Here is a 68,279-nt window from a genome sequence, read left to right on the forward strand (position 1 = left end):
AGAAGGAGACAACTGTTGGTGTGATTATTTGGAAATAGAAGATATACAAAATACAGTATATATACTATCATCTACTGTATCAGATAGCAGATGTGTTCTTCAGTGATTCTGTGTTTGATTTGTAATTGTCTCTCTGCAGTGTCTGTACAAACACATTTTTATGTTATGCCCAAACTTGTACATCCGACTGCTTGACATAATTCAAGTTTTTCCCACCTCTTCTGTGTGTGTGTGTGTGTGTGTGTGTGTGTGTGCACAAATTTGTTTTTGCGATCATTTTTCAAAGTGAGTATGTGTGATTCATAGAACGCACGTGCGCACAGAAAACGCTTGTAGGCCTCTCTATCAAATGTGAAATCTATAAATCGCAAATGATGGTGAAATTGCGCGCAGTTTAACAGTTTCAGATCTCCGCCTTTTAATGATGTCTAAATAATGTCATTGTTATGTGAAAGAGCACCAGTCAACGTCCAAATCTTATAGAAGTGGCAAGAATGACTAATATTTCCAAAAACCTGCAGCACTCACAGAAGCAAAAGTGCGTTCGTCTGCTCAGACCCTGACGTGGCGCAAAGCACTTTTCCACGTCAAAGACCTTTTGCATTAATATGAACGTCTCCGTCGATTTTTGCGTACGCACACTTTACGATCACAATATAAATGAGGCCCAAGAGCTCCAGAAACCGTCTGACATGTTTATTTTCTTCTCGTCCTGCAGAAGTGAATTGGTGTTGAATGATGTCGTGTGTAGAAGATCTCCTCATGAACTCACTGAACGAGCTGCTCAAAGATGAATGGAGTCGCTTTCTGTGGCATCTGAAGAAACACGGTTTTTCAGCTTCTGAACTGGAGAACGCAAGTGTCTTAAGTACAGTAGATAAGATGATGGATCGTTATAAAAAAGATGGAGCCGTGGAGTGCACGCTGACCATCCTGAGGAAGATGAACAAGAACAATCAGGCTGAACTGCTGGAGGATAAAGTTAGTTCATGTTCAAGTTCAAATAATGAAGAATTCAAGTGTGATGAGGTGACTTACTGGCTTTGCTTTTCTTTTTTTAAGGTGAAGTCGTCCACTCAACTTTGAAAATGTTGATTGGAAATGAAGTGATTGTGTCATGTCAATAAATACACATTCTCTGATATTGCTCATTGCCTTACTTCATTGTGTTCACTGATCTGCCAAAGTTAAGTTTTGTGTCTGGGCATCAGAGACTGTAAGTAAAAAAATCCCACCCATCACTCAAGTGCATCAGCAGCCATCTGTCAGACATAACTTCCTTTATGTTTGTGGGATCAAAAAACCACAGAGTTCAGTTTCATTTCTGTTGATGAAATGTCCAGATCTTCCATCTAAAATTCTCCTACAGGGGGCGCTGCAACAGAAAATCACTAACAGGCATATGCTGCATGTTTTCAGTTACTTTGGTGGATGTCTAGCATATTTTTAACATCACTCAGATACATGAAGAAATACATGTCTGCCAGCAATTTCAGTTGCTAATAACATGAAATCTAAATGGCCTATTGTTACAGAAATGTTGAAAACTACTTTTTTTCAACAAGTTTTTATGCAACTCTAATTTGGACCTCAAACTAGGAAACTGGAACTTGTCCCAAACCACAGGTAACTTGGCAGGCATCATCCTCAAACCGTCATGACTAAACAAGAAAAGAATGCGTTGAATTTTTATTTTTCACATGATTTGACCTTTTGTGACTATTATGCAGGGGTGCCCCAAACTCGGTCCTGGAAGGTTGGCTTTCCAGATTTTGCCAAGTGAGAGATGTCCTTGGGAGAGATGATGACCCTGGGACAATTTTTCAATCAACCAATCAGATTTCAGGGATACGGTTACAGTTCATGTGAATTTTGGATGAATCGAATTGCATTTTGAGTGTTGAGGGGCTACTTTCCAGGTTCAATTCCACTTCCCTGATAGCACACATACATCTGGTTTACGTCTATTTGACGTCTGCATTTACATCTGCAAGACATCTACAATACATCGTTTGCTCATCTGCAATACGTCTCGGAGATGTCTGCTGTCAGACTTCATATAGACATCTAGAAGATGTCTGTAAGATGTTTATGATTTAGAATGGATGTACAACAGCTCTTTCTAAGATGTTTAGCAGATGTTTTTAAGCAGCAGATCTCCAGATCTTTAGCAGACGTATTACAGACGTTCAGACGTCTCCAAGACATATTGCAGATGAGCAAACTATGTATTTAAGATGTCTTGCAGATGTAAATGCAGACGTCAAATAGACGTAAACCAGATGGATTGTGCTATCTGGGTTGTGTCTATGTGATGGACTTGGTGGCATCTTTTAAGACCATTTGTCAAAAGTCAAGACTGGAGCCATTGTTAAATGACTCTATACACGCACTTAGGCAGATCTTTAGACGAGCCGAGCGAAAGTGGAAAAAGGACAGACTTCAGGTCTCACAGCAAATGTTAAGAGACTCACTATCTCGATATCGGAAGGCTGTAAAGTTGGCAAAATCGAGCTATTACACTGCTATTATAAACAAGAATAAAAAATCATATTTGCAGTCATTAATTACAAGTGGATTATTTCTAAAAATGTGAAAATGTCTGATTGGCAATATTAAGGATGAGAAGACTTGTGGAAGTTCATCAGGAATTTGGCTATAAAGGTTTAGTTTTAATTTATTTTCTCTAAAGAGAAAATGAATTGTTTTTCTCCCAGAACGCTCTGTTACAGCACAGTTTCCTACCTGATCTTCTTCTCTGATGTGTAGTGTATTTCTGTCATGGCTCTGCTTCATTTAGTCATGTTTTCCTTGGTCCTGTAGCAGAGTCATGACAAAGCCTTTGGTTATGTGTGGAGAGAAACATAGTATTGTCCTTCTGACAATAATATACGTTCTCTCCAGTGTCTCGTCTCTGTTCCCGCCATCTCGTTTCCTTGTTATCCTTCCCTGAGTGTTTCATTACCCCTCGTTTGTGTTCCCCTATAAATACCCTCTTGTTTCTTTGTCTTGTGTTCGTGGATTACGTTGTGTTTGTGGATGTACCGTGTCGTGTGCCTTTGACCTTGTGTGCTACGTTACACTGTGGATTACCTGTTGTGGATACCCTTGTCTTGTCTCGCATCGCTTTTCATTTAGACGTTGCGTCGCTAGTTTGTTTGGTTATTTTTTGCTCCCCTGTGAGAAGTGTTTTGTTTTAATTTATGTTTTGTTATCGTATCCGTTTTTCCCCATCGTGGGTTTTTGTTTCGTTTTCGTGTTTAAATAAATATCCTTTTTGTTAACCCCTTCACTGCCTGCCTGCGCTTGGGTTCTTCTCTCCACACCTCCAACCGTGACAATTTCGGGGAAACTATGAGTTTAACCACAGTAACATACGTATAATTAATTGTGATTAACCATTAATTATTTTATACACTTTACCTGATGCAGCAGAGCTAATAACAGCTACAGACTAAATGTACTCGTCCAGCGAGTGATCAGCAGGTCGTATATTAACTCTAAGAAATATTACTCCCCTGGCCTGGAAAAACAATATTCTTACTGTAGTACAGTACCACTTCAGAAATCTTAACGAAATCAAGCAGTTTAAGTGATCTTGATATGTGATAAATAAACACAGAAACAATTCGAGCGTGGATACACATGTGGTTTATTTATCTACACTACGGGGTAACTAAAACCAACTACTAACAAAGACCAAACATTAACAAACAAACATAAAAACGTAAAACAGTAGAGAATCAAAGAAATAGATAAAGCAAAGAAAAAGGCAGTATTAAATCAGCTATTCACATCTGCACGAACCATCAAGGACAAATCTCCTTATTTAAAAGGGGCAAAGCTTATACGCAACTGGTTAGCAATAGTTCAGATACTTGCATTGGCTTCTTTGTTTCTCGGGACACGTGCTGGCGCGCGTATCAAAGGGTCCTGATGCGTTCAGAGCGGGCCGTGAGTCCGTTGATTTAGCTTGAAGCAAAACTGCCTGAAGAAAGCTGTCTCTGAGGAGAGGCAGGTCTCGAGAGGTTGACAGAAAATGAACGAGCGAACGCGCATGAGTGCGAACGCCCACGAGCGAACGAATGAACATACACAAAAGAGCAAGCTTTCCTGCGTGTTCAGATGTTTTAACACAGAGGGCGTCACGCCCCTCCAAAGTGGGCGATCCAATGTGATGATATAGTTTTGGGCGCGAAAACATGTTTCTTTGTCCGGCACACTAACTCATTTGCATTTATGGTCGCCTGGGAGTTTGGAGCAGGAATAGACTTAGAATAGAATAAAATGAGTATGGTATAAAATACATTACTGTGCTATACACCATATTCTAAGACATGAAAAGGGAAACACGTAGATATGAAACATGAAGGGGTTACAATTACATTCACCTGTAGTTTGGACAAGAATGTAAATATACACAGAATACCACTGAGTACATATGCCTTTGAGGTTATAGGTGAAGGAGAATAAGGTATGCAAGCATACAATGTGGAGATTCATGTGTATACACTTTAAACCAGTCTTTTGTGGCTAAGGAAAGAGAAAGAGACATTATTTTGGAAGAATTTGAGGCTCTCAGTCCCTGGGGGCCACATGGCTTTTCTCACTTTGGTGAACAGTCTTGTCCTCCCCCAAGAACCTCCTTTGAAGTCTAGGGGAGAGTATCCGAATCTGTCCTGGTTTAGATGAAGGTGTTGAGAATAGGACATTTGGCCAGACTTGTTGGTGCCTGGTCGTAGTCCTGCTGAGAGGTTACTGTGTTTTACGATCACAGATGGTAATCGTGATCCGACCATACCCTACAGATGAATCCCATTCGGTGATTTATCAAAATGTCAAAAAAGAAGATAATGTCTGTTGTGATGACATTAAAAGATATCCAAAACCTGTGTAAGGTTCCATGGATATCCTCAGAAAAAGCCATGTGCAATGGGATTGTTAACAAGTTGACCAATGTTACCATGACCATGAAGATCAGGTAGACATATCTGCAAAAAANCATGTTACCATGACCATGAAGATCAGGTAGACATATCTGTAAAAAAAGGCTTTGAAACACAAAATCTATTGTATATTGCTTGGTTAGCTAATTCACTTAAAGTCCCGCTGTATTCAACAATGCAAAAATGCCTTAAAATGACTCAAATGTAACATTTGAATTGATGACTGTAGCCTAGATGCTTCAGTTGACGTGTGATCTGAGTGTGCTGGTGGTCAGAGCTGAAACAGCAATGATTGTCTATGCACCATCCTTACATATCTATGCCTCAAATCTGTTCACGTGATTGGTTACAGAGTTATGATGTTGTGAACAGAGGCAGTTTCAAACTGCTGTTTTCAACCATCTTTGGTAAACTGCAGATTTATGGAGAAAGTACTCTGCCATGGATTAAAATAATGAATTTGCATATGGTTTATCTTATAGTGTATTAAAAACACCACATAGACATATAAACAACATTCAAATGTGGATTTTCACCGCAGGGGGAGTTTAACTAAAGTTGAATTCCTTTAAAGAGGTGATTTTGTTTTCACATTTTCCATCATAAGCACAGGCTACTACAAATATTTCTGTCCTGTGAAATATCACAAGTGGATTTTTGCTCATGAATTTACAGTGGCTTGCAAAAGTATTCATCCCCTTCATTTTATTCACATTTTGTTATGCTTCTGCCTTATCTTAAACTACTTTAAATGATTATTTTTTTACATTAATCTACACTCCATGCACATTAATGACAAAACAAAAAACTGATTTTTGACAGCTTTGCAAATTTATTAAAAATGAAAAACTAAAATAAGTACATTGCATAAGTATTCACACCCTTTTCTGGGACACTTGAAATTTAGCTCAGAAGCATTAGTTTTGCTTGTTGATGTTTATACACTTCGAGTGGAGTTAACCTGTGCCAAATTCATTTGAATAAGTATGATTTGGAGCGGCACATACCTCTCTATAAAGGGTGCAACAGCTGAAAATGCATATCAAAGTAAAAACCAAGACATGAGGTCAAAAGAACTGCCAGTAGAGCTTTGAGACAGGATTGTATCAAGGCACAAATCTGGGGAACACTTCTGAAAAAAATCTGCTGTATTGAAGGTTCACAGAAGCATGTAGCCTCCATTTATCCTCAATGAAAGAGGTTTGGAACCACCAGATCTCTTACTTGAGCTGACCTCCTGTCCAAACTGAGCCATCGATGGAGAAGGGTCTTGGTTAGAGCGGTGACCAAGAAGCTGATGATCACTCTGGTTGAGCTCCATGATCATATATGGAGATGGGAGAAACTTATAGAAGGACAAACATCACTGCAACACTCCACCAATCTGGGCTTTATGGATTAGTGGCCAGACTCAAGCCTTTGCTCAGTGAAGACACATGGAAACTTGAAATATGCAAAAACGTACTTCAACGAATCTTTCAAACTGTCAGAAACAAGATATTCTGGTCTGATGAATCTCAGATTCATGCGTCATGTCTGGAGAAAAACAAGCACTGCTCAACACCTGTACAATACCGTCTTAACAGTAAAGTGTAGTGGAAACAGCATCATGATGTGGAGGTGTTTTTCAGCTTCAGGGACTGTAAGTAGTATAATCATATACCTTGTGTCAAAAGTTTGATTGATTTATGACCCCCTGTCAAAGTTCTGTCAACCAGTCACTCAAATGGATGTTTTTATGGCCCCGAAGTTATATGACCTAACAAAAAGAAGACAAATACAGAGATTTAAATAAAGAATACAGAGTGGGTTGATTTGCAAGTTAAAATACACGACACACGCAAAATGTCATAGAAAACTGTGCCTAAAATGAGCGTCATTAGTATTAGTCATTGCCGCAAAAATTAATATACATCAACTTCAGGCTGGTTAGTGACCTTGAACGTCCGCCCAGAGACATTTTCACTATGAGAGACAGCAGCAACGCAGCAACTCTGTCCAACTGCCAAGTCTGGTGAAAGGGCCATAACATACATTAGAATGTCATGACTAGCCAATCAAAATCAAGCATTCAAAAGCGCTGTGCAAATTTGTTCATATGAGATTGTTTGCCATTGACATTCAGTTTTTCCACAGTAGAACACACTTTCCTTTCAAATGCTTTACACAAGCAAAACAGGCTACCAAAACCACTAAAACAACCCCCAGCAAAACACGCACCTCCTACCCGGCATGACCTAATTTATCATGCCGAAAGTGCCGCCTAGTGGTCGGGAGCATTTCCGTTGTGTTGTGACTCGATTCCGTTGTGTTGTGGCTCTATTCCGTTGTGTTGTGGCTCTATTCCGTTGTGTTGTGACTCGGTTCCGTTGTATTGTGACTCGATTCCGTTGTGTTGTGGCTTGATTGCTTTGTGTTGTGAACTTATATTTGCTTTTTAAATTTCGTTGTCATGTACACTAGTGGTCCACCGTAGTTTTGAACTGACTGACAGCTTCAGTTATTAAAAATAATATAAAAATAACTTTTAGTAAAAATGGGAAGGTCCCAAATAAATTGTAAAAGATTATTCATGGAAACATATTTTTCATTTATGCAGTGTTTGTGTTTCTCCTTTCAGAAACCATATAGATTACCTATGTGGGTCCTACCTTGAGCCCATGTGAGCAACCTATATGGGATTGATTGTGTTTGCCCATGTGAGACCTGTATGGGTTGTCCATGAGGGCCCAATATGTGTTTTCTGACTTAGAACCCATTTAGAGATCACCTATGTGAGTCTTACCTTGGGCCCATGTGGGCAGCCTATATGGGACTGATTGTGTTTGCTCATGTGCGATCCATATGGGTTGGCCATTAGGGTCCAATATGTGTTTACCCATTCAGAACCCATATACAGATCAACCATGTGAGTCTTACCTTGGGCCCATGTGGGCAGCCTATATGGGACTGATTGTGTTTGGTCATGTGTGACTCATATGGGTTGGCCATGAGGTCCCCATATGTGTTTACCCATTCAGAACCCATATACAGATCAACCATGCGAGTACTACCTTGGGCCCATGTGGGCAGCCTATATGAGATTGATTGTGTTTGCCCATGTGAGAACAATATGGGTTGTCCACGAGGGCCCTACATGTGGAACTCATTTGGCACCCATACACTTATTTCCCATAATGACCCATATGGGACCTATATAGGGAATCCATTTTTTGTTAGCCCATGTGTGACCTATTTAGCTTAACCGAGCGGGTCCCATATAAGATGCCCATATTGGGACCATGCCCACTTGATACCTATGTAGCCCCACTATAAACCATATGGGGCCCACATATACATGTTGGCTGGGAAGATATAAATGCCCTCCAGTTGACTCCACTCCACTCCTTACCTGCCGCAACTTCAGTTCTAATGGGCATCTTGTTACAATTCCTTTAAAAACAGTTCAACTAATATCACATCAATGAAAGATTACTTTACATTACTATATCTAAATATATAATTTACATAATTAAGCAGAGGTGTGGACTCGAGTCACATGACTTGGACTCGAGTCAGACTCGAGTCATGAATTTGATGACTTTTGACTTGACAAAATGTAAAGAGACTTGCAACTCGACTTGGACTTTAACATCAGTAACTCGTGACTTCACTTGGACTTGAGCCTTTTGACTTGAAAAGACTTGCTACTTTCCCCAAAACCCAAAGATTAAAAAGTATGTTGACGTGGACCGCTCTCTCTCTCTCTGTGTTTATGTGCATCTGTGTGTGTGTGTGCTGTCGGCACAACATCCAATCAATTTAGATCCACGTTGTTTTGATCCGACAGTATCCATCCAATCAAATTTCAGGACAACCAATGAAGAAGAACTGTCAAACAACACGCCAGTTGGCAAAAATGATACCAAAGATAGTTTCGTTCGGGTATAAAAACTACGAGGTGGTCAACAAAAAACGAACTGCAATATGCAAAACATGCAGGTCGAAGATTACAGATTGAGACGCAACAACTTCTAACTTCGTTCGACATTTGAAGTTGCACAAAGAACGGTAAGTTTTGAATGACGCTAACGTTAGCTTATCGGCTAAGTAACTTTGCTAGCTGCATAGTTAAATCAATGAGACTGTAAACTCACTGTTAACGTTACATTGCAAACACGTTAAAAGGATGCCTGGGTATAGAGCGATGTATGGCTTAATATATGAACAATGGCATTGACTTTATAATTGTGAAATAAAAAAAACAGTGTAACTGTCACAGTATTCATAAACTTTGAAAAAATATTTTTACTTGGAGGCTGCCATTTTTTGTGTCAGAATCCGTAATGTCAAATGGTTGCGAACTAAACCTGTTCTCTTTCGCAACAGCGAAGCACACACGTTTTCCATATATAACAGTAAAATATGACACGGAAAACATAAGATCAGATATACAAACACACAGGGACAGTAGGTGGCGGTATGTCCTCTTGACACAAGCCAGCCTGCCAGCCATAAAAGAACGCGTTCAGTATTAGACGCCTGTTCAAGGTGAGCGTGCATTAAATCATAGCTTTAAACTACCATCTTTGAGACATTTTGGACTATTTAAGACATCAGCGTCCACCGTAATCGTATACTTTATACATTATGAGAATATACTGATAAACACAATAATAATGCTTGCGGTTTGGTTATTTATTCTGTATTAGAGCACACGTGAATATTAACCCCCGTCAGCTAATGACCGAGGGAGAGAAGACAATAACGTTAGGCTACTGATGTTGATAAATCAACATCAAAAAGTCAAAATCTGGATAACATGCATTGTATAATGGCTAAAACATCGTGTATATGATAAATTCGAAATGATTTTGGTTATTAATATGCATGTTTGTGTTGTTTCTGACAAACAATATTAAAATGTAGGAAAATACACCAAATAGCGTCTTTATTTTCTTTCTTTCTTCTTTTAGCATTATATAAAAGCAGGAGCGACAACAGTAAAGGACGAGAGAGAACCAGGCTTGGACTTTACGTTATGTTTTATTATGTGTGACCGGCAGTCGACCGTGAGGGAGCTGCTGGCATTTTACTTTCGTTTTGTTGTTTGTTTATCTTATTAAAGTTTTGTTGTTCAACGTTCGCCGGTTCCCTCCTCCTTCTTCCTTGCTGTGAACATTGTTACACACATATACATAATATATATATATACTGTATATATTATCCTACAGAACCTTATATTTACTGAAGAACTGACTAGTGTGTCGGTGTTTAGTTTGGCTGCCTAGCTGTGCGTGCAACCAGTTTACGTCATCGAAAAAGAACATGGCGGCCTCCTTAGGTTAAAATGAGTATTACATTTAGGTTTTTTTTTAAGAACTGAAAATATTTGATGTGTTTCTAACGACAAATGCTAGTAGTGTAAGGCTATTACAACGCATTAAGCCATACATCTCTCTATACACCGGGTTCCCTTTAAAGGGACTCGAAAGGACTCGAAACTCAAACTGTAGGACTTGGGACTTGACTTGAGACTTGTCGGTCTTGACTTGGGACTTGACTGTCTTGACTTGGGACTTGACTCGGGACTTGAGGGCAAAGACTTGAGACTTACTTGTGACTTGCAATACAATGACTTGGTCCCACCTCTGTAATTAAGTATTAGAGTAGGATGTTGACTAAATAAATACAGTAGATTATCTATTTTAGCTACGTATTTAAAAACATGTATGTTATGCTTATATACAAATACAAGAAAGAAAAACTGTTCTCACCACTCCCGGAAGTGAAACTCCAGACAGCGCTTCCAAAACAGAACTTTTTCCAGAACTCTGGTCTCCAATTACTACAATAGTTGGCAGTGCCAGTTCCTTTTGAACGCCAATTGACCGCAGAGTGTCAATAAGATCAATGAACGGACGTATTCTCTCCTCTAAATGATCATGAAATACTCCGCTCGTTTTCTTACTGTAAAGATCATAATTTAAATATTGAAAAGGGGGTTTGTACTTAAAGAAACATAAAGAAACATATAAGTGTAAAATACATATTTATAATATATACTACAAAGCAGATAATATTAGACTAAACAACTAAAATTATTCTTGTCTTACCCTTTCTTTTTTAAAGTACTGCTTTCATCTTCATCATGAACTTCTTCTGGAAATCCAAAAGGTGATAAATAGGAAAGAAAGCCTTGAGATTTTTTTTTATTGTCCATTCTTTGGTTGTACAGAAGTAAAATAAAAAGACCCAATTTGAAGAATGCCTCTTATCATTTAGGTTTAACCCCCGCACAGTGTAAAGTCCTCTGCAGAAAACAGAATTTATATTGAACTACACCCACAGTAATAACAAAAGTGAAAATGTTAGGTACTTTCCTTTCTGAGATAGTAGAGTTTAAAGTGTATTACACTCACAGTAATAAGGAAAGTGTTAGGTCAGGGCTAGTCAACTAATCTTTTATCAACCCAATACAGTAAAATGTTATCGCACGCATAGTAAGAATGAAATTGAAAATACACAGTGAATAAAACCTGAAAATGTCAAAGAAAACAAACAAACAAACAAAAAAATAACACCAAACCATTATGCATCTCCATGCAGTCCACACAACTTTCCCAGTCATACCTGTGTGTTTTCACCTACATTAGTTACTTTGCTTTATTTTTAGCAAAAGTAATATACATGTGCCTCTAGTTGCTTGACGGCCTTTGTGTACTAAGCTACAATGTAAAAAAGTTATTTGAATTTCTAGCAACCAACACTGCCTTTTTAAACCATAAATGTCAGATATATGGTAAAATATTTAGACAGCATCAAAGTTAATCTCAAATGGCCTACCTATTTATAAACCATTGCCAGTACCTGTACTGTACTTATGTTCCCATGTATGCTTTTGTGTGTTCTCTCAGATGATCCAGAATGCAGCAGCAAGAGTGGTCTTCAATGAACCGAAGAGAGCACGTCAACCCTCTCTTCATTAAGGTACATTGGCTCCCTATAGTGGCTCTTGGTCTTACAAATCCAGGTGGATGCTGCACATTGGTGGTGGTTGAGGAGATTCCCCCCTTCCATGTAAAGCGCTATATGATTGTACTGTATTTTAGGAGTGACAGCTTTGTCAGCTGAATGTTGGAATGTTTTAATTTCACTTTTGTCTTCCTGTAAAAGGGAGGCTATGCAAGAAGTGGCTTGACATCAGAAGGCTCAGGCCTGGGCTGTGTTTCACTGATAATGGATTTTAGCACATACATAAACATGATCACACGATGCCACGCTTCCCAGTCGCTGTTTGTTTGTTCAATGCTGAAATGTTACCTTATAGTGATACTTCACCCAAAAATGAAAATTCTGTCATCATTTCCTCACCTTCGAGTTGTTCCAAATGTGTATAAATGTATTTGTTCTGATGAACACAGAGAAAGATATTTGGAAGAATGCTTATAATCAAACAGATCTTAACACCCATTGACTCTTTGAATACTTTATAAAAAAATCTGTTGAACACAAAAGAAGACATTTTGAAGAATGTAGGACAGCAAACAGTTCTGGGGCACTTTTGATTACCATTGTATTTTTCCTACTATGGGAGTCAATGGGTGTTGAGATCTGTTTGGTTATAAGCATTCTTCCAAATATCTTTCTCTGTCACTTGGAGTGAGCTGTGGAGTATGGAAACAAACAGGCTAAGTTTTATCATAAGAGCTACATATGACGTGCTGCCCTCACCAACAAATCTGCATGTTTGGTACGGGCAGGATCCAGCCTGCCACCTATGTGCAGCCCCAGCAAACCTTAAACACATTCTTGTGGGTTGTAAGAAGAGCTTGACACAAGGAATATACACATGGCGCCACAATCAAGTACTAAAGTGCTTGGCTGCAGCAGTAGAGACCAAGAGAGTGGCAGCAAATGCCATCCCCCAAAACGCCAAGGCTAACTTGTTAAAAAGGCAACCCTTTATTCGGGAGGGGCAGAAACTGCGGGCCAAGCCCTTAACCCCAGATTCAGGACTGCTGAGTATAGCCAGGGATTGGGAAATGAGAGTTGATTTAAACCACAGACTTACTTTCCCCTTGGAAATTGCAGCAACCAACCTGTGGCCGGACATGGTTCTGTGGTCCAGCTCCAGTAGGACAGTCCTCATAGTTGAGTTGACTGTACCTTGGGAAGAGGCCATGAACAAAGCATTTGAAAGAAAGAATCTCTGGTATGCCAACTTGGCAGCGGAAGCTGAAGATCGGGGATGGACAGCGAAACTGTTCCCGGTGGAAGTGGGCTGCAGGGGCTTTGTTTCCAATTCCACTACAAGGTTGCTTAAGAAAGTGGGGATCAGAGGACAGGCCCAATGGACGGCAGTTAAAGAACTTGCTACTGTCGCTCAGAGAAGCAGCCACTGGCTGTGGTTGAAACGGAAGGACGCAATATGGGCTGCCAAGTGACCACGTATAAAATGGTGTTGTGTGTTGTATTGTTATGCCATACGGGACTGGGGGCACTGAGCTTTCATTAACGGAGCCAGTGGGGCTATAACAGCCTTATCCAATGTGTTGGCGCGTATGGTTGCGTTGATTTTGGTAATGTGCTGTAATGGTATGCCACACGGGACCAGGGGTACTGAGCGCACATTAATGGTTTGGGTAGTCGTGGCCTAAGGGTTAGAGAGTCAGATTCGTGACCAGAAGTTTGCCGGTTCGATCCTCAGGGCCGTCGGGTAACGACTGTGGTGCCTTTGAGTTGTAGTGATAGCTGCCCACTGCTTCTGCCAGATGACCTTGTAACAATGCGACACACACCCAGGTCTGATCAACCTGCTGTGGGCCTCCCTTGGCTGAGGGTGCCTTGTGATAAAGGGCCGAAACACCCAATGAGGCTGAGGTGCACAACTGACGATGTGTGGCATTGATGGGAACCATACAAAGGGCATTATCCGCAGCACCTCACCAAAAGGCATCTTTCACTCAGGATAATGTGATGAAAGTGGGACACACAACTCATGAGATGTCTCTGATAATGGCAAGGAAAGGTAAGTATGCTATGTATGTCTATAATCATTTATCCCCCAAACACAGAGGATGCCTACACCCACGAACCAGTGGAACCTCAGACCTCCTTTCCTCTATTCATATTCTTGGCTGCTTCCCCCCTGCGTAAGGCACGGTAAATGTCCTATGGGGAAATTCAGCTGTGCTGAAATAGTGGGATTATAACAACTAGTCCTATTACGCAAATCTCTGTATTCATTTATACACATTTGGAACACATTTGGAACAACTCGAAGGTGAGGAAATGATGACACGATTTTCATTTTTGGGTGAATTATCCCTTTATAGTTCAGATCGTAATTGTAACATATAACTGAACTCTGACATTTTTAGCCAAATTATTTTAACCTAATGTGCATTTACTATGAAAGTAACCATATATTAGCACCTACCTATAGGTGGAGACACCAGCAATATGGATAAACAAAAATAAAACAAAGATATTTAAAAAAAGGGGAAATTAAATAAAACAATTCCCATACTAATTATGTCATGATCAGTGTTGGGCCCATTACTTTAAAAAAGTAATTTATTACTCATTACTTATTTCTTGTCACGGTTCTGTCTGGGTTTTCATTGTGTTTTGTATTCTGTTTCCTTTTGACCTAGTTTCTGTTTTGTTAATTAGTTATTCAGTTCCACCTGTGTTCATGTAGTCACTCTTTAGGGGATGTGTCCACCGAGACGTTTTTTTAATTGTTTCCAATGGAAACGCCGCGTTTTTTGAAATGGTGAGCAGCTGGCCTTTTTTCCCACGCTCAGCGCCGGCGCTCTGCTTTTTTCCCATGCTCAGCACCTGCAGCAGGTATTTTCAGCCATGTAAAAGCGCCTTGGTGGACAGCCCCTTAGTCTTGTTATTACACTACCTGTTCTGTTTTCTCCCTTGTCGGTTATTGCTTATGTTAATGTTTGCCTGTGTTTGGATTACTCTCTGCTCTTGTTCTCCTGGATTTTTTATAAAATACCTGTTTTGATGTCACTCCTTTGTCGTGCGCGTTAATACACACAGCGATATGTGACATTACTCTTTTTAAAAGTAATATTATTATTACCTTACTTATTACTTTCTGTAAAAAGTAAATCATTATGTTATATAATATAACAAGTATATTTTGTCTACAACATTTAGGTACTAACCAAAACTTCTCTTTCTGACACACACACACACACACACACACACACACACACACACACACACACACACACACACACACACACACACACACACAGGCAAGTGCACAGATAGGGCTCAACCTGTGCAGAAGCAGATGCCCTTTTTCCCCTTACACTCGGAAGTGCCCTTTTATGGTTGGGTTTTGTATTAAATCAATGCTCTTGGTCAACCTTTACATCTGTCTGCCTGTTTTACAAATATATACCAAATCTTGTTGGAAACACAAAGGGGCGGTTTCCCAGACAGGGCTTAAGACCGGTGGCGGGGCTTCCATGGTGGCACGGGGGCACCCGCCACCCCTGTAATCTGATTGGCCACCCCGTGTGTCCCCCAATGGTCATTGACTCGGGGTAATGTCAATCATTGTGCTAAAGCTCTTTACCGACGCTGCACATTAAAACGGAAGCAAAATCTGTAACCTTGTGACTAGACTGTGTTAAGAACTAATGAAGGCTTTTATTTTGGAAAAAAGACAAAGGAAGTGGCTCCGCGGCTGCGCTAATGAACTCGTAACCTCACCAGTCACAGACTTTTTTGCAACGTGATGCTCCTATGTGCACCGAGTTAAGGTGAGAACAGAATTCTACAGGTTCTTTAAGACTGTCTATTTGGGTCTAATTTGATTCAATTTGCATGGGAAACTGTTCTTGTGTGTTTACTTTAGTTAGCTCTCCATCTGGATGTCAGGGCCGAGACTCGAACTCGGGGTCTCTGGTGTCGAGGGCGAACACTCTACACCGATGCCACTGAGGAATGGAGGAACCCAGAGGAAGATGCACACACAGAGGCTTGAGTAGAATCAATATAATCCTTTTTATTAACGCCCCAGAATGCAAGGTACTCCACAAGGCTCCCGAAGGTAGGGAAACAAAAACAACTCCGAAGAGGCCAAGTAAAAATCTTTAGAATCCAAACAAAACTCAGGTAATCCACACACAAAAAAAGGAACAGGAAAAAGGGAAAATAAAACAACTCCGAAGAGGTAGAGCCAAAAAAAATAAAGCTCTTTAAAGAAATCCAAAACAAGAGATCACGAGGCACACACAAACTAAATACTCTAGACTGGATACAACGGGGGTGACTGGCTGCAATAACATTAAAGACCGAGCAACGAGACAGGGAACAGAGAACAACTTAAATACACAGGGGACAAATAAGGCACAGGTGAAAACAATGACACTAAGGACGCCACCTGTGGAGACAGTGACATCCAGTGGCTGGAGCCAGGAACTACTACCCCGAATCCTGACACTGGATAAACGTAAACATCTCTCCACTGTTTCAGTAACGTTAGCAATTACTAATTGCATACAATGGATGCTAATTGCCAATCGAGTTTTACGACATGAATTAGCCTTACATGGTTTAGCTCCTCAGTACTTGAATGAACTCCTTTTGTATTACAGTCCTTCACGTGCATTACGCTCTCAGGTGTCCTGTCAGTTGGTAATACCTAGAATTTCAAAATCAAGTGCAGGTGGTAGATCCTTTTCCTATCTAGCGCCTAAACTTTGGAATAGTCTTCCCTGCACTGTCCGGGAGGCAGACACACTCTGTCAGTTTAAATCTAGACTAAAGACGCATCTTTTTAATCTTGCATACACTACTCTTCCATAATATAAATCTTCAGAGGGTTTAGGCTGCATTAGTTAGATCAACCGGAACCAAAAACACAACTGATGTACTTGTTGCATCAAAGAGTACAGAACAGTACTCTACTCTCAGCCAGTCTTGTCTCATTGTTCCAAGGTTACCACAGCGAGCAGGATGCAGTTCATGGCCTGACCTGATGGTAGAGCGGAGAATGGGAAGTGGGGACCTGACAAGAGCTGAGATGATAGAGCTGGATAAAGAAGGACGCGGTCTCTTGACATGTCTTCACCACAAAACTTCAAATGCTATTAGATTATTAATGATAATCTTAAACTATAATTTATTTTATTATTAAGTTTATTTATTTTATTTAGCCTTGTTGTGCAAGTTCTCTGGAGCTTGTGCAGAGGCAGCAGCTTTTGCCAGAGGGGAACTGGAATCCCCTGGTTGGGCCTGGGTTCTCCTGAGGTTTTTTTTCTCGATTAGAGTTTTGGGTTCCTCGCCACCGTTTGCATACTGTTTTTGCACTATCTGCCTGACCGGGGGGGCTGCTTTAGAATCTTAAAGTTTTACTTAATTAATATTGCATATAGGAATTTATTATCTGTTATATTTGACCTGTGCTTCTCTCTCCTTTATCCTAAATGTGTGCTCTCACTGAGCGTGTGTGTGTGTGCGTACTTGTCTGTGTACGTATGTGTGTGTGTGTGTGTGTGTGTCTCTGTGTCTGTGTGTGTTGGTGTGTGTGCGTGTTGTGTGTGTGGAGTGTTTTGTGTGTGGGTGTGTCTGTCTTCTGTGTTTTCAACCTTTTCTTGTTTTTGCAGGTACAACTTTGATTGTTTTGCTTGTAGTCAATGTGTCTCATGTACAGCTGCTTTGTAACAATGAAAATTGTAAAAGCGCTATATAAATAAAGTTGAGTTGAGTTGAGTTGAGTTGAGTTGAGTTGAGTTGAGAGAATTAACAGTCAACAACAGAGTATCATATCATTGTTGCCACTGTGATGTGGGTACAGTACAAATAACATGTTGCTATTTATTGTGTTTGTGGACACGTTTTGAATGTAGACTACAGCATGAAACGGAGGCAGGGAGATATCTCCAATTTCTTGACACAGAAGAAAATTAGCAGGGAGAGTGCAGGTGACCAGCAGTGTGAGAGTAGTCAAGCTGAATTGTGCCAGGCAGCTAAAACAGGCCAAAATTTCCAGGGCCAGACCAGCCCTCATGGACCTCCAGGTGAAAATGCAGGTATGAGGGAAATGCTTTAAAATGTGTAATGTGGTGTTCTGCACGATTTTACAGTTATTCAGTGAATGAAGCAATTTAAATACCTCATTTTAATCACAGTACTAAACTGGCACTATGCACTAAAATTTGTGTATTTGTTAAATATTTGAAATTCATGCTATATATTATTACTAAATAAATCATGTACACTTTACTAAAAATAAAATTAAATCATGTGTTCAATTAAAAATAGAATTATTGAAGTGTTGACTGTGTCAATCAATACTTTCAGATGCACAAAAGGAGAGGACTGACCCTGGTGTTGATGATGCTGGGTCAGATGACAGCTACAGCAGCTCCAACAGAAACCTCCCAGTTCAAACTACTTTTGCCACACCAAAAGGTGTGGCAAAAGTAAAAAAAAAAAAATCTATCACCTGCAACATGTGAATTACTCTTTTGTATTACTTGCCTGCTGAAATGTAGTTGTCCCTTAATATATTTAAAAGGATAAAGCTTGACAATCTAACTGTTACTTTGTAGTTGTCATTGCTTAATGATCCAACTCAACTTTTAAAAAGTTAAATAAAATGTTAAACATCTTTAAAAATTAACTTGAACAATGAAACAATGAAAGACTGAGTGATCTTGGTGTGCTAAGTGTGGAGTCCAAGAGAGCCAAGGCCTTGGATATGGATGAGTTCATAAGGTTGTTCAGCAGCAAACACGGCAATCGCAAGATACAGTTATTTGGAATTGTTTACAATACACAGTGTAAAGAGCTGAGCACTACTGATTTTGATGTTGTTATTGTCATCACAATGAAATTTAAATAAAACTTTTAATTTAAACTGACAACTGTGCTTAGTCTTGTTAAAACTGATAACTACACAGAACACTGAGATTTTTATTCTATTTTTAAGTATATTTTACATTTTTATTTTATTTATTTTATTATTAAAGGATATTGTTGTTGCATTGTAAGAATTTAAGTGGTGCATAAAACTTACTATACAGAACACTGCTATGTTCACTGTATAGAGCTAGAAGCACTAACTTCTTGCTAACTCTGTACAGCAAACATGCTAGTGTTCTGTGTGTTACCACTTGGTAAGAGTACACCCAGCAGATTTAATGTGGCCAAGAAAAGCAAGATGAAAACAAACAGTGTGTAACTACAATATAAATTGAAGTGATCGCCCATATTGAAGTGGGCGATCAGTGGCAGCTTTCATTTTTGTTACTTTTGGGCGGCCCCCCCCAGATTAATTGTTGTTACCCCCTGTGCCCCCCACCAGAAAATTCTCTGGACCCGCCCCTGCTTAAGACATATATATCTTGATATATATAAGTGCAATTGTTTTGTCTTGAGAAGCACACAAGTAATGTTTTTTGCAAGGTATGTTTTTTAAAACGACTTAAATATCCTAATTTAACTAAGGCCTAGTCCTGGCTTAAATTTTTGGAGGATCTATTGACAGAAATGCAATATAATATACATAACTTATTTCTTCAGAGGTGTATAAAGAGCTTACACAATGAAGCATTTTGTTTTTATTACCTTAGAATGAGCTGTTTCTATCTACATACACCGCGGGTCCCCTTGCAAATAATTCGCCATGTTCTGTCAGCCGTAGTATTGTTTCGAACGGGAGGGGTGGGGTGGAGTGAACGGTTGGTTGCAATTCGCAATCTTGCCACTAGATTTAATCCCTGTCCGGGAAACCGCCCCATAATGTTACCCATGAAATGATAACATTAACTTGGATCTTGATTTTGTCTTTTTTTCCTCTCGTGCAGAACTCACAATGTACACATTTGGTCTTTGTTGTTGTAGTTTAAATTTAGTTGAGAGTATTTTGTGCACATTTATGTGTGTGTTTGTGGTCAAACTGTAAACTGTAATATCCAAAATTTTTCACATCACCAAAATAAATTTCTACAACCATTTTAACATCAGCTTTAGATAGTAAGCATTAAATGATATGCTTATATGTAGGTATACACTTCGGTGCAATGTAGCAGTGTACTGAAATAAAGAATGTGTGTGTGTGCAAAGCTGACAGCAAAGGAGGTTTAACCATAGCCCCCATTTAAATTCATAGTGAGAGCAGCTCGTTTTGCACTTCTGATACAATTTTGCACCTTTGTTTGCACTAAAAATGTGAAAGTTGTCAAATGTTAAGTTCATGAAAATGTTAAACATAAAAGACTAAACATTTCTATACAACTCTACATGCATGATAGCTGTTTACAAAAATAAGCTGAGTTAATCAAAACCTGTCCTTATCATTGCATATTACATTATAGGCTAGCTGAGTTTGATAAAAAGTTAAAGCTACTAAGAGATTGTACAAATCAGCAAAGTGAGTGTCTAAAATAAAGGTTTATTGTTAGGTATCAGAATCACCAGAGACTGCTGCCACTCTGGTCAAGGTCTGTTTGAACTGTTGCCATCGGGCAGACGTTACAGATCAGCCAAACAGTTTCTATCCCAGGACAATCCTAAACAGTTATCTACAGTAAATGTTCAAATGTGACTCTGCTATCTCTCTGCACTTTAAGATCTCCCTTATCTGGTCTATTTCCTTGTTGGTCATTTTACAGTGATTAGTCAAAATGCTGATTTGCCAATATTTTGCACTTTTTTCAGAATCAGAAGAGCTTTTTTGCCAAGTGTGCTTGCACACAAAAGGAATTTTCTTTGGTGTTGGAAGCTTCTAGTACAGACATTCTACACAATGACAATACAATATAATAAGATTTACAGTCTAAAAGTTTCTAAAATATGCATATATAAAATAAACGACTATTGTACAGAAAATGGGGGATAATAACACATAAGAGACATTGTACAGGGTAGTGTACAGTAGAATTGACATATTAGTAGATTGTATGTATTGTGCAAATGGATAATGTAGTAAGTAGAGGTAGTGTTTAATCCATGTAGAAATAAAATGTAGATATAATAAGGCACTATAGTGCACACTATAGGAGTAGTGAAAGTGGAATATTGCTCTTAAGGAGCAGTTATCTGTTTAGGAGGGAGATTGCCTGGGGGAAGAAGCTGCTTCTGTGTCTGGAAGTCCTGGTGTTTGGTGCACTGAAGCGCCGACCAGAGCGCATTTTTGTCGTATTATATTACAAATATTTATTTATGTCTTCAGTTATTCAGGTATGCGAATGTAAAGGTTAACCGGTCATGGTGACCCATGATAAAAGAAGAAGTAGTGAAGAAATAGTTTTTATAATATACAGTCAGTTTGATCAACATGTAATGTCTCATATTACTACACACCACTCACTATCATTAAAAATAAAAAACAATAGAACCCTACCCAAAACACAATAGAAAATGTAATGGATTTATTAGTTATAATGGGAATTTAGTTATGGTTTTAATGCTTTAAACCCCAAAGGTTCATAATGGTATTTACATGGAAACCATTACATTTTCTATTGTGTTTTGGGCGGAGTTCTATTGCTATGTAATAGAATGTAACGTGCAATGAAAAGTACAGGTTTTTGATTAACTTATTTTAGCTTATTTTATAAATATAGCATCATGCATGTAGATCTACATACAGTATAAAATATAAAATACAAAACACTTCTACATACAACAGTTGTATGTATAAGTGTCATGAACTGTGAGGAAGAACCCAATTGCAGGCAGCGGTAGTACGGGGAGAACAAAAATACTTTTATTTTAAAAAACACAAAACAAAGACCCGCGATGGGGTATAAACAAGGACACAAGATAATAGTACAAGGAAACAAGGACACAAGATAATAGTACAAGGAACAGGACGTAGCCTAACTAACACTAGACTTACATAACACTAGACAAGACCTAACTGAACTAAACACTTACTAAGACTGACGAAACTTGCAACAACAGGAACAGGTAATCACGGTGAACATCTGAGGCACACAGGACCAGATGTACACAGAATACAATGCACGAGCACAGGACAATGAAACATGAGGACTATATAAAGGGGAGCAAATCAAGAGGGAACAGGTGTGTGGCATGAACTAATTAACAATCAAACTAAAGAGACGAGAGGGCGGGAACAGAGACAGGACCAGAGAGAGAGTATGGCGATCCATAAGATCCAAAATAGTCTCTCCACATGAAACAAGGGATCCTGCCATGATTCTGCGACAAGACCAAGAAAGACATGACATGATAAGGCAGAATCACGACAGAACCCCCGCCTTAAGGAGCGATATCCTGACGCTCCTCAAGGTGATAAACGGGACAAGACAGACTGTGACAAAGACAAAATCCAACAAGACATACTAAATTAAACCAAGGGCAAACAAGCAAACATAATCATGGGGTTGGGGTGACATAGTAAAAATAACAAACATGGGGGGGAACAAAAGAGTTCAAGGGGGGAAGTCCAAATGGGTTGGGACACAGGGGAACAGTCACCGGTTGGAAGGCCGGTACCCCACATCACTCACACTCGAGCGCTGCGGCAATCGCTGCCTACCGCTTCGAGCACACGCATGTACACGATGTACAGGGTATAGGTCACCTCACCCACAACAGGTCACCCTCACTCTCTACACTGCCGCAGCAGTGTCGCCCCCAAGCGGGGCATCTATCTCTATTTCCCACTGCCGCAGCAGTGTCTCCCCAGCAGGGGTCTCTACCTATTTCCCACTGCCGCAGCACTGCCGCTACAGCAGGAGCCCTCATCTGTTTTTCCTGCTGCCGCAGCAGTGCTGCTCCAGCAGGGGCCTTATCTGTATTTCCCACTGCCGCAGCAGTGTCTCCACACCAGGGGCCTTATCTGTATTTCCCACTGCCGCAGCAGTGTCTCCACACCAGGGGCCTTATCTGTATTTCCCACTGCCGCAGCAGTGTCTCCACACCAGGGGCCTTATCTGTATTTCCCACTGCCGCAGCAGTGTCTCCACACCAGGGGCCTTTTCTGTATTTTCCACTCCCACAGCAGTTTTGCCTCAGCAGGGACCTTATCTGTATTTCCCACTGCCTCAGCAGTGTCGCCCCAGCAGGGACCTTATCTGTATTTCCCACTGCCGCATCAGTGTCTCCACACCAGGGGCCTTATCTGTATTTTCCACTGCCTCAGCCGACTCTACTCCAAGCGAAGGCCAGCAACTCACCGGCCTCAAGCTCTGCTATATTTTGGGGACAAATAACGCCCAGCCTTGGCTGCTGTCCCACGCTAGTTGCATATTTTGGGGGAAGCTCTCCGGGCTAGGGCAAACACCGAGATTGGAGCCCTCTCCCCGGACAGCACGCCAAATACGCATGCAATATTCTCTGCTTAATTAAACTGCCGCCTATTTAATTATTCTCTGCTTAATTAAACTGCCGCCTATTTAATTATTTGCTAAGGCGAACTCGTGAAATGCTCGCAGTGCGGGCATTTGCAGGTATCGTGCCCATCAGGTTCGAGGACGAGTCGGCTGCATCCAAGCTCAGAGCAGCGAGACATGTCTAGGGACTCGTGCACACTGTAGGAAATTTCAGCTCTTTTAGGGAAATTTGCTCTTTTAGACACCTATGTCCGCTACTAAAAAACACCCAGGGGAAGTCGCACACAAGAGGACGAGTCCGCTGCTCTGCGTCGTAGAATCCAGTAGGAATCAGAATGATAATAGCTCAGCACTAGTGCTTCGCAGGTTCCTGTTACATTTAACATGTGTTTATTCTTTTGGTAAAGCTCTGTCTGCCCCTAGGGGCTGGAATGGCATTTACTTGTTTTTGTGTTTAATTGAGTAGATTCCATACAGCTGTGGACCCTTTACTGTGTGCTTAAAGGAACCCGCTTTGCTACACTTCGGGGCGAGAATGGAGCGATCGTCCCGGGCAGAGCTGTGCTCCTTTGTTACCTGATTATTTCTGTCGTAAGGAGTCATTTATCATTTAGCTATTGTGAACCTGCACGTGTGCCTACTGAACTACTTGTGTAATTGTGTTAAACAGTGTAATTGTGACACATTCGAGCAAATTCTGTCAAATCAGTTACTCACCCTCATGTAATTTCAAACCCAAATGACTTTCTTTCTTCTGAAGAACACAAAAGAACAACGATACAGCCATTGTTCAGTTACCAACATTCTTCAAAATATCTTATTTTGTGTTCTGCAGAAGAAAATCTTCTGGATTTCTGTTTGTTTGCTAAAAACAAACAAAACAATAATTGGGTTACTTTCAGTCTGATCTCAGGATAATTTGATTATACTTCACAACGTGCCTGTTTCTTATGAATTTGTATGACGTGAATTAAAAACATACAAACGTTAGACAAATAAACACTGAAGACACCCCCCAAACTTTACTATCACTGGGAGGAAACTAGATCACTTAAAAGAAGTTGGGTTATTGTAACCCATCGTTGGGTCAAAAATGGACAAACCCAATTGTTGGGTTAAATTTACACAGAGAATGTTTATATTTGATGCAACCATAGGTTAAAACAACCCAGCATTCCAGTTGAAAAAACCCAGGGTCCATGTACCTTCGGTAAAAATTTTTTGGTTTGTTTTCCTCAATATTTGCTTTAAGTGCATCAAATTAATATACAACAAAATCAAAGCGAAACATCAAGTATTTTTCTTAACATAGCGCATTTTAGTCCACCGGAAGTTCAGCTGCACTGCAGCCTCTGGCGACGAGTGGTGGTAGCACAAGACCACTCTCTTTAATTATACATATGTGTTCAGTGGTGTGTGCCACTAAATCCCTAAACAACCATACAGACACATAGGTAGACATTTCTGTGCAATGTAGAAGTATACAGTTAATGAAATAAAAAAGGCACCTATATGGACGCGCCAGTGCTCGTGGCAGCGATGTATCTGACAGCAGGGGAGGTTACCATAGCCCTGTTAAAATATGTAGTGAGAGAAGAGCAATGTGTTAAAAAATTGCACTTTGTTTGCACTGTTCGTAAAAATGTTAACATAAAAGACAAAACACTTATACGTTGTGATTCTGCCTTATCATGTCATGTCTTTCTTGGTCTTGTGGCAGAATCATGGCAGGATCCCTTGTTTCATGTGGAGAGACTATTTTGGATCTTATGGATCGCCATACTCTCTCTCTGGTCCTGTCTCTGTTCCTGCCCTCTCGTCTCTTTAGTTTGATTGTTAATTAGTTCATGCCACACACCTGTTCCCTCTTGATTTGCTCCCCTTTATATAGTCCTCATGTTTCTTTGTCCTGTGCTCGTGCATTGTATTCTGTGTACCTCTGGTCCTGTGTGCCTCAGATGTTCACCGTGATTACCTGTTCCTGTTATTGCAAGTTTCGTCAGTCTTAGTAAGTGTTTAGTTCTTGTCTAGTGTTATGTAAGTCTAGTGTTAGTTAGTCTACGTCCTGTCCTGTTCCTTGTACTATTATCTTGTGTCCTTGTTTATACCCCATCGCGGGTCTTTGTTTTGTGTTTTTTTAAATAAAAGTCTTTTTGTTCCCCCCGTACTACCGCTGCCTGCAATTGGGTTCTTCCTCACAGTTCATGACAGAATGCACAAGCCCAACAGAACCCAGCAGGCAGTTACCATGGACGATACAGCGTCGTCCCTGCGATCACGCCAAGCCCACTTGCTGCTAGGGTTTCGTCAGGAGAATTACGGGAACCGGAATTTCGCCAGAGCATTCTCGGCGGTGGCGGAGGACACCGAGTTTGGTGAAGCAGAGTTGAAGGTGATTTTCGACTGCTGCCTCACTCGGCACCTCACGCCGTCGGAGAAGAGGCTGCTGGGTCCCCTAGGGTTTGCAGATATGGTCAGGTACGTGGTCAACCGGGACGATCCCGGGGGTGAGGTCCCAGTTGGAACCTGCGAAGCACTAGTGCTGAGCTATTATCATTCTGATTCCTAGTGGATTCTACGACGCAGAGCAGCGGACTCGTCCTCTTGTGTGCGACTTCCCCTGGGTGTTTCGGTAGCGGACATAGGTGTCTAAAACAGTGTTTCCCAACCGCTGTGCCGCGGCAAACTAGTGTGCCGTGACAAGTTGTCCGGTGTGCCGTGGAAAATGGCCAATTTTTAATAATAATAAATAAAATATAGATGTACAGCAATGTTTTACAATTAAAAGTAAACCAACTGTGACCTCATCGCGTATTTGACCACGTGTACATGACCTCATCCAGGAGACTGTACGTATACGTGACCTCGTAGCTCGCGATTTTCCCATGTGCGAATTCCACACATAATTACGACCACGCTACTCTAAAACCAACGGGAATGAACATAAATTCATGCAAAGAAAATCTAACGACCCTGAATCGGAACCTGGGCCCTCTAGCAGTGGAGACACAGGAAAGAAAGCAAAAACGGTGAGCTCAAGACAATACAGTGACAGTTATCTGTCATATGGAGTCACTTTCACCGGGGATCGCTCGGCAGCACTACCCTTATGCTTAGTCTGTGGAGAAAAACTATCTAACCATGCAATGGTTCCTAGCAAGCTTAAACGTCATTTACAAACAAAACATCCATCACTTATTAAAAAAGACAAACTATTTTGTGCGTTTGAGAGATCAAACGGAGAAACAGGCTTCTTTGATGAGAAAGAGTACCACAGTGTCTGAAAAAGCTCTCGAAGCTAGCTACCTGGTTGCTGGTTTAGTGGCAAAATCGAAAAAGCCACATACGGTGGTGGAGTCATTAATCATGCCTGCATGCAAAGCAATTGTGAAAACAATGTTGGGTCCAAATGCTGCCAAAGAAATTGCAAAAGTGCCCGTTTCAAACAATTCAATCGCCAGACGCACTGATGATATGTCCGCTGACATTGAGAGTGTTGTACTGGAAAAAATAAAAACTAGCGTCAAATTTGCACTCCAAATTGATGAATCAACAGGGAATGCTCAGCTATTAGCAAACGTGCGCTTTGTGGATGGTGAAATCATCAGAGAGAATTTTTATTTTTGCAAAGAGTTGCCATCAAAAACAACAGGAGAGGAAATATTTCGGGTGACATCCGATTACATTGAACAAGGAGGACTAAAATGGGAAAACTGCGTGAGTGTGTGTACCGACGGAGCAGCATCCATGACTGGGAATACCAAGGGATTCATCAGTAGAGTCTAAGAAAAAAATCTGAACATTACGGTCACGCACTGTTTTTTGCATCGCGAGGCACTTGTTGCCAAGACGTTACCAAAGGAGCTGTCGAATGTGTTGGATGGTGCAGTGCGTATTGTCAACTTTATAAAAACAAGGTCTTTGAAAAGCCGACTATTTGCTATCTTATGTGAGTAGATGGGAGCAGACCATAAGACTTTATTGCTTCATACGGAGGTCCGATGGCTGTCCCGTGGTAAACTTTTTTTGCGTGTGTACAAACTGAGGGAACAACTGAAAACCTTCTTAACAGCGGAAAAATCGGAGTACGCATTGCTGTTGGCAGATGAGGAATGGTGTGCATGGTTGGCATACATGGCGGACATTTTTGCACACCTGAATGAACTGAACACGCGAATGCAAGGGAGAAATGAAAATGTACTAACTAGCACAGACAAACTGCATGGATTCAGATCAAAGCTTGCCCTCTGGCGACAACATGTGGAAAAAGGCTCTCTTGAGATGTTTCCTCTTCCCCAAACTGGACATTCAGACAACTTTGCGGCATTGTGTGAGGTAATCTGTTAGCATCTATCAACTCTCGAAGAAAAATTCTCTTTTTATTTCCCCTTAACATCACCTGAAGCCTTTGACTGGGTTCTAGACCCATTTAGCTCATCTGCAATGGATAACACAAATGGACTGTCGCTGCAGCAACATGAGCAGCTCACTGAAATGAGACAGGACCGTGGTTTGAAAATTACATTCAGTGACCTACCTTTGGACAGTTTCTGGTTGACTGCTGCCAAAGAGTACCCAGTCATTGCAGACAGTGCAATCTCAGTGTTGTTATCTTTTTCCACAACCTACTTATGAGAGCTCAGCTTTTCCACTTTTACTTATATAAAGAACAAAAATAGAGAAAGATGCAGTTGACCAAGAGCTCCGTGTGTCGTTGTCATCAATTCCAGCGAGGATATCATCTTTGTGTTCATCAAAACAAGCTCATCTTTCACGTTAACATCATATGTGAGTACTACGTTTATTATAATATGCTGTCTTAACAAGCAATTTAAAGCAATGCAGTTTTGTGCAATTTTGTTATATTTTAGTGGTTAATGTGATGCTGGTGTGCCGTGAAATTTTTAGCAAATTAAAACTGTGCCGCGGCAGAAAAAAGGTTGGGAAACACTGGTCTAAAAGAGCAAATTTCCATAAAAGAGCTGAAATTTCCTACAGCGTGCACGAGTCCCTAGATATGTCTCGCTGCTCTAACCTTGGATGCAGCCGACTCGTCCTCGAACCTGATTGGCACGATACCTGCATCACATGTCTGGGAGTCCAGCATGCTGAAGCAGCGTTCGTGGATATGGCATTCCCGCACTGCGAGCATTTCACGAGTTCGCCTTAGCAAATAATTAAATAGGCGGCAGTTTAATTAAGCAGAGAATAATTAAATAGGCGGCAGTTTAATTAAGTAGAGAATATTGCATGCGTATTTGGCGTGCTGTCCGGGGAGAGGGCTCCGATCTCGGTGTTTGCACGAGCCCGGAGAGCTTCCCCCAAAATATGCAACTAGCATGGGACAGCAGCCAAGGCTGGGCGTTATTTGCCCCCAAAATATAGCAGAGCTTGAGGCCGGTGAGTTGCTGGCCTTCGCTTGGAGTAGAGTCGCGGCTGAGGCTCCTTCTCTGATAAAGGCCCCTGCTGTGGAGACACTGTTGTGGCAGTGTGAAAAACAGATAGAGGCCCTGCTGGGGCAACACTACTGCGGCAGTGGGAAATACAGATAAGGCCCCTGCAGGGGCGACACTGCTGCGGCAGTGGGAAATACAGATAAGGCCCCCACTGGGGCGACACTGCTGCGCCAGTGTAGAGAGTGAGGGTGACGTGTTGTGGGTGAGGTGACCTATACCCTGTACATCGTGTACATGCGTGCGCTCGAAGCGGTAGGCAGTGATTGCTGCAGCGCTCGAATGTGAGTGAGGTGGGGTGCTGTGTTCCGAGGTATCTTGGTCATTGCCTGTTGGCATTGAGGATCGAACGGGCGACCTATTGGTCATGTGTCCGTCTCTCCAGACTACCACAGGTGGGAGCTCCTGCAGGAGCGACAGAGTTGTGGTGATGTGGAAAGGACGGCTCTTGCTGGAGAGAAACTGCGGTGGCAGTGGAAAAGGAATCTGCTCTGGTGTGATGGCTACGTGAACTCTTGGGATGTTTGAGTAGGGTTGGATGTGGCGGTGGGTTAATGGGTGGGAGTCGGACTGAAAAAAAATCTGCTGGGATGCCTGATTTGAACAAGACTAATTTCAGGTGTTTCTGAAACCAAAAACGAGTGATGGGGCGGTTGGAGTCGTCAATGAAAAGTGGGCCGGAAGGGAGTGGGGTCTGGCTGTATCTGAGCTAGAGGTAGGCCAGGAGGGTTTGGTATGGTTATATGGCTGATGGTAAATTAAAGATGTAGATTAAATGTCCTCTCTTTGTTTTGTCTGTTTTGCTCTGTTTAATGAAATAAGATATGGTTTCGTTATCCAGGACGGAGGGATCTGAAACAGTGGGGTGGATATTTGGGTTGAAACTGGACGTATTGGTGAATTCTGAACATCTGAGGAAGCAGAAGAAAGCTAAAGTGAACATGGCGTCGAGTTTATGGGCGGTGTGGGTGGAGTGGTAGCCTTGAGTTGAAATGTAGAAATGCATTTGGTTAGGATTTCTAACGTTATTGGTTGTCTGGGGTCAGGGTGGGAGGGATGGGTTCTTTGGATGCCTTTTAAGAGCATCGAGGTCTGTGGGTTGGCTATAATGGGTGAAAGTGATCCGAATGCTAGTTTGTGGAAAAAATTTAATCACCTTAGGTATCCCTTAATGGAACTGGCTTGGAGGTTTTTGAAATGTCTAAGTAAGATAGAAATGAAGTGATCGCGAGCATGGAAAAATCTGGGAATGTTAGGTTGTATCCTGCGTGAAAGGATTTAAAGCAATTCCAAGCTGTGAGGTATGATTGTAGGGTCCTGGGGGAGACGGATTGTATGATGTGGGTGAGGGAGGCGTCGAGGAGGGGCTTTAATTGGTGATCTAGGGGAATGTTAGCTCCGAATAGGGAGGTAATGGGATGGGGAGTTGTTCCACTTCTGGTGCCAACCGCCTGAACTTCTGAAAGGCAAAACGGGAAAGAGAGTCAGCTATTTTATTTTTTTACCCGGGAACAGGCTTTGCAGTTATGATAAATTGGTCACAAGCTGATATCACAATTTAATCATTTTATGAAAGGCATTCATGCAGGGGAATGGGAGCGGCCTTTGTTAATGCTTTGCACGGTTGCTTCATTGTCACAGTATACCATGATGGTGTTGGTTGACCATTCTTTCCCCGACAAAAAGGCTGCGGCGACCAAAGGGTACAGTTCGAACAGGGCAGAGGAAGATTGGGGAAGACTTAACAGCTGGGGGGGGGGCACGTGGATGCGAACCAATGACCTTGGTAATATCGTCCGAAACCGACAAAGGGAGCGGCGTCGGTGAATAGTTGGATGTCGGTGGGGCACGAAATCATGTCGCTGTAAAAAAAAGAGATACCATTCCATTGTTTCAGGAATGATATCCACAGACTCAGTTCGTTGCGGCATGAGCTGGTTAGGGAAATCCGGTGTTTGCTGGAATATCCTGGTCAGTCGAGGAGATATCACTGGATGAGTACTCTTTTTCAGACATGTTGCTTGGATTTTCACAAGACTGTAGAGTGATGTGGGGTCTCCCATGGACGCTAATCTGCCGCCAAAGCCGCGGACCGTCCATCCCCCTATACGCTCACCAAACCCGTGTTCGATGGGCGGCAGTGACCAACCCATAGCAGACAAAAGGCTGACGAGGATGAGGTTCCCGTCGCGGCATCGGATGGAGACTTCCTGGCATCAGACGTGAAAGATTTCCTGGAGCTCCTGGCTTCGGCCGGTCGAGCCCAGGGGATTGACTTACACGGAGATGTCAGGTTGCAGGGCACGCCTTGCCAGGGCTGCTGCGAGCGTCGGGTTGCAGGGCACGCCCCCCTCTGCGCATTGACGTCGGACGAGCTCCGTCGCCCTGTCTTCCCTCGACACCAGGGCAGCTAAGGGATATGTCGATGTACCCCAGGTTGAGCGTGCAGTCGCGGATCAGACAGGCGCCACCTAGAGGGACCGACCAAGGCTCCCTTCCAAACTGTGTGAGTTCTTTGACACTCTTGTCGAAGGCTTACATTGCCGTGGGTCAAGCTGCCTCCACTCTTCATGCCATGGCAATGAAGCCAAGGCATTGAAGAAGCTGGACGAGGGAAGACACGATCCAGCTGCGCACCGCCACTGACTTCGCTCCGGGCGACTAAGGTGACTACGCGGACGCTGGGTCGGACGATGTCCACTCCAAGAGAGACACCTTTGGCTCAACCTTGCGGAGATGAGAGATGCCAAGAAGGTACGTTTTCTCGATGCGCCAATCGCGCAAGGTGCGCTGTTTGGTGACACCGTCGAGGATTTCTCTCAGTTCTCGACGGTGAAAAAGCAGATGGAGGCGCATCTTGCCCTGCCGTGACCAGGCCACCTGCAGGTCATCGAGGTCCTGGATGGTGTCTGCTTCCCAGCAGCCCCTCCGCTCCCGTCACGGCTCCGGCGCCCCCTCCTCAGGCAGCCCCCCATGGTAGGAGATCATTGCAGAGGAGAGCATCGAGACTCCCCGTTGGCCGCCTGCTAAGAAGAAGCGGGCCTGACGGGGACAGCCCAGGCAGACCCAGGACATCGGGCACGACTCCAGTCAACACCGCTGTCGAGTCGCACCGGGACAGTTCCTTGCCCGTCCAATCACATGCCGGGCCTGTCGCCCACCTTGTCTCAAAAGAGCATCCTCATACCTGCAAACTAGTCGCTTTTCTGCGAAACTCGCCGTTTTGAGTCAAAAATAGGTCATTTATGTGAATCGTGTAAATCCGAAGAGTTTTTTTTTCTGTGGGGGGGTCTTAGGCATCTACTCTCGAGTGTCTGAAATGTCTTTGGTCCAGCACCTAGATTCGTTTGGCCAACCAGAATCAAGATAACAGATAACTGCGTCGTCTTTATTGGTCCATCGGCCAACCAGAATCGCGTTCTAAATGTCATGTTTGCGCCCGTGCTGAAAGGGACGACTGCAAAGTGTCTTTCAAAGAGAAAACGGCGTTGATATTTATTAATCAGGTCACGCGTGTGATGGAAAGGGCTATGTTATGAGATACAGTTGCTAGTCTCCCTTTCGAATTTCCACTTCTAGAGCTCTGCCCTTCTAAGTGAGTAAGGCACTTGGGTGCAATTGATATTCGTCCGAAGTTTCAGTCGTAGAAGCTGTATATTACAGATGACATTTAATAATTATTTTATATTATTCATAATACGTTAATATGTCGTCAGGAGCCACGGGGATTATTTTTGTATTGCTTGTATCTGCTTTTTGACCTTTCTTTTTTATGAAAGCTCTTCTAACTCGCGTCAATCAGGTCCTGCACTTTATCTCCCTTAATAACTCTCTTAACATTAGTCCCGCACTTTATTTTCTCAATCCTGCATGTTTTAAAACCAAAACCAAAACGCAAACGCTTTGGTTCCGATTAGGGATGCACCGAATGTTCGGCCACCAAATATGTGAAATGAACGAATACATTTTGACTTGAGAAACGATCAAGCACCAACCAGTGCAGAGAGAAAGAGAGAAAGAGATAGAGAAATGCCGTAAACATTTTGGCAGTGTGTGTGGAGCATTGTAAAGTGTCAGAGAAAGACACAGCACGGGACTTGCCGCACGGAAGTAAATTTCCGAATGAAAGCGTCGTTACCGGTCGGTAACTTTACTTCAGACGGAAGCGGGCTGTACAGTAGACCCGCCGCTCGCAACACCCTTTGACATCATACAGTGGTCACGTACACACAGTTCCCTGTACTAAACAACTTGTCAAAGTATGTTCTGTGCATCCCAGCCACGAGTGCACCTTCTGAGAGAACAGTCAGCTTTTGTTGGCGGAGTTTGGAGGAGAGACGTGAACTGATATGGTTGTCAGTCAGCACCAGAATTGCTTGCATTGGATGTTTTTTTTCTCTTAAAGTCATACTGCAATGTAGCCTATAATAATCCAACAGTTTTCGTTTATTCGTATTTTTAGTTTATAGGCCTAATGTGGAATGACACTTTTTAATGAACTGTTTTGTTGTAGGGGTACAGAGTAACTTGCATTACATTCTTTTAGCAGTCAGTTATAGGCCTAAATAATATAGGCTGTTCATGAAGGGAGAGGGCTCAATTTTTTTTTATTTACTTTGTTTTGCTCAATTTTATATTAAGTTGTATTGTATTATAAAAAGCACATTTTGACTATTCAGTTTGTGCAATAGTGAAAAAAATGGCTTAATGAATAGAAGAAATGCAAAAAAATCATGTTCGGCTTCGGCCAAGAATTTTTGTTTCGGTGCATCCCTAGTTCCGATGGATGCATCCAGTTTGTATTAGGAAAGGTGCACCTCTCAGAAAACTCAAACAAATGAAGATCATTTTAGATGTGTAATTATGACTTGGAGCATTGGGATCGTGAGACGAGGGCAACGTATTTATTTTTTATGAAAATCTTAAATTCAAACAAAATCCATATTTTTCCTGTAGCTCAAAATTGTTGTCATGTGATTAGCTGCTGCTCCATTGGTGTAATGTTTTGCACTTAAAAAACTTGTGCAGGCCAAAAGCCTGAAGAAAATGACAATACAACCCCCTTATATCCACCCCCCAAACCAACAAACCCCCCCTGCCGCATATGGCTGTCACCTTTTTCACCTCTTCCGAGTTTGCAGGTATGATCCTCTCTCCCTAGGTGTTTTTCTAGCAGAGAAAACTCACCGTTGCATCATGCTGATTCCCTTCCAGCAGACCGCAGCCTCAACTCGACGTTGCGCCATGCCGATTCCCTTCCAGCAGACCGCAGCCTCTACTTGATGTTGTGTCATACCGATCCCGCAGCCTTCAGCACTCTCCACTCGATGGTGCGTCGTGTAGCAAAGACTTCAGGCAGGTAAATCTGCGGAACCGCCAGCCTGTTGCAGACCGCTCCCCTAGTTTCTACTCGATTCATCCTCGTCACAGACCGTTCCATCGGTTTGAATATGGGAAGAATTTACTTTTTTCGGATCGACAAACCAACATATCTCCGTTCTGGAAAGACTTAGTGAAACGAGGGACTCGTTGGAAAGGACTCCGCGGGGCATTCGAACGACGCTGACCGCGAGTCGATGCGACCCCTAGGTCGGTAGCTAGAGCTCCCGGTAGCCGGAAAGGTTGAAAAATTTAAGCTCCAGACCCGGTGGCCTGTCAGTACAGCATGGGTTTCGCCAAAAAAAATTCTCAAGAGTGGATCAGTACCAGCTGTTCGCGATCAAGCTTCATCTCTGGAAGAAGTAAGTATTACACATCGTTTTTAAATCGAATTTCTTAAATAATGTGTTTAGCATGTTAGCGGCTGTTATTTACATATTCGCGGCTAAACCTGAGACTTTACATTGGTCCAAAGACAGGTGTTGTGTCTTGACAGAACCTCTTGTTTTATGTGGAGAGAGACATTATGGCCCTTATGGCCTTCCATACACTCTCCGGTTTAGTCTCTGTTCCCGCCCTCTCCTCTCCTCATTATTGCTCGTAAAATTATTTCATGCCTCACAGCTGAGCTGTTCCCTCTTGATTTGATCCCTTTAAAATGCCCTCTTGTCTATTGTTGTATGCTCGCTCGTTTGGCGTGTTTGCATGTACTCCATGAAGGACGTTTTAGCTCTGTATGCCCTAAGGATTATCTGGTCAAGTCAAAATGAAGTCTTAGTATATTGTTGTGTAATAGTTCTTGTCAAGTGTGTTTTAGTTTAGTCCAGTTTCAGTTAGTCTATGTTCTGTCGTGTCGAAGTTATCATTCCCCTGTTGTTGTTGTTTTAACCCCATTGTGGGTCTTTGTTTTGTGTTTATTAAATGTTTCGAGTGCAGAAGAACTGAGTAAAGGACTTTAATGTATCAGTTTTATTTACAAACTTTTCAAATAAACTCATACACATACTCATGGATTAGTAATGAATATAACAAGAGTAACAATATAATAATCCCCATAATCATTACAGTTATCATGTTGTATCAACAAATACCAAAAGGAAAGTAATAAAGACCGTGTCGTCTTCCGGATACCACATAATCTCTGATGAATTCAGTAGAAATGCTGTATATTTAGTTGTTAAAAGGATGAATAAATTGTTCATATACATTCAAAACATCTACATTACATTAACATTATGTGAATCTTTATTTTGCACAGTATGTATACATTCCTGACCATTCAAATATTTGAGCTTAGAGTATGCTACAAAAACGATCATCTATTTGATTTTGTTTTTCTTTTAATTCCCTCCGTAGGTCATTAATAATTTTATCTTTTTCTTGCACAGATTTCATTGTGTTTTTTAGCTCATTTGCCATTGTAAACATGCTGTAGATGTAGTAGCTGTTTTTATTCCGTTTCTGCATGGCTTCCATCTTTCCCATGAACTCATTTACCTGTGTACGATCATTTTTCTCTCTGTTATTAAATAAATGGTACCTTCCATTGCATGTCTTAATCAATTCACGTAGCTCTGGAGAACCATCAAGGTAATCTTCAAAGCTCTGACCATCCAGATCATCTGCCCTGGTAAACAAGACCATCATGTACATTTGCGCATCTTGGCCAAAAACCTCCTTAATCAGTTCAACAGTGTTTTTCTCTTCTTTAGTGAAGCGTCCAACAGTAATGACGAGAAGAAAGACATGAGGGCCTGGAGCTGCATGTTCAATGCATTTTAGCTCCTCATTTATAACTTCTTCATTAGACATCTGTGTATCATACAGACCAGGAGTGTCCACAATGGAAATGTTTTTGCCATCTATAATCTCTGATTCATATAAGCAGTTTTTAGTAACTGATGTGGCTCTTGCTTCTGATTTGAACTTTTTCACACCAAGGATGGTATTCCCTGTAGCGCTTTTGCCAGCGCCTGTTTTACCAACCATAACAATGCGTAGATCGTCCCGACCTGTTGACATTTTAAACAAGTTATTGTTATTTACTATAAAACATTTTTGTACATATTATATATAACAAAGATACATGAACAAACTTACTCATTTTGGCTATGTTTCTGTGGGTTGGGTTGCTTCTTTCAAGTTATAAGAAGATCAAATAGCTGTGTTAGGGTCTGTTGTAACCGACCCTATATACAGTAGAGCTTGGTTTAACTCCTCCCGGTTTACATAATTAAGTAGGAAAAAGCTCAACCTCTTTTGAACCGTTTTATGATTGGCTAAAGATTCGTTTTATGTTGACTATTTAGGAAGAGAAATGAAAGGAAGAGATTCAAACGAAGACCTGCTTTCTGAAGGTAAGTGTCCATGATTTACCATAATTTAACTTATACTGTAGAACTAAAAACTGTCACATAGATCTGAGTAAAACAGGTTAATACCAAGAGGATTTATGAAAAGAAATCACAAATTCTTCCCAAATATGTATTTTGATAATTATCTGAATGTATATGTATTTTGCTGAATTTACAATTTGACTACAAATAAAAGCTTTACTTGGTATAAATAATGTCACTCCATTTTTTTGTTAATTTAGGTATATTTGTATTTTTTTACTTTTTAGAAACTGCTTTGATACTATTTTTGGAAATAAGCAAGTGTTAAATGGCACGAAGGGAAAAAACTAAGAACTCACAGCAGATAATTATGAAGGTACTTGTTAAGTAGTTAGGCATATTTTCAAATATGTGACCCTGGACAACAAAACCAGTCTTATGGGTCAATTTTTCGAAATTGAGGTTTTTACATAATCTGAAAGCTGAATAAATAAACTTTCTATAGATATATGAGTTGTTAGAATAGGACAATATCTGGCTGAGATACAACCGTTTAAAACTCAGGAATCCGAGAGCGCAAAAAAATCAAAATATTGAGAAAATCGCCTTTGAAGTTGTTAATCAGGGGCACTGTGGCAGACCATCCACTCACAAAAATAAAGTTTTTATTTATTTAAGGTAGGAAATTTACAAAATATCTTCATGGAACATGATCTTTACTTAATATCCTAATGATTTTTGGCATAAAAGAAAAATCGATAATTTTGACCCACACAATGTATTTTTGTCTTTTACTAAAAATGTTCCCGTGCTACTTAAGACTGGTTTTGTGATCCAGGGTCACATATGTTAATGCAGCACACAAAATATTACTTTAGTACAATGCATTTTAATTTTTTTATTTACTGCCTTTCATGACTTCCTTTTAATAATTAAATGATGACTTGTATCTTTCCATTCAACTTAATAATTTTTTCTGTTAAGATTTCTGTAGATATAGATTCTATTTAGATGGAACTGATGACTAAGAGAAACACAGATCGTGGGTAACTTTTGTATAAAATGTCAACATTTACATACGCCATAGCGTGAACAGAGGTGTTGCAGACTAAAGAATATTGCTTAGGCTTAAGCAAAAATAAATACAAGTTCAAACCAGCAAACTGTGAGTTTATGGAAACATATTGGTTGCTATTTTAAATTTTAAATGCAATACGCAAAATGGCAATGCAGTATGTAAAATGACAATCCAATTGTGTATTTAAATATACATTTTAAATAACATATGTGCAACATTAAGTGCAAAATAAAAATTCAATTATATCAATTACATTTGTTAGTTCCTACACTAGTTTTAATATGTTATTTTAATGGATATTTTTAACGCTCTTTAAGTTGAAAAATTAAAATGTATTCCCGGATCGATTATACTGTATATGTTTAAGATAGTCAAGCAAAACTGTAGCTAAATGAAAATTGAAATGTTATTTTCCCTGAAACATTAACAGGTTGAACATTTAGGATTGCATTTTCGTTTACACACAGCGCGTTGGTTGTTGCAAAATTCAATGTGGACTTGAAAATGCATCTCAGCATCGCTCGTTACGCGTGTTATTTTGAGGTGTTGAAAACACGTACAACTGCAGAGATGATAAAAACGTTAAATCGCTTGCCCACACACGTTTTCATCATAAACACATTCAGTATTTGTTGTCTTAGTCAATATCTTAACAGAATCATTCAGAAACTGTTTTTGTGGTGCAACGTTTCCGTAACTTCAGGAATCGAGTTACAGTGGGTCTGTCACAGCCCAAACTGCAGCATCCGGATGAATTAGAAATCAAGGTTCATTTTCGTAAGGGCAGATCTCCACTTTGGCAATGTTTGTGTATAATTGTGCATAATCTCTCCCCTTAAACTGCCTCCAGCACGAAAGTAGCACAGCACAGACAGGTGTTTTAGTAGCACAGTACAGACAGGTGTTTTTTCACGTGGATGGATCGCGTTTGTGATTGTAGTTGCTGAAGAGTGGTCTCACAAAACGACCATTTCTGAACGATTGTGTGAAGAATATTGTGACAAAAAAGACAATAATCAAAATACTGAATGTGTTCATGAAGAAAACGCGTATGTGAAAGTCAACTTATAGTGATTATGAGACATTCAACAGGCGAGCTCACCGCTTGATAAGGCAGAGAATTCTCTACGAGATGTTCCAGCAATGTAGCTACTAGTTCTATCGTCTACAGACACGTAATAATCTTAAAACAGGTAGTAATTTTTGTCTTTGTGCTCCAATTCGTGTGCATGCGATTTAATATTTTTATCAGCTCTGCAGCCGCACATCCATGCACGTAACGAGCGATGCTGGCTCCGCCTTCACACCATGACGCTGTATCGGGGAGGGGGCGTGGCCAGCTCGAAATACATTTTCAAGTCCACATTGAATTTTGCGACACCCAACGCGCTGTGTGCAGTGGCGGAGCCAGACAATTTTCATAGGGGTGGCCAGACTGAGACCATAGCTCACACAGGTGTAGCACAGAAACTGATATCATCTTTTTTTCCCCCTATGTGGCAAGTCACTGTGGATCTAGTAGTGTTTCTTAGTCACTCACTCATTTACTTAAACAGGCAGTGATTGCCATGTAGAATTACATCATGAAGATCCACATAAGCTTTTTAATGTATTACTAAACTGATTTTAAAAAAAGATCTGAAACAGTGTGGCATTGCAGAAGGTGGTGTGTCACGGTACCACCGTCTTGTTTATGAAAGTCTGTTGTTAACCCCTTCACTGCCGCTGCCTGCATCTGGGTTCTTCTTTCACTGTGATTCCTGACAGTGGTGTCTTTTTAATTGAAAAGCTCACACCATAATGACAATTTACACAACAAGAATATACCAGAATGCACTTTTATCAAACAAACAATATCACAGAACACACTCAAACTTACATAAGTCATATTCTTCGGTTGCTGTGATTTAAAGCAAACCGATTCACAAATTCATCCATGTCAATGGCAGTTGCTCGCTTAGACTCCACACTCAAAACACCCAGGTTACTCAATCTTTCATCATCCATAGTTGATCTTAGGTAACTTTTAATCAGCTTCAGCACTGAAAAGCTCCTTTCACAGGCAGCTGTACTCACAGGTATGGTGACTGCTATTTTACACAACTTAAAGACCTCATGAAACACCTCATGGTGGGGCTCAATGAATTTGGTTAGTTCAACAATGCTAGATGGTTTTTTTAGGCCTGCTTGGCTTTTCCTCTCTAGGATTCTTTTTAGCTGATGTAACTCATGTCTTCAGTGTTGCTTCCATAAATAGATGCAAAGGGTAACAGAGCTGCATATGGTCAAGGACTGTGTAAAATAACCCTGTGCGAAAATTGTCCTTCTTTTGCTCAGAACGCCCACCAAGCTGGCTCATGACAGTATGCCCATCAAGCCTTTTGCTGAGTATTTTCTTTCTTTTGGGTGCAGGATCAGTCTCAATATTGCACTGTTCAGCTGTATGGATAACTTCTTTCCACAGCTCTTCAAAGTGTGTTTAAGCCCTGCAGTCCGTAAGAGTTTGTACAAGAGCCTCAACCAAATCAACAGCTAAACTTAAATCCAGATCAGGAGACTGCAGGGCATCGGAGAGGCATCTTGCCTCACCAAAGAGCTTAGTCATTGTTACTAGAAGCCCTACAAACTGGAGGTCCATTTGGGCAAGCAGGCCTCTTGCATCAACTGACCTGTCACCGTTCCTTTCTTCCACTATTTCTTCTAGGACACTGATAATTGCAGGCAGTCTATCGAGAATGGTTTTACAAGCCTTATATTGACAGGCCCACCGAGTGTCACTTAACCTTTGCAGCTCCCTTGGTGCCCCGTCATACATTTCTTTCTGCTTTTTGAGCCATAAACAATAAACAGCATCCTTGCACTGAGAATATTCGATCCATGTATGATGGGAATACCACGAGGCCTGGAAGTTTCTTTGTCTGTCCCCCATGGCAGTCCTTGGAAACACGGCAAGCTGTGGCTGGACTGGACCTTCAGCTCGAGACCTGGAGATGTTTGAATTTTCAATTATGCTATACAATACATCTATTTGTAATTTGTGAGTGTCTGAATGTAAATCATATACCTGGTGGTCCACTCTGGTCTGGGCATTTCACTGAAAGCCCAACTGCACTGCTGTGCCCTTGATCCGTATGAAATCTTTTATCTGTCAATTGAGATAAACAAGTTAAAATGATGACACTAATATTTCTTGATATCACATCAAAACCAGATTTTTTAAATAAGATTCTTGAAATGTTATCATTTAATGCAAACAGATACAAACAGTAATACTGCAGTAACTTCTGGATTGTGGTTGGCATCATGTAACCTACCTTGACATCCACTTTGCAGAGCACACTCTGGGGGATCTACTCCACTATCACTGTCACTATCTGAATTGGCAGGTTGATCATCTGTTGGTAAAGACAGAAAAGTTAAAATTGTCAGCATGCCAGATTTTAAGCTAATTAACTCCCCCCTGATATGGCTTTGAAAAGTAAACTGCACATCGGCTGTTGAAGGCAGAATCCTGTAAGTACTTCAGCTAATAAGGCAGATGGTGTACTGTACCTGTATGTTCACTTCCATGAAGAGCAACAGATGAGCGCTCTCCTTCAATGTCTAATTCTGTCTCATCACTGTCATCTGCATCTCCCTCTCCACACCACTTTCCCTCCTCTCATTACTCGGCTTACTACACTGACTGATGAAGTAGGAAGTAATTTTCCTCTTCATTTTGCCTGAGAGCAAAATGAAGGTACATTTGCAAAACCAAAATATAGTAACCTTAACATTATGGGCAAGCATTTCAAAAATATTCCTTTGCAATACTTTGCATATTATCATTTGGCTGCCAACTGCCAACAAAACATTTTAATTCCCTTTCAAGAATATGACACAGACAGACCACCACGCACCACCATTAAGATAAATCAGCACTGAAAGTTGACTTTACTTTTAATGGCCTTCTACAACACTCTTTTAAATGACACTGACACAGTGAAACTGTTTATAGCTTGCGACTTTCATACTGCTAAGTTAACAGCCTAAATTAACTTAGCAAACTTTACCATGTCTGTTTCAACTTCAGCACTCCAGCCATAATATACATACATTAAGACAAGAAACATTTCAAACATAGTGAATAAACATAATTCTTCTTGTTAACTTACCTGTGACCTCTTCTCTCGCGGTGGGAAACAGACCGTTCTCCTACTGCACGCGCAAAGTCCGTTAGAGCACACGCAAACAACAACAACACTACTTCTTCTGTAATTGTGTTGGTGGTTGAAATTCAAGTTGAGTGTACTACCGCCACCTTCAGTTTGAGTGGAGAAGTACTTGTTTGAGGTGCGCTGTTGAAATGCGTCCATATGGGAACAACTGTGTACAGAAATGGTTCCGCAAAAAAGTTGCCGGCAAAGCGGTGGTGGGGGGTCCGGGGGGTGGCCAAAGATTAATTTATGGTGGCCTTGGCCACCATTGGCCACCCCCTGGCATGTGTGTAAACGAAAATGCAATCCCAAATGTTCAACCTGTTAATGTTGTAACCTGTAACCTGTGCATTTAGGGATTATAACATTAGAATTTTCATTTTGCTACAGTTTTGCTTGACTATCTTAAACATATACACTCAATCCGGCGAAAGCATTTTCATTTTAATTTTGCAACTTAAAGAGCATTAAAAATATCCATTTAAATAACATATTAAAACTAGTGTAGGAACTAACAAATGTAATTGACATAATTGAATTTGTATTTTCATTTTGCACATAATGTTGCACATATGTTATTTAAAATGTATATTTAAATACACAATTGCATTGTCATTTTACATACTGCATTGCCATTTTGCGTATTGCATTTCAAATTGAATATAGCAACCAATATGCTTCCATAGTGAGTTAGACACATCACTGATTTCTCTTCAGTTTTGTTTATTATTATAATTAAGTTAATAAATTCTAATAATAATAATAATAATTATAGTTAATAATAAATTATAATTAAATCATAAAAATGTATTCTTGTGTGTCAGAGTGTGTAAGTGTCAGAACTGAAAACGCCCTTGTTACTGAGATTACATCTGTTATTGACACCAGGCCCAGCAAACGCCAGGTTCTGGAATGCACCTACCTATGAACGACATTGATAGGTTGAACACCGCCTCCACAGAAAAATATCAACGACTACTTCTCTAGCCCCACCCACTGGTTCACGCATGACAGAACTAGTGGCGTGGAACCAGATAGAGCGAGCAAGCAATAAACAAACATGCCTTTAAAGATAGCGAAATATTGTGCCATCCCTGGCTGTGGAAGAACACAGTCGCTGCATAACAACTTCAGATTCCGGTATTAGGAATGCAGGGTTAAAGTTTATTTTTAAAGACGTTCCAGCTCATGTGGGAAAAACATGGAGCGTTTGTTCATTTCATTTCTCCGAGGATTGCTTTGTGAACAAGGCACAGGTCGACACTGAATTTGTGGAGTTTAAAATTAAAAAGCAGTGCCTTCAATATTGGATCCGATAGGAATCCAATTACTCACAAGCTTATGTGAGTAAAACATTTTTGTACTATGCGTCACTTGTCAGAGATCGCTTGATGTGCCCTGAGTTCTAGTCATTTGTATTAATGGCAGAGGTTGTCTGTGATCTTAAGCCCGTGTGAATCGCCATCTCTGTGATTTGGTGGGCTCATATATCATTTTTCAAGGTTTTATACACCGTTTGCGAATAATGGAGGCAGCTTTGAAGTGTTTTGGTATTATTTCGGGTGCTGGGTGATATCCATAAGTTACCGGGAGTCTCCCGTTTGTTTATTTATCATGGAAACTCTCGTAACATTTGCGATCGCGGTGATCTTTTGTCCGGTTCGCGATCATGGGTCTCAAATGCTGACAGGTACGGTCATATATCATTAAACGCAATACAACTATAGGCTATATAAACTATACGCAAAGCCTTGCCATCACATCCGCGAATGCGTCACATGAAATACTGAGGTGGGGAGCTCAAAAAAAAAAAAATTTATAAATCACAGGAGGTCTCCAGATAATACTAATGCCGTGCGAAAACTGTGAATGGTTCTAATGTTTAACCTAACATTAAGACTCCAACCAAATTCACAGAAGGCTCCAACTACGCAAACTGCTATCCAATCAAAGTGGTGGGCGTTTACTTCCAAGTGTCTTCAATGCGGCACGCCCATTAAAACCCAGCGTTTGCAGAGCTGGCCTCAAAACCTGGGTAGAAAATAGCCTATTACTTATTGATTTTGATGATTGTGAATGTAAAAACCACGCGAACGTCATAAGTAGACCTCGTACAACAATATAAAACAATAAACAACACCACTTCATCCCATCTTTAAAGGCAATTTCAATTGAGAGAGCATAAAGAGAGAGCCCAAAGAGAGAGCCCACAGAGCACAAAAAGAAATGGTTTAGAATGCTTCTGTGCAAACTTTTATATGTTTGCTCCTCCCCTGTAAACCACAAAAAATATGTTTTTGACTCCTCCACGGCACAGGAAATATAAAAGTTCTCACAAGAAATGTGTTTTTCCCTCACCCATGCAAGGGAAATTAGTATTCCCCCTACCCCCATGTCATGTGAACTATCAATGGTTCTCGCAATACTACAGGTATGGTTATGTAAAATTTTTGAATATTATACAGAAAATTTGAAATTATAGGGAATATTATAAAATTATAGCATGTTATAGTGATCTCAATAATACCCAAAACAAATGTGTGTGAAATTGTGAAATTTCTTGTGGTTTATACAGCTGAAAGAGCTGACCCCAAGGAACACTGATGCTACAAAGTGTGTAGAAGACAATGAAAAAATCACATCATGTTAGTTTTGTGTTTACTGAGTTCTCCTCATTGAATAAGGAAAAGTCATTAAATCTGAAGGAAAAAAAACTGATGTCAATCATGTATTTACAGACGTTAATCATATGATGACTCTTTTTGTCCCAACAGGATTTTGTTTTTCCTTTCTGAATAGTGTGACTGGATACCTTGATTATGGCAGCCTGTGATAAATTGCAGGTTATTCTGCTTGGTACTACTGGATCTGGTAAAAGTGCTTCAGGAAATACCATACTTGGTAAAAAAGCTTTTAAATCTTTTGCGTCCACCCAGTCTGTCACTGTATCATGCCAGACTGCAACATCAAAAATCTATGGAACAGAAGTTACTCTTGTGGACACTCCTGGCTGGGACTGCACACGAATGTCTGAGGATGAGGTTGTAGAAGAAACGCAAAGAGCTATCTCAAATCTTCATGGGCCTTACTCTTTTCTCATGGTCATTCCCATTGGTTCTTACACACCTAAAGAGATGACGATGCTCTCAAAATTATGCAAATGTTTGGGGAATGGATTTTTTGATTACACTTCAATTCTGTTCTCCAAGAACGATGACCTTGAATCAAAATCCTTTAAACAGTTTCTAGAGGAAGAAGGTGGAATATTGAAGAGCACCATAGAGAAATGTGGAAATCGAGTGCACACTTGGAACAACAAAGATAGTTTAGTTGACAAGAAGCTGATCCAGAAGTTATTGCAGGATCTGACAGCAACACAGACAATGAATGCACAACCCAAGGATAAAAAAAACCCCAAACAAGGTCTACTTAATTTAAATGATATGATAGGAAGCTCAGATACACATGTGGGCATATGCAAGAACGAAGATCCACTGAATCAGCCAATGGAACCAATCAGAGTCCTTGTCCTGGGAATAGCTGGAGTGGGAAAGACCACATCCATCAAAACACTTACAGGAAATAACAATCAAACTGACAGCCGCAACGCACCAGTTTACAAGATCAATGAATCTAGGACAAATATAAAGTTCATTGATTCAATTGGCTTCAAAGACGTAGAGGAAGTGACAAAGATTATATCTAATGTTTGGTCAGACGCCACTCCAGGGCCACATGTCATCATGATTGTAATTAAAGTGGGACGTGTGACTGAAGCAACTTTCCAAGTAACAGATCGCATACATGCATGTCTTGAGAATTCCGTGGCACATACAATGATTCTTTTTACTGGTAAGGATGATCTAGAGGATAGAGATATTAAAGAATTCATTGAGGAGAGTCCACAGCTCAAAAACCTTGTAGAAATGCATGGGAACAAATTTCATGCACTGAACAACAAGGATATCACTGATCAGGTTCAAGTGCGTTGTCTGCAGGAGAAGATATCTCACATATACCATCAAAATAATGGTGATTATATCAAGGAGCAGAGGATACATCCATATCAAAAGTAAATACATATACTTGATAATATAAACTAAGAAAATTATTCTGTCATGTCTATTCTTGGTCTTGTAGCAGAGTCATGACAAAGCCTTAGGTTTTATGTGGAGAGAGAGATTGTTGACCTTTCGGCCTTCCATACTCTCTCTCTCCGGTCGGCATCTCTGTTCCGCCATCTCGTTTCCTGTTAACTTTCCCTGAGTGTTGTATTACCCACACCTGCCCCTTGCTAATTATCCTTTGTCTGTCTCCCTATATAATACCCTCATATTTCATTGTCCTGTGTTCGGTCATTGTGTGTATGCCTTGTGCTGTCCAGTTCCTGGTCAATGCTCGTGTTCCTGTTCCTGTATGTGATCTTTCAGTAAGTCTAGTTAGTGTTAGTTTATTGTATATGGTCCAGTGTTGTACTTAGTCGTTGTTAGTTTAGTTTAGTCAGTTTATGTTCCTGTTTACCTGTTATATAATTTCCCCTGTTATCGTGTCTTGTTTTCCCCACCGTGGGTTTTTGTTTTACGTTTTTGTGAATAAAAAGTCATTTGTTAACCCCTTCACTCCCGCCTGCCTGCAATTGGGTTCTTCTCCACGCAATTCGTGACTAATTCAGTATATTATATATACATTAAAGTTATATTGTAATGCAGAATAATATATAAATAACTGTGGTTAAAATTGTATTGTGTTTTTTTAGGTAATCTAGAAATCCAGAGAGACCAAGAATCTTCTAGAGACATGAGGATTGAATGCACGTATTATATATTTACAAACAAAAAAACACAATTGTTGGTTGATTGTTCATTGGATTTCTGCTTGATTCTGCTAATTTGTGCTCTCTTTGCTTAAGCCTTAATAACAGTGCAACATTTTGAGAAACAAATTTGTTTTGCTTCAATTCTTTTTGATCTATAGATGTTAGATCAAAGCGCAATGCGCCGCATTTGTATAAAGCTGTCTTTTGTATGGGATGAATTTAATATCAGAATGATTAACAAATGCATGCACAGTCATCCGTAAACGCCGTACAAATCGCCTCATGTTTATTACAATCTAAATTTCACAAATTCAAATCATACGGCATTTGTTTGTGAATACTAAAATACAAGTGTAACTTGTATCACGTTCACGGATGACTGTGCATGCATTCGTTAATCATTCTGATATTAAATTCATCCCTTACTTTTGTATGAAAAATCTCAATTTGTAGTTGGAAATGTCTAAAGCCCTTTTAGAAGGGCATAAGGATTATATGGGGACCTTGCGTGATTTAGAAATGACCTCCCAACATCTGTATTTAATGTGGCGCATTCGCACGGGATAAGTGAAGCCTGTGATTTTACTCAAATTTACGGACTTATTTCTCGGATATGATGGCAAGGGCGATTCGCACGTGATTATGATCACAGACAACCTCTGCAATTATTACAAATGACTAGAGGTCCCCAGGTAATGCTAATCCCGTGTGAATAGGGTTTAAGTTTAAGCAGCTGTGTCAGATTTTTGCTGTTCTATATATTACACAAGTGTTTTCTTAACTTTCATTAGGAAGTCATTAACACACTTTATTTAATGCTTAGCTGATCATTAATAACTACATATTTACATAGCTAGAACTATCTGATAATGTGCTTGTTAATGTTTACTGATGGTTTAATACCGAACATTCATACATGAGTAGCATATCGTATTAGTTAATGTATATAAAAATGCTTACAAATGTTATTACATTTCCAATTCACATGGTAACGGATTAACAGTTTATTTGTTGTTGTACATTTGAATGTTTACAAATGTCAATAAACTTCGATTCATATACTATCTCATGCATTTTTTACATTCGCAAATATGGTAAAATATTGTTGGTGATGTTGACAAATTATTAATTAACTCATAACCAAGGTTTGTATAGGTTACACATTTCCTCTTTGTTTATTGTGGTGTGTGCGCATACTTCTACTATGCATGCAACTCTACAAATCATGTATTCATTATTTGTTAATGCTTTTGCAGTACCTAGTTCTAAAGTAGAAACTAGTTATCATTTGTAAATGTTTATAAACGCTTACTATTGAACTATAAAACTTAGTTATATGCTTTCTACAGACATTAACAAACAACCATATTAATTTTGGAGCAAAAAACAGTTTATTGCTTCAACATACAGTATATTGTGTACTATGTAAGGGATAATCTACAGGCAGCCGGTTGTTATTGCAGAAATAAGCCCAGCAGATCAGGACCCGACGCGAATCGGAGGGTGTTGTATCACACTGAAGGGGCTTATTTCGCGATATGCCGGCTGCTTGTACATTATCCCGCTTATTACACCGCTACTTGCCACATGAGAAAAAAACTGGACATACAATGTGAATTTGAAATATTTTATTAGCTCATTTTTACCGAATGCAGACCTTCCGTGAGGAAAAGCCGTTTAGTTTTGGTTTTAAAGGAAGAAACGAAGTTCAAACATCACGAACAGGCAAATTGGTTTAATCATTTGTAAATATAATGTCATATATGTTATTAAAATACATATTTATATTTAATTTTGTGTAATATTAAACTACCCCTCTAAAAATTATTTGCAGCATCCGGGATACAGGGTGTTATTAGTTTTGAGCGGAATGTCTCGACTGGCCAATCAGAATCAAGCATTCAAATGAGCCTTCAAATGAATTTATATAACATTCATCACCCAAATGCAGTAAACAAACAAACACCTGAACTTTGCGAACGTATGCTCTCTCTCTCTCCTGCCCACAAGTGACTTGATGTCTGCGCATGCTCCTTCTCCTGCCGCGTGGGCATAACACATGCTTTTCCTGGAGAGTTGTCCAATAAGGGACTAGGAAAAGTTGTTAAGAAACAGTTTTATATGTTCGAAAAAAACGTTCCAAAACCTGTACGATCGCTGGGGGGGTGTATCGAGCACAGATATACTACGTAATGCGCCCAACTCGCTTTTTTTACAAGTTGACAATGTTAAGCATGAGAAGACAGCATGTTTAACATCGTGAAGAAGTCAGAATGCATGACACATCGTTGCAGCACCCCTTTAATGAAATAATACTGGTTATAATTACAATATGAAATAAGTTAAATAAGAAGTACATGTGAGTGATCAAAAGAGCAAAATGCTAGCAGACTGACAGAGCATTATAATTCACCTGCAAATAATATAATATCTTTTTGGATAATAACCCGAGGCATCGTTGTCACATACAACGACTACATGATCTTCAGTTATATTTATATTAATTTGTGGAAAAACAGTGTTAAAACATAGTGTCGAAAACAGCTGCGGTCTCAAGAGACTGAAATACCACATATCACCAAGAAAAGTTTTTGCAAAATGCTAGCAGAATGCCAGAGCGTAGATCAGCCTTTTATGTCACAATTTATAACACAATTCTATTTTGATCATTTTTTGGATTCAGTTATTTCACACTGTTTGTGTTAAATGGCCAGTCACTGATTTTTGAGAAGACAAAACTAAAGCTGGAGTTGTTTTAAAGGGAACTTTAGAGTACGTGCTACATCACTATTTATAACATTCTTTACTGACCTAACATATCTTATTGCAAGTAAAATATGACTGATACACCTGCCTATTATTCATTAAAAAAAAAATGCATGTGGGCCCAAGCATGTTTGTGTTTTTTGTTGTTGTTGTTAAGAATAATAAAGAAATGGTATTCCAAAACGTATATCTTATGAAGGTCAGTGAAGTGGTTTATGTGTTGTGGCTAGAGATCTTCATCAGGCTGCACCTCCAGCACAGGGATCTTCTCTTTTCTGATGATGTGTGTTGTGTAGCACATTGTTACCTTTTTGTTAATCCTCCCCTCCGATCGCGGATAACGTTAGCTGTAACAGTTTGCTCTGGTCCATTTCTCACAATGATGAGCCGACAAAGTTATTACGAAGCACGTTGTTTAATCTCGTTAGCGAAAGCTCCATCCATCACTATACCATTTGACAATCACTTGAACTCTAAAAAAAAAAACGACTCCTTTTTCTCTGCTGTGTCCCTGTCAAAGGCATATTTGTATTTGAAATACATAAATGAAATTACAATGAGGAGGCATGTTGCATTCACCTCACAAAAAAATTAATTACCTCTTTGTTTATAAATTAGTTTCAATTTCATTTTTTGCGAGGTGACTGCAACATGCCTCCGGGTCTAAGCTATTTGGAGAGAAATAAGAATAAAAGCATGTCTTACTTTTGGGAGTTTCAATCATTGTGGAGTCCATAGACTGTGAAGTGTCTTTAAAAACATGGAATGTACCATGTATCAAAATGTAAATTAAAACAGAAATTTACAACAACGATAAATAAAATAACATAATGAACCTTAGAGTTAATCTAAACATGTCAAGCGCCTAACTATTTACAGCTATTTGTAATGATTAAAGTGTCAGTATAAAATTGGAATAGTTTTTTACTTTGTTCAAGGATTGGTGACAAGACGTATGCCGTTTGTGGACAACCTGCAAAAGAAAAAGTTGTTCAAATACACATTTATGGCCTTGTAGCATTGCTGTCTTCCAAAGATAGCACACTTGACTTCATATGCAGGGCTCTGTTGCCTTCCATTTCATCATAACTCACTGGTAAGTGTTTATTGCTGTTTTTTAAATATATTTTTTACTTGATATTTGATTAAATTATAAACGAATGGAAGGCAGCTAAATGAAGCAAACAAAGTCTCCTGAGTCCTATTTATAGTGAGAAACAATATTTTCACAATGAAATTACAGTTAGTAAACATTCAAAGTCAACATTCTACGTCATACTTGCTGGTACAGACACTTCAGGGTCCTCCCATTGACTCATCCGAGTACCTAATGAAATATTTCAATAAATTGCCATGTATACAATGTTACACCTTCACTAATATGCATGTTTAATTTAATTTACTAGTCATGAAAATGTAAAACCATTATGTACTTATATTTGCAACAAGTATACTTACAAGATTTAGTGGTGGGTGGTGTCGAAAAAAGGTCCTCCGAAAACTTTTCTGCTGACACCGTCACAAACAAATTCATAAATAAATTACTAGTTAATCCAGCAAAGTGATTGACCAATAATTCCTGTCATTTACCCACTCACACACAAGCAATGCAAGGAGACTATAATCAGACCAGTTAAGCTTTAACTGTGTCTTGCTCATGGACAGACCCTTTTTGTCTTTAAAAAGACAAGTGGTTGAACCAGCAATGGTCCTCCAGGTTTTATTACAAAGAACAAAGAAACTCACCCATTTCTAAATGTACTGTCTTCATCTGCTTATTTTTGCTTATTTTATGCGTGTTTGTTTCTACAAAGAATATTATTGTCATTAGAAATATTTATTTGTAAAGAAAGCATATATTCACTATACTATTGTATTTACCTGAGGCTGTTTTTGATGTGGAGGCCACGCCATATTTATTGGGTGGTGCGGGGAAAGTGCAAATTATAACATAAAAGGAATATATGAAAAGCTCAAAATCACTTAAATGTAATGTAAACACTGAGAGTTTTATCCAAAATGTAATATTTCTTAAAGCAATCCTTTCCTATCCTATGCAATGAAAGAGCCACAGCAGTCTCATTGAAAAAATGCACAGAAACTGGACTATTACTGGTCTGTGAAATAGCCTATGTTAAATATAACAAAATAGTTTATTTACATAGATTAATTAGAAAAGCAATTAAATTGCCACATTTTCAATCTTTTTTTAAATGGTTTAACAAATAATAAACAGCATAAATACCCTTGCTCTTCTTTTGTGGTGTTGGAGAAGATAGTAAGGACTCTGATGAGCTCATGTCTAAAATAAATTGCCACAAGACCAAGGTATTATAAAAAATACAATAAATATTATAAAAAAGTTTTCTTCGAGCATCAACCAAGTTCTAGTGGCAACTACGTAAAATAGTACTTACATTGGACAAAGTCTTCATAGCGTTTTTTGGGGGGGGGGGGCACGCCTCAGTCCTTGAGACATAATGGCCTGTGGATGGGACAAATAAAAGATTTGTAAAAAGGATTTTCATTATTTCTGAAACAAAAACATATGCCAGTCATATACATTTTAAGAATGATAAACAATGGTGTTTTTTTTCTCGATTCATCGTGCATTCATGTTAGTATATTAATTGACGGTGGCAATATTCTCACTCAGAAAGGTAAACTGACAAGACAGGACCAAGCTTCAGTTAAACCTTACAGGAATGGAGTAGGGGGAATATGGCAAATCCCTGTGCATGTGGTAAACAGACAGCCTTCTTATGCATATTCTTTGACTCCATAAGCCTCCTCTTCGCTCTGATAAGATCACGGTCCTCCACATATACAATGTTAATTAGCTTGGACTCGCAAGGCAGATCAAAAAGCTGCCTCGTGACGTGTGTGTCGATAACATCAACAACCAACAATCCATCTTGCCGTTTTTCCCTCACAAACACAACCTGCTCAGTCTCCAACATGAAGCAGTGATTCGGTGCCTTGGCCGATATGAAGTATGGTTTGCCCCTCCATTGCTTCATGTGTTTATGTGAGTTAGCCTTTTCTGCCAATCTTTTAGTTACCTGAGCAACTGGATTTTTGCCATTTCTGACCAGTTTTTTTATGGACTGCAGGTGGTTCTCAAATGGAAATGCGGACAACTCGTTTAAGGAGCACTTGAAATTGAAAACATCATCTGCAATGTGTTTGATGGAGTGGATGTTGTATGTTGGAAAAGTTTCCCCATAGAGTTCAGAATGTGTCCATCGCCAGTCACGTAAGTTTTGAAATGATCTTTGAAATGAGGCTTTTTTTGTGACGTACGGAATTCTTTTTCTCTTTTCCAGGCCAAGTTCACGCATGCTCCTGAGAACTGCCTGAAGCTTTGCAAATTTATGTGCCACGATGTCCGCATGGCGGACAAATTTTACGTCACCAACCTCACTGCCAAGTAGGCAGTTGAACACAGAAGGCTGTTTGAGGCAGCACTGGAGGATCAGGAGAGGTAGCCAGCATCAAAAGTATTGTGCATAATTCTGATCATTTTGTGCATATATTGTACTTTTGGGCTCTGTTGTACACCCCACTTATAAGAAGCATTCATAGGAATGATATTACCATAGATGTGTTAATAATCAGACCAATGATTGAGTGTTACAACTGAATATATGAAGATGATTTGATGATTTAATGATATAATCAGCATACTTAAGTAATGATTGAGTGTTGTTTGAACTATAAGTATATTTTTAATCATTTTAACCAAGTATAGAAAAGATTTCAGCAATATAAAATTCAGTGATGTCTTTGAGATCTGTTTAAGGCCTGACCTAGATAAAGTTCAGAAGGTTGAACATGTTGTTCACTTTGTGGCCTGAAAACTGGTACCAACAGGAAAACTTATTTTTAAAAACCAAGTAAAGGTCGACATTCCACCATTAGATACAAACCTTGTTGCCTAGAAAATAATAGTGGCAGACAAGAATGATTGGATAATAAAAAATAAAAGATAAAGGGAATTTACCTGATTGGTTTAGGAAAGCACCTCCTTTCCTAAGTTTCACTATAACTGCAGGCTGGAAAACACTTGGTTTTCAGATGACTTGGGACATCTCACTTTGTTTGGCCCGATCAAATAAAGTTAACTCCTTGACACCTGAACCTTCTTTGTCTGAGAGATTTTTTGGACTTCAAGATCGACTTTTACCACATCATATTTTGGCGCCCGAACAGGGACTGGAAAGAGGCTGAAGACATCTGACTACACCTGAGGGCACGCCACCCGGCTGACTACACAGATCAAGCGCGCATTCTAGGTGAGCATACTTTTGCTTATAGTTTAAATTTAACATCTGTGTGGTCTGCTGGAGGTGAGTTCTGGGTGTGGTTGATGTCTATAAAAAGCTTCTCCAGTCAAAAAGGGAAATTGCAGGATGGTATCAGGTTTCAACAAAATAGGTATGTATGGGATAGATGATTGGATATGCAGTAAAGATACTGCCTGTAGTTTTAGTTTATCCCAAGAGGGGACTGAGAGACCGCCTGCATGTGTGCGGTGAAACTGCCTGCATGTGTGCAGTAAGATATTTATTCCGCCTGCATGTGTGCGGAGACCGCCTGCATGTGTGCGGTGAAACTGCCTGCATGTGTGCAGTAAGATATTTATTCCGCCTGCATGTGTGCGGAGACCGCCTGTATGTGTGCGGTGAAACTGCCTGCATGTGTGCAGTAAAATATTTATTCCGCCTGCATGTGTGCGGAGACCGCCTGCATGTGTGCGGTGAAACTGCCTGCATGTGTGCAGTAAAATATTTATTCCGCCTGCAAGTGTGCGGAGAGACTGCCTGCAGTGTGCAGTGAGTTATTTATTCCATAAGATGTGAGGCCTATAGATGCGCATAAGTCGTCAAATATGTGTCTTGTCTGTCTAAATTGTCTGTGAAGTGTCTGTGTATCAAAAAAGCTGAGAAGGAACCGAGAGAGGAGAAGGTGGGGGTTTATTGGCCATACGCCCAGAAAAAAGTAGCAATTGTGTGTCTGTGAGAAATCATGCATGAAAAACTGAAGATCTAGGGAGACAGTAGGAAACTATAATGAATAATATACAAATATCTATTACTTATTCTCTGGAGTAACATTTTAGTTTAAAAAATAAGTTTAAATACTGTTATAAGAATTTTTGAGAANTATAACATGGTGCATTGTAACAACAAAACAACTGAGAAAGCTGTTTTAAAGTGATTATTTCCAAAAAATGAAATTCTGTCATCATTAAATGAGAAAGAAAGATATTAGAAAGAATGTTAGCAATTTTCCCTTCTGGTACATCACTTCTGGTTTCTTTTCCTAAGTTCTTAAAAATATCTAATTTTGTGTTTAACAGAACAAACAAAATAAAAACAATTACCATAATAATGCAAATCCAATGGATAACATCACTACAATTCTGAAGTCTTTACACTGGTTTCGTGTTATTCAAATTTAGATTTAATTTGATCAAGAACTAAATGGTGTAAGCCCAAAGTACATTTATAATCTTCTGCAACGTTAGCATCTAAACCTTGTCATGTATTGTGTACTTTGTGTATTTCCAGAGCACTGTGTATTTCATAATTTAACTTGTAAAATGTTCCGCATGCTGTGCCGTTCTGAAATAGTGGGATTATAACACCTATAGTCCTATTAAGCGAATCCGAATGTTTACATTGTTGAATTCAGAAAAATGTACAAAGGGCACCGTTTAAGGGCACAAAGAAACAGGCGTGTTACAGTACACGAGCACATAAGTTAAGTTAGCATTTAAAGCTAACGTGGCATATACTGATATCCGCTTACATGTTACGGTTCACATAATAACAAATAATGTAGATAAATAATGAACACATGTGAAATAGAAAAGAAAGATACATACTAGATCAAATCAAAATGTTCTTCGTTTTTGTAGACTGTTGGTATCTTTAAAGTTTGCAGTGAATTCACCGTGCTGTGCTTCGCTCTCCCTCTCTCTAGTGCAGTGCAAAAACATGGCGGAAACGTTATCGCGAGATCTGGCAGCGGTGTCGCGTTACCCGAAGATCGACCATGTCTCAGCCATCTAGCGGTGGAGATTGTAATCACATTTTTTTAAATAAACATAAAAAGAATGTATATAGTAAATGTTGTGAATGACATCAAAAATGATCTGCGTGGGCGACATACATGTGAACACATTGGTACACAAGTACTAGTCTAAATAAATCAAGGCTATAGCCAAGACGTTACAATTAGACCACACATCGCCGGGTGAACTAAAAGCAGACTACACATAGCCCATCCGATTTAGGGCTAAATCGTGACTACAGATCGACCATGTAATGAAATGACACTACATCTTGCTGATATTTTTAAAACATAGAACATGATAAGATACATCAACAATCTCTGCGCTAACTGGCCAAAGAACGAAAATGAACCAGTCTTGACTTTTCGTGGGCCACAAATAGCCGGTCTAAATTGGAGCTAAATCGTGGCTACGCACAAAACATGTCAAATAAATTAAACCAAACGCCTTACACACTGTTGGTTGTGTTTACATGATGGAATATCATACTGTACATCATACACGTTTTTTTTAGGCGAAAATGACATGTAACCGAATTCATGGTTATTTGGTCTAGAAGTGGGTTACTCATAGCCGGACTATATATGGTCTATACTTAACCGAGACGTTGAAATGACGGCTATTGCTTGCTGGGATACCATGGTCCTTAAACCAGGTACTGGTAACTTTGGCACTGTGTGCAGGTGCCAAGTCCTGTTGGAAAATGAAATCTGCATCTCCATAAAGTTGGTCAGCACCTGTATATCATCAGTGTTGGGTAAGTTACTCTGAAAAAGTAATTAATTACTAGTTACTAATTACATATTCAATAGTGTAATTAGATTACTGTACAAATCTCCAAAAAGTATTTAGTTACTTATTACTTTCTATATCCTATATCAACCTTGAATAGTTAAGTGATTCAAGGATAGGCATGAAAGGGCTCTTTTAATTCATTAAAATAAATAATATTAAAGTACTCTTATTAACTGACCAAAGTATTACAAATTTGAGAATTATACATTAAAGCACAGATTTTAAAGTTAGACTTTGAATTTTGATGTCAATTCCACTATTGCACACACATATATTACACAAAGTATTTAGTTTAATTACATCAAAAGTAACTGTAATTAAATTACAGAAAAAATAAGAGTAATCCCTTATTTTACTTTTTCAAGGGAAAAGTAATTAAATTACAGTAACTAATTACTTAGTAATTAGTTACACCCAACACTGTATATCATATACATGAGTAACAAATATAGAAGTCCACTTTGCTCTGCCTCCGTCTTGTTCACTCGGATGTACGTCATAGTTTACGCTACATGAGTGCCGAGATTGTGAAAGTGTAGCTTAAAACAGCCAGTCCTCAAAAAGGCTTGGTGTAGGCTAACTACCTGCTGCCTATGGCATCTTGTTGTAGGCCTACTAGTGCTGTAGTACTCGAGTCCGGTCTCGGATTCGAGTCCGGACTCGAGACGTTTTTTTATGGTCTCGGACTTGGTCATTGGTCTCGCAAATGTTCTAGTCGGTCTCGTCCGAGTCCAGCGATATATGTTTTATTTTCTCCTTCAAAACAAAACATTGATAGAGCAATATTCTTGTGATCCGAAAACTAATGATCCGAAAACTGTTGCCGACTCTCGACTCTAGAACGAGAGCTGCGCGTGCTCATAAGTTCTCTTTTCACACAGCAGTTCAGTTCAGTGTGTGCTGTTGTTGTAATTAAATAACTCCGGTATATTGGTTCAAGTCCGCGGGACTGTCATGCACGCCAGAAAGTGAATAACTGAATTAATTTGTGGATAATATTAAGTGTTTACGGGAGACGCTAAACGGGAACGATTCAGCTGAACTGGTTCGACCGGTTCACTAAAAAGAAAGAACCGGTTCGAATGAATGATTCGTCCGCGGCGCGAACCAGCATCAATCATTCATCAGGCACGATGTCAGCGAGCAGCGGCATAATACAGATTGGTTTTACAAACCATAATAAATGTATCGACAGTGCGCTTAAAAGGAAACTTTTTGCAACAAAACTTTCCCCGAAACATGTGGGACAACATCCAATTTCGTAAGACACCTGCAAAGGCATCACAAAGAGAGGTAAGTTAATGCCATGTTTCAGAGTTAGCATTGCATTTGAGTATTTTAGAAAGTTTGGAAAGTAGGGCTTAAAGATAAGATTGATCGTATTTTTATTGTCATTGTGATGAACATGTTATTTAAGGATGGGCACCGACGTGCTTATAAACAAGCCGTGGAGCCTCTGCTCTTTCTAGCGGCTCCTCTATCGAACACGCACGTGCACGGGCAGACGCGCGCACGCACACACACGCACGCACAAAAGTGTTCATTGCTGCACAACCTTGCTGTTAGGAGGGCTGATAAAAAAGTTCCTTAAAAAGTAATAAACAGTTACACTTCGGCTTTGTGACTTTAGTGCTATACCTATATAGTAAAAATAAAATGACCTTATTTTATATGCTTTTCGATCATTACAAACAATAATGAAAATGATTATCTTAGAATAGAAGATATGCTGTCTCTTGCATCACATAAATTATCAACAGTTAAGTATGTGGTCTTGTAGTCATGATTTTTTTCTGTCTCTGTCTTGACTGTCTCAATTGGACTCGGTCTTGACGTGGACTCGAACCGGACTTGGACTTGACTTGGACTCGAACCTCTTTGGACTCAGACTTGACTCGGTCTCGACTAGTCCTGGTCTTGGACTTGTCTTGGACTCGACAATGGTGGACTTGACTACAGCCCTAAGGCCTACCCTACTTTTTGGAAGTCTGTGGTTCATTGCTACTGTTAACCTTTTAAATGAAAAATGACTGAAGAGGCCGATAATTTGGATAACTCTCCTTGGACAGTCGTGTAAGTCATTTTTATCATTTGTTTTTAACCATCTATATCTTTCCCAACACTGCATCATAGATTGAGCTTAATCTTAAATTAAGCAATTAAAGAAATTAAATTGAATAATTATAGAAAAAACTAAATTTAAGAACAAATGCCATTTAAACTAAAAGTGAAACTGACGAACTCTCTTTTTAAAAGGAAGTTCTGAAAATGAAAGTAAAAATACGCCTATATGACTTTAAAAAAATCAATATTATGTATTTAAAAAGGATATTTCTTTTGAAGTGATCCTCAACCCCAAGAAGTCAAAATTGCAGTCTGAAGTATTCCCACCAGCTGGAACAAGTGTCTTTGGTGAGTGGATACTAGTCGACCACCCTAGTACATTTTAATAGAAAGTGAGATGATATGATAGCTGACATGTTACGATAATGGTAATAAATTTAAAATGTCATATTGTGGAGTGCAATAAACGAGGAGACAAAAACAAAGATGTGTCGGGTCCGCTTACTCTCCACTTTAATATAACTCTCACACCGAACAGAGAGTCAAGTAAACCCCAGCACACACATCACAAACCGGAACAACACAACACAACTAACTCCTCCCTCCCTTAAAGGTACAGTACCTTGGTGAATGTCTCCTCTCGTATTACTTGTGGTTCGCCACACAGGCCCCCCCAGAATTCACCCCTAAAAACAGGCCAGACCGAACATGTACCCCAAATAAAACATAGGTCTCTATTCATACTTGCAAAACAGAACAGCGTTTACAGTTTATATAAAAGTCAACGGAGAGGGGGGCGGATCAGGTGGCCATAACGGCTGCGCTTAACAGGAGAGGGGCGAAGGGCCAGGGGCAGGGCAGGGGCCGAGGCTGCCGCAGGGGGGCGCCCTCGCCGAAGAGGCTGGGCCAGCTGAAATGGCTTACCAATATCCACATGAGCAGGCTTGAGACGGTCTATCGCCACCCGCTCAGGCCTGCCCCCCATATCCACAACAAAGTTCTTAGACCCTCCCACCAAGACGCGGAAGGGTCCATCGTAGGGGGGCCGCAGCGGGGTACAATGGCCATCGTGGCAGATGAAAACATACTTGGCCGACGGTAAATCCTTGGGCATGTAGGATTGGGTGAGGCCATGGTGAGTCGTGGGAATAGGAACAAAAGCATCGGCAATGTCCCGGGACACAGCCCGATGAGAGGCCACAGACCACTGGGCCGTTGCATCCGGAAGAAACTCCCCCGGAACGCGCAGAGGCTGGCCGTACACCAACTCGGCCGATGAGGCTTGCAGATCTTCTTTGGGGGCGGAGCGAAGGCCAAGCATGACCCATGGGAGGCGGTCAGCCCAGTCGCAGTTCGTAAGGCTGGCCCGTAGCGCGGCCTTCATGTCACAATGAAACCGCTCGCAAAGTCCATTGCTCTGTGGGTTATAGGCTGTGGTACGGTGGACCTTCACCCCCAAGACCTCGGCGACCGCAGGCCAAATCTCGGATGTGAACTGCGGACCTCGGTCCGAGGAGAGGTCGGACGGTGTGCTGAAACGGGCCACCCAAGCCATAATGAACGCCCGGGCCACTTCAGCTGATGTAATGGAGGAGAGGGGAACCACTTCTGGCCACCTGGTGGTCCTGTCCACCATGGTGAGGAGGTAGGTGTAACCACGGGAGGGGGGTAAGGGGCCCACCAGGTCCACATTCACATGATCAAAACGTCTCTCTGGCACTTTGAAGGGTGCCAAGGGGGCTTTGGTATGACGAGTCACCTTTGCGCGCTGGCATGCCACACAGGCAGCAGCCCAGGCCCTGACGTCCCTCCGCAGGCCTGGCCAGACAAACTTGGCCCCCACCAGCTTGGTAGAGGCCTTCACCCCCGGGTGGGAAAGGCCGTGGATGGTGCTCCATGGTAGCGAACTCCTCCCTGGCGATCACGAGCTTGGCAGAGTCGAGGCGCAGGGCTCGTGCATAGACCGTGGGGCCAACCGTGGTGATGTAGTGCTCCACGCCATGCTGAGCCACTGCCGATGAAAACGTGGGCGTGGTTATGTCAGGGAACTCAGCCAGCAGGCGTTGATACAGGTCCCCGGTGGCAAGCGTATTCGACAGACAAAGCGCCCCCACCCCTCCAAGCGAAACCGGGGAAGGAAGTAGTAGGGCCACCGCCGTCATGCAGGCAACATCGGGCACGCCGTTTGCGGACATCATCGCATCTCTCGCGGTCCTCCACCGCGAACAACACCAGGCACTGCTGGACCTTCGGAGTGACCACGACCTCCGCTTCCAGACTATCCTCCTGGCCCAGCGAGAGGACCGCGAGAGCTTCCGGAGCTGGGTGGACCAGGGGGTTCAGGCAGAGGCGTCCGCTCCCGCGACGACCGCCGCGTTCTTACCGCTGTCAAAGATGGGGTCAGAGGATGACCCAGAGGCGTTCCTCGACCTCTTCGAGAAGACGGCGGAGACTAGCGGCTGGCCCCCGGAGGATTGGGCGAGGCGACTTCTGTCGTTGCTGTCGGGGGAAGCACAACTGGCGGCTCGGCCACTGCCCGTCCAGAACCTCCTGGTCTTCACCGACCTGAAGAGGGCCATCCTGCAGAGGGTCGGCCGTAGCCCGGAGGAGCATCATCAGCGATTCCGGTGTCTGGGTCTGGGCGAAAACGGCCGGCCCTTCGTGATGGCCCACCAGCTCCGGGACTCCTGCCGCAAATGGCTGCTGGCTGGGAAAGGCGACATCGAGGACATCATCGACCGCGTGGTGCTGGAGCAGTTTATCGCTCGGCTTCCGAAGAAAACGGCCGAGTGGGTCCAGTGCCACCGCCCGACGTCGCTGGACTCAGCCATCCACCTGGCGGAAGACCAGATGGTGGTGTGCCCCGGGGTTGGTGAACCCCTCCCGGCTGTCTCTCTCTCCTCTCCGGAGGCTGTTTCTCCTGTTTCTCTCTCCCCCTCTTCTCTATCTCTCTCTCCCCATCCTGTCCCTGCACCTAGGTCCCATCCATCTGGTCCGCCACGAGTGCCGCCTCGACGACCGTTCCCGCAGCCCGGGGACTACACAACCGGGTATCGCGCTCCGGCCCGGGGATTCCAGGATGGCAATGGATCCACCCTCTCTCCGCGCCCTTCCCGTGCTCCACTTCCCGCCACCCGGATGGCGGAGACGCCTGGGCCGGCCTGTTGGCGATGTGGAGACCCGGATCATTTTGTCAATCGTTGCCCAGTGATGGAGATCGGGACAATGATCCGGGTTCCCGACACGCCGCAGGCTGCCCCCGGTCAGAATGGATGGTACCAAATTCCTGTGAGTATAAGGGGGGTACATACCCGGCTCTGGTGGATTCCGGTTGTAACCAGACCTCCATCCATCAAAGCCTGGTTTGGCCCGGGGCATTGGATAATAGCCGCATGGTTCGGGTACGGTGCATACACGGGGATGTGGTGGGATATCCTGTAATCCCCGTCATGATTCAATTCAGGGGAGAAAAGCATAGAGTTGAGGTAGTGGTTAACCCACACCTCCGACACCCGCTAATCTTGGGAACTAATTGGCCTGCATTTGCGGAATTATTGGGGTACTTATGTGCGGGTGTCGCTTGGGGTCTAGAGGCACTGGGAGGCGGCGCGCTCGTGCAGGCAGGAGAGGCTGTTTCAGGGGAAGCGAGCGGATCCGAGGGGCGAATCCTCTCGGAACGCGATGACTTTCCCCTGGAACAATCTCGGGACGAATCTTTCAAGTTTGCCTTTGAACAGGTCCGCTATGTGGACGGTCAACCTCTCCAACCTGCCCGACCGCGCTCCTACCCGTATTTTGCAATCATAAAAGACCAGTTGTATCGAGTGACCCAAGACGCTCAAACAAAGGAAGATACAACCCAGTTACTAGTGCCACGGGGCCGCCGGGAAATGCTTTTCCAGGTGGCACATTGTAATCCCATGGCGGGGCATTTAGGACAAAATACGACACTAAATCGCCTCATGGCCCGATTCTTTTGGCCGGGCATTCACGAGAACGTACGCAGGTGGTGTGCCTCGTGCCATGAATGTCAGCTGCTAAACCCTCCGGCCTCCCCAAAAGCGCCATTGCGCCCATTACCGCTCATACAGGTCCCCTTCGATAGAATTGGTATGGACCTCATCGGGCCATTAGAGCGGTCAGCGAGAGGACATCGATTTGCATTAGTCTTGGTGGATTATGCAACCCGATATCCCGAGGCAGTGCCGCTCCACAGCATTTCCGCTAAGAGTGTGGTGGAGGCACTGTTTCGCGTCATCTCCCGCGTGGGGATCCCCCGGGAGATCCTCACGGATCAAGGCACGGCGTTCATGTCACGCACGATACGCGAACTTTATGAATTATTGGGCATTAAATCGGTCCGTACCAGCGTCTTTCACCCTCAAACAGACGGGCTGGTAGAACGGTTTAATCGCACGTTGAAAACCATGATTCGTAAGTTCGTACACGAGGACGCCAAAAATTGGGATAAATGGTTAGAACCCCTCTTATTCGCTGTGCGAGAGGTCCCGCAAGCCTCCACGGGGTTTTCCCCCTTCGAGCTTCTCTTTGGACGCCAGCCCCGAGGGGTTTTGGACGTCCTGAGAGAGACTTGGGAGGACGGACCCTCCAACAGCAAGAATGAAATTCAACATGTCCTGGACCTGAGAACAAAACTCCATACACTGGGGCGGCTATCTATGGAGAATTTGTTACAGGCCCAGGATAAACAGAGCCGGCTGTATAACAGGGGAACCAACCTCAGGAAATTTTCACCGGGAGAAAAAGTGCTTGTATTACTCCCCACCTCGAGTTCCAAATTACTAGCGAAGTGGCAAGGGCCGTTTAAGGTCACACGGCAAGTGGGAGATCTTGATTATGAAATAGTGCGGTCAGATAGGAGCGGGGCACGTCAAATTTGCCAATACACCTTGGTGAGCACCTGGAGGTGCTCATTAAAGGGGGGGGCTTCTGTCATGGCTCTGCTTCATTTAGTCATGTTTTTCTTGGTCCTGTAGCAGAGCCATGACAAAGTCTTTGGTTATGTGTGGAGAGAAACATATTATTGTCCTTTTGACAATAATATGCGTTCTCTCCAGTGTCTCGTCGTTGGCACCGCTCCTCTCGTTTCCTTTTTATCTTTCCCTGAGTGTTTGATTACCCACACCTGCCCTGTGTCGTTATCCCTCGTTTGTCTTCCCTTTAAATACCCTCTTGTTTCTTTGTCTTGTGCTCGTGGATTGTACTGTACTTCGTTCCATGTGGTGGTTGTGCCTTGTCTGTATACACCAGTGTTTCGTCTTGGAATTACCCTCGTGTCCGTTTAAGTTTGTGAGTGTGTTCCTGTTCTGTTAGTTTATATACTTTGCCTTATTTAAGACGTTGTGTCGTGTTCTGTTTAGTTTGTTTTTCCCCACCGGGGGAAGTGTTTTGTTCCAGTTTGCACTCTAGTTCGTTCTTGTATTTACACCCCCTCGTCGGTTTTTGTTTTGTGTTTTTTGTAAAATAAATATATCTTGTTTAACCCCTTCGCCATTGCCTGCCTGCATTTGGGTTCTTCCACGCTCTAATTCTGACAATCGGATTGTCATTTCAAGATTTTGGATCATCAGGTGTTAAACGGGAAATCTAAAAAACTGATGTGTTGACTCAGTGAGTTTAGCACTGATATAACTATCCTTAAAAACGAATGATAAAACATTGGATTATTAGTATTGTATGTGTAAGAGGAAAATGATGCAATATTGTTATCTTGTATGGGACGGTTTGGTTATTACACGGTGATTAGGCCGGACCGCATGGTGTATCGCATGTTCGCAGTGGCTGACGCCATTTTGGTTATACGTGCCTGTAAAGGAAAAAAAGAAAAGAGAGAACTTGAATGGACAGGTAATTGAACAGAACATTACTTGTTATGGCAATGATATACATGCATGTGTTTTATTTGTTCCGTGTGTTGTATATCTTGTATTAAATCATTTATTGCTACATTATATTGAAAATATATTCTGGTCTGCAGATAGGCCAGGTTTTTTTTCTGTGTGGATATTCTTCTGAATTGGATTCCTTTAATTGATGGCGAGCCTCTCACCTTGATGCGGAAAGTATAACGTACCTGGAGTAACAGACACTTCTTTTTTCTTTATAATTTTTATCCAGACAAGTAAGAGAATTCATTCACAGAGACTGATTTTTTGACTTTATGGGACTGAAATGATTCAGGAACACATCTAAAGGAGTTGAGACTGATCCGTTTTCTTATTGGAAAAAATATTATTTTTTTGAGCTTGAAACTGAATTCGGTGTGGGTAACATACATTACTGATTTAATGTTTTTTTTATTGTGTTCACTTGATTGCAGTGATTGTGATTGTAATTACTATTAGAGGGTGCACCCAAGGTATGTTTATATATATATATATATATAGTTATTGTGTTTTCTCTGATCATTGTTGTTATGTTTAAGTGAAGAAAAATAAGGAAGAAAAGAAACACTAAAAACTCAGAGTAAAAAGAACTTTTATAGTTAAACTTACCTTCTGCCTCTGTCTATTACTCAACACCACCTCCTTTTGCGTACCTTGTAGTCTTCTGATAATATTGCCTGGTCCAATAGTAAGTGAGAAAAGACCTGTTACATATGCTTCTTGTTTTAGCTCTTTATGTTTGTTAATCTCTATTCTCTTCTCTGGCAAGATTTACCCAACAAAGGACAAATCCCCAGGCAGGAAACGTTTGGTTCTGCTTGTCAACAATGTTGAGTTTGAGTAGATGACAGGATTTGGGCAGACAAAGATGAGCAGAGTATGGAAAGGCTGCTAAAGGCTTTGGGTTACACTGTGGTCACACTCACAAATCTCACTGCACAGGTGTATACAGCTGTATGTCCACTAACAACAAAACATTTGAACACACCATGAATCTATTCTTTCTGATGTTTCCAGTATGTTTTAATGATGTGGACACTTTGAAGAAGCTAATATATAAGATTTTTCAGTCATTACATTATTCCAATAGTTCTGTGTTATTTTATATCTTTTTAAATATTATCATATTAAACTAATGAGAAGTATATTAGTTTACCCTAATAGCTTAAAATAATAAACTAGTTAGGCAAAATGAAATTATGCATGCTTGTAGACTATTCCTTTAGAGCAGGTGTATGTATAACAGGTGTATGCAGGTGTATGTATAACACAAAGCTCATTTATGTTCATTTTTCTTAAATGGACAATGTTTAGAATTATCGTGATTGCTGTTCTATTTTTATGGTAAAAGTGAATACACACACACACACATATATGTATATATATATATATATATATATATATATATATATACATAAATACATACCTACATATAGGCTATAAAACAATTACCATGGCAATCACAATAATTCCAAACGCAATCAGTATAAGAATTAAATGAACCTGCTTTGTACAGTTCAATCGTCGTGTTCAGCCACTGAAGCACATCACTCTCAACAGACTTTCCCAAAAGCCCGCTCACGATAACGTGCACGAGAACAAAGCGCGTTATTGCGCACGAGTACAAAGTGCATTATCGCGCGAATTTACGCTCTTTGCGTAGAGAATTGTCGGCAGTGACAACAGCGCCTACTGCGGTCACAAAATATCACGGGTAACTAGTGTTGGGCGATATTCAATATAATCAGATCGTTCGATCGCCAGCCTGTGGATCGCCGATACACGATAGTATCGAGGGGCAGGGCAATTACGCATTTATCTATGACAAGCTGGATTTGTGGACAAAAACAGTAGCTTATGTGTCTAGAAAATGTTAATGTGTGACTGCAATTAGCATTCTATCAGAGTTTAAGTTCAGTGCAGCTGGCAACATTGTTACTTACCAGCGCAACCTTTCAAACACGAGAAAGTAAACTATTGCTATAAGTCAATATCATTCATCCAAATGCGTCATTGATGCCCGCGTGCGCTGTTATTACTTGATTGCCAAACGGGAACAACTCGTGCGCTGGTTTTAAACCCTCACGCGCATAGCAATTCCTGAACCCGAGCCGCGCGCATCACAAGCTCTCTCGTGCTCTGAAAACTCAAAGCCCGCACATTATAAACTCTCTCTGGCGCGAGGAAAAGCCCAAGCCGCGTGCATCACAAGCTCTCTCGTGCACTGAAAACTCAAAGCCCGCACATTATAAACTCTCTCTGGTGTGAGGAAAAGCCTAAGCCGCGTGCATTGCAAGCTCTCTTGCATGAAGAAATGCGCAATGCTCGTTTGTAATATTGATTTGCAACATATATTGGCAAACAGCCAACTATCGTCTAGGGAATCGGCTATCGCCGATAGGTCTGAGGATCGTCGATACACGATAGTATCGTCTATTGGAACAACCCTACGGGTAACAGAATATTTTGTAACACCGGGACCATTTTTTTAAATGTGGGCAGCTGGCCCGGCCCGATTAAAAACAAAATGTGTAAAAAATATTTTACAGGCCGAAACAGAACAGGACTGTTTTTTATCGCGTGCACAATTTCACTATGGTTACAACAATACAAATATTAACTAGATAGTAAAGTTCGAGTACAAACTTTATGTTGGCTTGACAAAGCGTGCCCTGAAGAGTTTGAAATAGTTTGAAAGGTTTTATCGTTAAACTTTTTCTAACATGATGGAAAAAATAATGTGACCCCAGTGTGTTAAAACCGGGCTTAGTATGTTGTTAGCATGATTAGCATGTTACTAGCATGATTATAACGACACATGGGTGTGGCTTGGAATCTGCAATTGATAATACTCTAAGCTATGAGTGAAACGAACGAACCCCTGTGTCTCTATGATGTTCTGATGCAGAGATATACATATTGCTAAATGTTGCTAGGCTAACCTGTTTGGTTGCTATGGGCGTGGCTTGGCATCTGCAATTGATAATACTCTAACCTATGAGTGAAACGAACCAACCCTCATGTCTCTATGATGTTCTGATGCAGAGATAAACATATTGCTAATCGGTTGCTAGGCTAACATGTTTGGTTGCTATGGGCGTGGCTTGGCATCTGCACTTGATAATACTCTAAGCTATGAGTGAAACAAACCAACCCCCGTGTCTCTATGATGTTCTGATGCAGAGATATAGGTGTAGCTAAATGGTTGCTAGGCTAAACTGTTTGGTTGCTATGGGCGTGGCTTGGCATCTGCAATTGATAATACTCTAACCTATGAGTGAAACGAACCAACTCCCATGTCTCTACGGTGTTCTTATGCAGAGATATAGGTTTTGCTAAACGGTTGCTAGGCTAACCTGTTTGGTTGCTATGGGCGTGGCTTGGTATATGCCATTGATGATGCTATGAGTGAAACGAACCAACTCCTGTGTCTCTACGATGTTCTGATGAAGAGCTATAGGTTTTGCTAAACGGTTGCTAGGCTAACCTGTTTGGTTGCTATGAGTGAAACGAACCAATCCCCGTGTCTCTACGATGTTAACATGGGGCTGCATTTTGTCCTGAAACATCTGGATAGACCAGGGACCTATGTGAGGATCCTGTTTGTTGACTTCAGCTCCGTTTTCAACACCATCATCCCATCACTGCTCCAGACAAAGTTAACCCAGCTATCTGTTCCTGGCTCTATCTGTCAGTGCATCACCAGCTTTCTGACAGACAGGCACCCGCACAATCAGCACTGGCGCCCCCCAGGGGTGTGTTCTCTCCCCACTGCTCTTCTCCCTGTACACAAATGACTGCACTGCCCCTTCTATTCAATTCAATTCAATTCAATTTTATTTATATAGTGCTTTTCACAATGTGCATTGTTCCAAAGTACAGGAGCAGGAGCAAATAAGAAAAACACAGAAAGGTAAAACACAGCACAGTGCATGGTGTTTATAGACCAAGCAAGATCATTATAATAAATAATATCTAATAAATAAATGAACAAATAAATAAATAAATAAATGCAGTCTCCCGGTGAGCAAGCCAACACTGCACTGCTCTGCTGTGGCGAGGAACCCAAACTCCAATGATGAATAATGGAGAAAAAAAAAACCTCGGGAGAAACCAGGCTCAGCCGGGAGGGCCAGATCTCC

At 41.1% G+C, this 68,279-nt stretch overlaps 2 protein-coding genes and 3 long non-coding RNA genes across 11 annotated transcripts in view; 2 read left to right on the plus strand and 3 right to left on the minus strand.

Annotated features, from left to right (window-relative positions):
- LOC130551327 (uncharacterized) overlaps positions 1-11,999 on the plus strand; it is a 14,258-nt gene extending 2,259 nt beyond the window's left edge. For 2 of the 5 annotated variants that reach the window (XR_008962578.1, XR_008962580.1), the window contains 3 exons: positions 719-981; positions 1,063-1,626; positions 1,731-2,250. This is a non-coding gene — a long non-coding RNA (uncharacterized LOC130551327). Of the gene's footprint in view, positions 1-718; positions 982-1,062; positions 1,627-1,730; positions 2,251-11,842 lie in introns of those variants that run through there. The other 3 variants (XR_008962579.1, XR_008962582.1, XR_008962581.1) reach the window with 3 other exon arrangements.
- On the minus strand, positions 10,706-11,832 carry LOC130551329 (uncharacterized). The gene is made up of 3 exons (XR_008962583.1): positions 11,796-11,832; positions 11,042-11,238; positions 10,706-10,895 (listed from the first exon to the last, which is right to left on the minus strand). It is a non-coding gene; the product is annotated as an uncharacterized LOC130551329 (long non-coding RNA).
- A 23,182-nt stretch (positions 12,000-35,181) lies between the features above and the next one.
- LOC130551325 (GTPase IMAP family member 7-like) lies at positions 35,182-36,373 on the minus strand. Its single transcript, XM_057328900.1, has 2 exons — positions 36,202-36,373; positions 35,182-36,113 (listed from the first exon to the last, which is right to left on the minus strand). Exons 1-2 carry the CDS (start codon positions 36,203-36,205, stop codon positions 35,395-35,397), a joined length of 723 nt encoding a protein of 240 aa, XP_057184883.1. The 5' UTR covers positions 36,206-36,373; the 3' UTR covers positions 35,182-35,394.
- A 63-nt stretch (positions 36,374-36,436) lies between these two features.
- Positions 36,437-45,788, plus strand: LOC130551324 (GTPase IMAP family member 8). Its single transcript, XM_057328899.1, has 2 exons — positions 36,437-36,458; positions 44,486-45,788. The coding sequence occupies exon 2, from the start codon at positions 44,531-44,533 to the stop codon at positions 45,785-45,787; it is 1,257 nt and encodes a 418-aa protein (XP_057184882.1). The 5' UTR covers positions 36,437-36,458; positions 44,486-44,530; the 3' UTR covers position 45,788.
- Positions 45,789-50,533: 4,745 nt separating this feature from the next.
- Positions 50,534-55,383, minus strand: LOC130551326 (uncharacterized). Of its 3 annotated transcripts, none has more exons than XR_008962575.1 (5): positions 55,184-55,383; positions 51,175-51,778; positions 51,040-51,099; positions 50,752-50,802; positions 50,534-50,620 (listed from the first exon to the last, which is right to left on the minus strand). It is a non-coding gene; the product is annotated as an uncharacterized LOC130551326 (long non-coding RNA). The 3 variants fall into 3 exon arrangements; XR_008962576.1 differs by having other exon boundaries at positions 50,752-50,799; positions 55,184-55,382; XR_008962577.1 differs by lacking the exon at positions 55,184-55,383 and adding an exon at positions 51,946-52,499.
- Between the last annotated feature and the right edge of the window lie 12,896 nt (positions 55,384-68,279).

Source organism: Triplophysa rosa, unplaced genomic scaffold (genome assembly GCF_024868665.1).
Source record: "Triplophysa rosa unplaced genomic scaffold, Trosa_1v2 scaffold90_ERROPOS274359, whole genome shotgun sequence".
Taxonomy (NCBI): Eukaryota; Metazoa; Chordata; class Actinopteri; order Cypriniformes; family Nemacheilidae; genus Triplophysa; species Triplophysa rosa.

Coding starts and splice junctions, on each gene's coding strand:
- LOC130551324 (XM_057328899.1), top strand. CDS start 44,531: ATGGCAGCCTGTGATAAATTGCAGGTTATTCTGCTTGGTACTACTGGA.